General features: G+C 35.4%; 6 protein-coding genes across 6 annotated transcripts; 2 read left to right on the top strand and 4 right to left on the bottom strand.

Annotated features, from left to right (window-relative positions):
• The first annotated feature begins 722 nt into the window (after positions 1-722).
• Positions 723-3166, top strand: LOC142521216 (NADH dehydrogenase [ubiquinone] 1 beta subcomplex subunit 2). Its single transcript, XM_075624442.1, has 4 exons — positions 723-949; positions 2353-2398; positions 2487-2528; positions 2949-3166. The coding sequence occupies exons 1-3, from the start codon at positions 846-848 to the stop codon at positions 2526-2528; spliced, it is 192 nt and encodes a 63-aa protein (XP_075480557.1). The 5' UTR covers positions 723-845; the 3' UTR covers positions 2949-3166.
• Positions 3167-4063: 897 nt separating this feature from the next.
• LOC142520556 (serine/threonine-protein kinase BSK1-like) lies at positions 4064-10948 on the bottom strand. Its single transcript, XM_075623582.1, has 9 exons — positions 10315-10948; positions 10061-10196; positions 9472-9605; positions 9213-9318; positions 9042-9127; positions 6072-6260; positions 5279-5443; positions 5084-5197; positions 4064-4561 (listed from the first exon to the last, which is right to left on the bottom strand). Exons 1-9 carry the CDS (start codon positions 10618-10620, stop codon positions 4313-4315), a joined length of 1485 nt encoding a protein of 494 aa, XP_075479697.1. The 5' UTR covers positions 10621-10948; the 3' UTR covers positions 4064-4312.
• A 17672-nt stretch (positions 10949-28620) lies between these two features.
• On the bottom strand, positions 28621-32485 carry LOC142521315 (uncharacterized). The gene is made up of 6 exons (XM_075624534.1): positions 31076-32485; positions 30949-30960; positions 30322-30412; positions 29773-30052; positions 29347-29583; positions 28621-29263 (listed from the first exon to the last, which is right to left on the bottom strand). The coding sequence occupies exons 1-6, from the start codon at positions 32483-32485 to the stop codon at positions 28621-28623; spliced, it is 2673 nt and encodes an 890-aa protein (XP_075480649.1).
• Positions 32486-43159: 10674 nt separating this feature from the next.
• Positions 43160-46028, bottom strand: LOC142520791 (uncharacterized). Its single transcript, XM_075623917.1, is given in 3 exon segments — positions 43160-44050; positions 45256-45321; positions 45323-46028. Coding segments are annotated over 3 exon segments (1305 nt in total). The 5' UTR covers positions 45788-46028; the 3' UTR covers positions 43160-43276.
• Positions 46029-58402: 12374 nt separating this feature from the next.
• LOC142521068 (epi-neemfruitin B 7-O-acetyltransferse L7AT-like) lies at positions 58403-59808 on the top strand. Its single transcript, XM_075624255.1, has one exon. It carries the CDS (start codon positions 58403-58405, stop codon positions 59729-59731), a length of 1329 nt encoding a protein of 442 aa, XP_075480370.1. The 3' UTR covers positions 59732-59808.
• Positions 59809-61182: 1374 nt separating this feature from the next.
• Positions 61183-64329, bottom strand: LOC142521314 (uncharacterized). Its single transcript, XM_075624533.1, has 6 exons — positions 63255-64329; positions 63017-63081; positions 62266-62813; positions 62069-62174; positions 61631-61978; positions 61183-61281 (listed from the first exon to the last, which is right to left on the bottom strand). Exons 1-6 carry the CDS (start codon positions 64327-64329, stop codon positions 61183-61185), a joined length of 2241 nt encoding a protein of 746 aa, XP_075480648.1.
• Between the last annotated feature and the right edge of the window lie 7760 nt (positions 64330-72089).

Below are 72089 nucleotides of genomic sequence, written 5' to 3'. Positions count from 1 at the left end.
CTCGAGTCAATCGAAACTTAACCGAACAAATTGATTATTTAAATTTTTATGTATACTTAACAAATTAATCATTTTATCAAACGATAAAAAAAATTGACAAAAACTTGTGTGAGACGATCTCACGGGTCGTATTTTGTGAGAAATATATCTTATTTGAGTCATTCATGAAAATGTATTACTTTTTATGCTAAGAGTATTATTTTTTATTGTGAATATCAGTAGTGTTAACCCGTCTCGAAAATAAAGATTCGTGAGACCGTCTCACAAGAAACATACTCTAAAAAATTTATTCTTTATTGTTGACAAGTAAATTACAATAATTCAAACTATTAATAGTTTCAATTCTCAACCAGAAAGAATTTAAAGTATAAAATAATAATAATATCCACATAAAGGTTTTTTGAAAAGCAAGGGTCAGCAAATTTTGACCTTGCATATTTGAGAAGAAAAAGAAAAATTACGATTTCGGTTATGTAAATATATATTTTTTGATGTTCTCTGTTATCAAATTTTAATCTTAATTCACTGATATTTTTTAATTCTTTTTCGATGTATTGTTAATGTGATACTGATGAAATGTTGATGTATGTCTAATGTACAATTTCACATCAACAATCGACGATGAAAAAGTGACCAAAACTAAAATTTAACAACTTAAAGTACCAAAATCGTACCAAAATCATATCAAAAATGCAATTTTGCCTAAAGAATACTAAAGGATCAAATTGGGAAAAACTAATAATTAAGGGATAGATTGAGAATTTGTCATAAAATCCTCATTTTCAGTTTGCCTCAAATCGCCATTATCATCTGATCATCAGTGTAAACCCTAACATTCGGGAGAAATGGGAGGAGGGCACGGCCATGGCGTCACGTACAAAGGGGTGACTGTGCATCAGCCAAAGCGCTGGCATACCATAACTGGGAAAGGCATGTGTGCCGTCATGTGGTAACGATCTTTTTTCGCGTATATTTGTACAACGCTCAGTTACGATCGATTAGGTCTGCGAAATGTGTAGTTAGTTTTTAAAGTTCGATCTCGATGTTCGCAATTGGAACTGATTTTGACGATAATCTGTCAGTTGTTTTTGTTTCTTCTGAATTTATGGCTTTCTGATTGAAATTTATGTGTCGGGAGTTTGTATTTTTTGATAGAAGTGTTTGATTTTGGGGGACATAACTCGGGATCTGCTGGATTGATTTGAAATTTGATCTGAATGTCAGTACTGCTATCCGCTCTATATTGCCCACAAAATATATAGTGTTTCGAATTGCTTCGTATGCAAGATTATTGATGAAATGTTAGCTTTGCCGTGTCTAGTATTTTCTTGAGCTGAATCCTAACCTTACCGCGAGCCAAGAACTTGCATACTCTGCGCCTTTCTTTCTTCAGTAACAGGGATTACAGAATTCCGTCTCCTGATCAAATTTTGGACATCGTGAGTGATTTGACGGAAAGTTACTTCTAAGATTGTTTTTGTCTCAGTAGGAACAGCGAAATGTTCCTGAGATATGGGTTTTATTGCCTAGGTCTTAATTCAACGCCTTCACGGGAGAATCATGTAAATTTTTGTTGTACATGCCAGCTTTTAAAGTTGAAGTGTTTTACTTAGATGGTTCCTCTTAAGTAAGAGTTCGTTCATTTTTATTAAATTTATATTTCTTATTTTCCTCTTAAAGTTGGTCTGTCATTGTTCATGATGAGAATTCATAATATTTTGCAAAAGCCTTGTGCCTTGTTTTTCACAATTAATATCCTTGCTTCTTTTTAAATTGTCTTTGACATGATCTATTTCAATTATGATTGGTTATGGGCTGCCGTAACTAAAACACATGATTTGGAATCAAAATATGATTGATACAATTATTTATTAGTTTTTATGTCACCTTTACCCTACTTAGAGATTGTTATTTATGCTCTAGTCTCATTTAAGAGGCCGAATGCTTGATTTAAAGAGTCTTTACATCTGAAAATACTCAATATATGGAAAAACAATAGGTTTGAATTGAACTCCTAACTGTATTGAGTACTATTTTTGCTTATGGTGAGCCCTGTGAGTTGTGACATCTGTGTAACCTTCTTGTCTCATAATGCCATTGCATGGAGTGGTATTTTAAATTGTTAGGTTTGTGTTAGCATCGAAAATGCCGATCGAGATAGTGCAATAGGTATACAATTTTAAAAATGTGAGTTGCATTATTATGATCAATGATAACTTTTGAAAGAGTGAAAAATTCGATCAAAAATTGGTTATAGTCTACATAACTAGACTGCTAAGCTGAATGGCGGGCGGCACCTTTCTCTCCTGTACTTCAATCTGTCCTTGATATTATAAACATTTTGATTTTCAGGTTTTGGATTCTCTATAGAGCAAAAAAAGATGGTCCTGTGGTATTGGTAAGTTTCGATATTTTTTGACCTATTTTTTGGGGGAATCTTGGCAAATACAATGGTTCTCAGAATTTTCTTTCTACCATGTTCCCAGGGCTGGAGGCATCCTTGGGAAGGTCATGATGATCACCACTAGGTACTCTCTCTCTCCCCTTTTGTTTGTGGTAGTTTGGATTAATTCATTGTCAAATTGTGGAAATCAAAGCACTATAATTCCTCTTTCATATGCAAGTTGAGTGGAAAACTCTCTTGTGAATAATGAAGAGGATCTTGTGAATGCGTTTGTGCTGTTATTATCTGAAAATCCTCACATGACAATGGCGAAATTATACACTCACCGGGTCTTTCTATTGATATTTTGAAGTTGCTATGTACAAGTATGAGCAATTTTGAGCTGGTTTAGACGTGTTCTATGTATGGTATTTGATTTACTGGTAACTTTTAAACTGAAGAGCAAAATGCATATCGATGAATTAGTTAAAATCAAGTAAAGGGTCAAGGTACTGATTGTACATCTTGCTTCTCTACTGATGTGCACATTGTACACTGTTTTCAGGACTGCTGTCGAATGCTAAAAGCTGGATAATGAAGGAACTCAAGCTAATTTGTAATTTTCTTGTTGGATGAACGTTTTATTTGGGATCTGTTCTTATCTATGTACAATAAAATGATTGAGGAGATTATGTCCTCTAGCATGAAACGATGAACGAACCAACAGTTTGCAGCCTTGTTTTGTTATCTTGCCCTTGAAAAGGCATCAAGCTTGTTCTTTTTGCTGTTCTTTTTCCTAGGCTTGTGCCCAGTAAAACCACATTTGTGTTTTTAAAATCTTTATAAATATATTTTAACCAAGGACAACTTACTATGCAACTTATATTTTGACGTTCCTTGGTTCGTGAATGAAAGAATGCATTGTAGGGAAATCTTTCTAGGTTGAATTTGGGATTTGAAATGATTTAATTTCAAATTCATATCTCATATCCATTGTGTCGATGCAAAATTAGAACGAATAATTTCAAATATCTTGTGTTGGCCAAAACAAAATTTGTTCGCTTCAAATCCACTTTACACGCTGATAATCAAATCTTTGGACGATTTCGATCCTCATTTAAATCTAAATGCAACATAAATTAATGTAAAAAAAAATGCAGAATCTCTCAATCTGAATACAACTTAAGTTAATGTAGGACAAATTAAGAACATCGGATCTGCGCTGAGGGGTTACGCATCTTTGGAACATATTTATTGCGGCAAAAACTTATATGAGACGGTCTTACCGGTCGTATTTTGTGAGACTGATATCTTATTTGGGTCATCTATTAAAAAAATATTACTTTTTATGCTAAGAGTATTACTTTTTATTGTGAATATCGGTAGGGTTGATTCGTCTCACAGATAAAAATTCGTGATATCGTCTTACAAGAGACCTACTCATTTATTGCTGGTGTAAGTTGATTTGAGCCTCTACTCAGATTTTTCTTACCATGATTACCTTCTTCCTCAATATATTTAGTGCTCATCTTTTCTGGACACATTGTTTGTACTTGTATGTATAATTTATATTTGTATACATATTGTGCACGTAGAATCTTTTTTTTTTATATAATGTAAATCGATTTTTTTTATATAGGTATTCTTGATGTAAAAATTAGAAAATAAGTTTTTAAAAAATTCAAAACCAAATTCAAATTTTATGAGTTTTAAAATAACTTCTCAGCAATGCATTACCATACACCATGATTATTCAACACATACTCGATACAAAAATTTACACGAACCTCTCTTCAGAATGTAAGAATGTATAAATCCCCTCCAAATTAATGTACATTTTTCATCACCACCATGCTCTCAAACCAGACATGCTGGGCGTTGTGATTACGGCAGCATTCATCAAACCGCAAAATCTTTGCATGCATGCAATCACTTTCCACCTCGTTGTCTCTTTTCTTCTAGCATGGCAGCCTCGTTCAACATGTCGGATGCATCCTTGTGCATGTCGAGCTTGGCAAGTGCCACTGCCTGCATGTAGAATGCTGTCGACCAATCTGGGTTGATGCACTGTGCTTGCATTGCATCTCGAAGGGCAGCATCAGGCTGATCGCACATTAGATAACAAAGGCTTCGTCGTGCATGAACAGTTGGGGAAATCATGGTCCCAACATCTATAAACTGGACATACATTAAGATCTAAGCGTTAGTTCTGGTAGGCTAAAGTAGTTAAGTACTGTAGACTTAACCAAGTTGAAGGCAGTAACAGTTTTGAAAAATCTTATGTTACTATGACCGGAGTATTAAAAAAAATGAAAACAGGGGTAAACGTTCATGCTGACTTCACTTTCCCTCCACCAATGATCTAAGATGCTTATTGAATCTTTTTCTCATGAGTTAAAAATGAACCACCATAGTCTATATGCACAAACAAATCAAAATGGCCCGATTTGAACAGCCAGCAAGATCTTGTATAAATAAACTTCAGGCTGATATTTGTTTGTGCGATTGGGAGAGGCAAGGAGCTGTTTAGTAGACAAATTGATGGACTTTAATGACAATCAAGGAACTAGGTGATTTGAAGAAATCCTTCCAGCTTGAATATAATAAAAACAAGAGACAACATAACCAGACACTTGAAAACAAATAGATGTGAACACTGGATGAATAGTCATGGCACATGTGTGCATGTGTGAAAAGTACCTGAGAATAACAATTAATAGCAGTTTTGAAATCTTTGTCCCGAAAGGCGAGGTCTCCTCTTTTCCTTGCATCCAACATATCTTTCATTTGTTGAGTCCATTCTTGGAAAGATAGCTAAATGGTAACCGTGCCAATATTTTAGCATCGATATATTATCAAAGATCAACTAAAACATCTTTCGCATGAAAAATTTACCTCATTGGTTAGCTCATCATCTTTGTAGTGCTGCGTCACCAAAAACTGATGGATAGCAGTGAGATCCATACGGGAACAGGCATCACCCATTGGAGAGAGAGGACGTGCTGGAGTAGATGGTGCTTCTTCATCCTTTGGAATGCCCAGCATAACATAAGATGGAACCTAGAATTAGGAATATTTTTATTATTTTCAAGAACTAAAATCTTTGTATTTTCTTTATAAGTACCATGAGGTAAATGTTTTACCATAAGTGTACTTAATCATATGACAATACTAATATCACCAACGAAGAAGCTCATTTTTAGCAAGCCAAAAACGCACCGTACAGTTTTGACATTCTTGATGCGACCATAATAGAATCATAAATTAATGTTTTCCCAATATATAGTAAAAACTAATTAAAAACCCTACTATGCCACCTCAAAGTATCATATCAACACGGACACCTTGCCACTGCCAACTACACACTCTGAAACAAAAGAAATAAAAAGATCAAATGAAATAAGAAAAGAAGTGTCATAAAGCTGTTCGTTCCAGCTAATAAAATCATAGGCATAATGCACTGTAATACATGTCAGCTTAATGCTTCTACCAAAAAAAAAGAACACCTAGACTTGACACTAAATAGCCAAGATAACATCAATCTGACTCTAGCATTGCCAGAATATGCTTCAGAATACACAGAGATGATACTATCATCGTATAATAGATTTGTTGGTTGAAGCCGATGTGCCTCAATCAAGGCATGATTCTTTGAATCATTAAAAGTAAGAAAGAGAATAGAACTTGCATCATGTTTATTTTGCAATGCGGAAAGAGTTGAAACAAGATCTTTGGTATTTGGCCGCTCCCTTGGTTCATACTGCAAACATCGTGAAGCAAGATCAAAGACTACAGTAGCCTCTTCGGCTGAGAAATTCCCCTCCAAATGGGAATCCATCAAAAGAAGAATATTTTTGCCCCGTATCATATCCAGAGCCTGCATGCAAAAAACAATGTCAAGTACATGGAGTCCTGTCAAACAAATTAAAGTAAACATTACAAAACCAACAAATCATTGGAATTGCCATTAAAAGGTGCCCCAGATGTATGACATTAGGGATAACAAAATCTTCAACACAACATTAAGTTTCTTGAATAGGAATAGAAGCCAAAAAGGAATAGAAAAGAGAAGCTCACATCACAGGTTATGCCGACCTTAATTGTATCTACACATTGAAACGAAACTAAATGCCAAACATGACATGTAACTAAGGTAAATCACTAAATTGTATGGGTGGCAAGAGAAAACTGGAAACCAGAAACGAGGAGAAAACAGGGCCAATAAAGCCCATTCATTTTTTTAGTATTTACCCGCTCTGGCATATAAAAAATCGAGTATTTTCTCATTCTCAGGTAACCTGATTCAGGAAAGTTATCCAGTACTAACTAAGTATATATTTTTACTAACTACGAAGTAGATGTTTTCAACGTTCTTCCCTTAATCTTTTCAGTGTTTTTTAATTTAAATACTTTAATAACAAAAACACTTGAATTATGTCATTTTTATCTCATTTTATTTGAACTTTACACATTTTAAAGAATATATATCCAGGCAACTGAGCCAGTAAAAATTGGGCGTGGAGCAATAGCTTGCAGCTTTCACCCTGAGTGAATAGTGAGTGAGTCGAAACATGACATTCAGATTAACTCCTTCAATTTTATTCAGGAAGAAATTGATACAACCACAAACAATTAACCCAATTTGACATAAAACAAGAGAAATGAATCCATCGAACCGTAGCAGCAAGCTAAATTGTATTAACAGCAATGATGATATAACATGAAAGAATACAGTAGGGTATTTCCACTATATTTTAACCCACACTCACTCAAGAAGGAGCACACTCTTGCCCGAGCTAAGCTAGCCTAACAACAAAATAAGAATGAATAATCTCTTCATAACAAACCCCTCTCTATTTATTCCCTACTCCTTTCTAGATTCTTCCAATAATTTGAGTTATATGAGGCCTGGGCCCTTGGGTATAATTGGGTCAAAGCCCAACACACACATTTAGGCACGTTGCAAAATTCAAGAGAAAATAAAAGGGACATTTTTTCCTGTTTGGATCACAAGTTATCTAAGTTGAAAATTCACGACTTGTTCAAAATACGCGTCTTAAACCTTCAAGGATACATAGACTATCTTGTCCCTGCAATCCACTCAACCAAGGACAAAATGCGAGTGTCAATCCAGATACTGAAGAGCTAGTTATGATTACTTTGAATCATAGCTCCTAAAGCAATTTCAACAATTTCATTGACATAAATTGGGAATTTCTGTTATGGTCCCAGGTATTAGATTTTGGAATGGGGGCAATTCTTTGAGGCCTGGCTTGTTAGAGAGAGACTCGCGATCTCGTAATAAATATTTATTATCGTTTTTTTTTTTGCATCAAAATCTGCTGTTTTATTTCATATATTATTTATACGGTGTTTGTTCATATCCTTTCCTCTAGCTAATTCTGGAAGGATCCTCGATTATTCTAATATCTTTTATTGAAAGGAAAACTAACTAATAATTAGGGGCAACACTAGCATCCATCTACTCTTTGATTCAGCATTATCGATTTCCATAATTTTATATGTCACCTTTCTTTTTGGGTTGCTTCTCAACTGTTGATTGTGCTTGGCTTTTGGCTGGCTGGACCATGACATCACTCCCCACTTGAGATTATGGTTGTTCTCGACCATGAGGGAAGGGTACTGCTTCATCATAGTTTTAGCATCTTTCCAAGAAAGCACTTGGATCACTTCAAGATGTTGGAGTATTTCAAGGATAAAGCTTAGATGACGTTGGTTCTTAAATTCCTTCAGCTGTAACTTGGGCCGATCTTGTTCCTGTTTGAGGAACAATGGTTCGCCATCACCCTCAAGGTGGAAAAAGGACAACCCTCCCTTGTCTTTCTCCGAAGAGCGATGGTGTCGAAGAAATTTTTCACATTTGACCATATCAGCGGATCTGATTGTCTATTGTACAGGGGAAAATCTAGCTATGAATTTAAAGGTACATGGGATAAGCCATCCTTGCTATCTCCCTGCCTTTTCGAATGCTCTTCGGTGGAGGCCCGTTGATTGCTACTCTCTTTGCCCTGATCTCGTTCTTCTAATCGCATGGTTGACAGACATTCGGATATCTCCTCTACTGGATCAAGAAGAGTTTGCTGTCAATTTTTGGCGGATGTCATGCTCTCTTGATAAAACTGTATACATGCTTCCATATATTCTCATATTTTTGTTGTGTCACCTTTGACCTTCCTTATCGGGTTGATTTTCAATTGCTGATTGTGCTTGGTTTTGGGCTGACTGGACCATGACATTTTCCTTGTGTTAAGAATGGAAGATTTCATGCTACCCTTAAGGTAATACCCTAAGAATGCATCTAAGGGTGGAGATTATTTCTTATAGTTCACCGAAAAAATGTGCACCTCACATGTAACAGTAAGTGCTACCATTGGATGCACCCTTGAGACAATGCCTTAAGGGTGAGATCTCATTAACCGTTGAGAGAGTAAGGTAAGTCATAAAATTAGCATATTTGATCATAACCACGTGGAGAACATTTTTCAACATCTTCTCGGAGATCAACTACCTAGAAATGTTTAATGAGTAAATGCAGCAGGTAAATGGTAGTTTCATAGCATTAAAGCTAATTTAAAGAGCAGCAAGCCAAATTGAGACTGCTTATAAACTAATAATTAGCATTGCCCACAAAACTTACATGACTTGGAGGGATATGCTTTCCACTAAGAAGATCTAAAAGGACTGTTCCGAAGCTGAACACAACAGTTTCTGGAGTTACCCTTCCTACAAGAGATTACAAACTCAAGCTAAATCTCGAAAGCAACCTGAAGTTCAAGAAATAGACACGTGAACAAAACAAAGGATATACCATTTCTTAAATACTCCGGAGGTGTATATGCAAGATTTGTGCTATAACTTTTACCATCCCTGCTATTTTTCATCAATCCAAAACAGGAAAGACGTGGATCACCATTCTGTAGAAAAAAACATTATCAGCACTTGCATTACATAAACCTAGACAAAATAGCATGGGAAGGGGAAAAAGAGCACGGTGCAAGGCACTTTATCTCTATCATCCTATTTAGTGGCTAATAAAAGAGCCGGTTAAAGAAAAAAGACTAATTAACCTCATCAAAGAGAACCCTATAGGCATTCAAGTCATGGTAGAGCGGGCGACCTTCATTGCTGCAATAATCCAAGGCTTCAGCCATGTACAAAGCAACTCTGAGACGCATCGCCCACTCAGGAGTTTGATTCTCCCCTGCAAAAATATAAAAGAATATTCAAGAAAGATATTAAGAAATAGGAAGGTCATGGCGGATGTTACAGAAAAAATGTACAAAAAAACACACCAATGATTGCATATTTGCAAGCAATTTAGATGCTGGTGTTGGTACAAAGGAACCGAATCCCTCCCCTATCGGAGTGATGGAATACAGGTTTATGAGGCGTGAGTGTTGGGTCTTCTCGGAAAGATTAGTCGAAAAATAAACAAAAGAAAAGGGAATAACCAAAGGAATGCATTCCATACTTAAAAATAGCATGTTTAATAAATCTTTCAAATTCAACGACATTATGACCCCCCGAAATTGAGCAAACGTCAAATCTCGATCAAATCCTGCAAATTCTGAACTTTGAACTAGAAAACGACAATCCCAGCTCAAAGCTTACGAAAAGAAAGAATATCAAAATCGTACGAAAATGCCAGAAACATACAGTGAAACAAATGCTTAACAAGAGTCTCATTAGGCATAAATTCAGCTACGAGCAGCCTCTCATCTCCATCGCAACAGTATCCGATCAGATTCGCCAGCCTCTTGTGCTTCAGCTTCGCCACTTCCTTTGCTTCCTCCTTTCAAACACAAACAGTTTTAACATGTTCAATAATTCTAAACCGATAAGCCTCAAACAAAAAATGGAAAGAATATATTTGAATAACATTTTTGGGCATCACTATAGTCTATACATACAGCAAACTGCTTATGATCAGGCCAGGCCAACTTGGTAAATTTCTTGACAGCGATCCACCGTTGGTTCTGCAAACGGCCTTTATAGACGACATTTGGCGCCTTCTCGCCGCTCTCCGATACAATATTCTCGGAGCTGAAGTTGTTGGTAGCCGACTTCAGCTCCGGCAGCGAGAACTCCGCGAACCCAGTTGACCCCCCACCGTTAACAGAAGAGGAGCGGCGGTGGCCGTGATGCTGCTGCTGCTGCTGCCACTGACCCTTCTCCGCCCTGCGCGGCGGATTCTCCTTCGATTCGCAGCAGCCCATTACTCAGTCGAGTCGACTCACCAAGCTCACCCTTTAAACACGCAATTCTTACGCATTAATAGTAGTTGATTAATTTTGACCCACAAAACATTTTCATATATTCAGCTCCACACCCATTACATGTGAAAAGCGGAATTCGTATTCTAAAAAATGGAATAATTGGATTAAAATACAGCGAAAAATTTAAGGTTCGACTCCAAGTAGTACGTGGACGCGGGTTATGGGGAAGAAAGGTTGGTGCTGAAAGAGTAGCGAAATCAAATCAATGTGCCTAAAGCGACTTTTAGGGTTTCTGCAATTGGGAATTAATTTCATAACCAATTTAGCTTTGTAATATGACTGAAATCCTATCCTCCATTTTTGTAATAAAATAAGATTATAGCAATTTTAATTATATTATAAATATAGTTTTCGAACAATAAAAATGTCGGATGTTACGTACTACACGAACAGGAGGATTTCATTTCGGGTTGCAATTACATAGTTTTTTTTCCGTAAAACTTGTAATATTATTAAGATCGAAAAATATCCGTGATTATAAAATTTACAAACCAATAAAGAAAAATGTTTCCAAACAAAAGAAGTTAGGTGATAAAAAAACAAATGATGCAAGTAAATATGTAACGACTTTCATCGTATGTCGAATGTGATTTACAATGGTTTTTCTATGTGATAATATAGCATTTGTTACTGCTATATGGTTGACGTGATTTTCATAAATAATTAATTTAGACAGGATATTACAAGAGTTTCATAGTATAATACAAATTAACATAAACAACACAGTTTTGTGTGTCCATAACATATTTAATTACTAAATTTACCTTTTTCACTAAAATTTTAGTAAGTTGCGAAGAAAAAATCAATGAAAATTAAGGTTTTGGATAAGTAGAACGGAAGTTATGAGAATATTGGGAAATTATAACCTCAAAAATATGATAAGTCAGTTTTATTTATGTTTATGACTAGTTTTGGAATATCACTCAACTATATCAAATTCGTAGCGAAGTGGATATTCGTAGATAGATATGAATGCGAAGGAATTATATTTGTGGATCCCAAGTCGAGAATAGAGTCATGGCTCATTTGGCTCTATATCACAATTCATTCCCCGACCACTCTGGCTCAGACGCACCATCCAAGGTGTGAGCCACCTATTAAGCAAGCTATTACAACGAGAGGGTGGAATAATATGGAGCCAAAGAACAAGGTTGTAGATAAGATAGAAGAAGGAGCCAGGCTCCCAATGGAGGAAATAAGACAGTTAGGATAACATACATGAAATGAAGAGCTCGAGTGGCTGGCGAGCGAGTGGTGGTTAGTGGTTAGTAGCGCTCTAGTTGATGACACTACTCTCTCTTTTGTTAGCTACTTGCATTGACTTTCTTCCGATATTGGTTAAAAGGGACACGACCTCTTCAGATTTTAAGTACCATGGTCGAGGATCACACACTTTACACATGTTGATGATCTCTTATTTTTTGCTACAGGTAATGTCCGTCTTCTATCTGGGTATCTCTCTTGCTGCGAGGTGATAATGAGGAATTGAAGATAATCTTATTCATGTATGACCTCATTATCCGAGAATCTTTCATGATTCTCTGATACCTTAATGGTGACATCTTAAGTAGGGATTAGAATAATGTATACAATGTAATTTTCTAGTAAATATTGAAATAGCAATAAGTCCTTAAGAGGAATTTTCCTCACTTTGGTGTTTCGAGGATTAACAATCTTCTCCCAAGATATAATAATTTCGCTTATCATACAACACAGTACAAGCACAATAATTAGGAAATGTTATAAACTCTATTTGTTCGTGAAATGAATTATATACAGACAAGATGAACGTGAAAGAATATTCAGAAATCTGATCAAATAATGATTCAAATGATCTTTGATGCTCTATTTAATGTTATAAATATGCAAGGTCATGTTGTTCATCGATTATAGTGTCTTTTCATTCAAAAGTCAGATGATAGACTTCAAAGGACATTATTTGATTGTATTGGATCATGAAAACTCACACCATTATTCTAAACAACACTTAGGTACCTCATTCTCGTTTGGGATGCGCATAAGGAAGTTCTGAGCCGCCTCTAGGGGCACATGGGGCACCCTAAGTGCATCAACGCCTTCTCCGCTGCTAGGGAAAATTATCAGGCAGCTTTTAAGGAGCATGTTTTCTTTCATTCAAGTTTTCTTCGTCTTTTGCTCTGCTCCATTTCTATTCACTAAGTCTAAAACATTCCAAAATCTTCCAGGTGAATGAAATTAATGCATGAATGCACATGATGTCAAAAAAGAGTTTATATGGAAAGTCATGGCATCTGGAAAAAGTAGTTTTTTGGCGTTGAACCTTCCTTAATAGAATACTATGTGATTTGCTAGGCCACGAAATGAACTTTATTCCTTGAAATTCTTGGCGGTTTGTGTAAAATCAGACAACAATACCTATATGATAACTTATATACCATTTTTTTGGGTTTTTTTCCCGGATTTGTCCATTTTGACCATGGAACGCAACATGTCTTGACTTCATAAGTGTTTTTTGTTGAGCCTGTCCATCCACACACTTACATAGGTGGTATCGATTTTAAGAGTATCCTACCATACTCCGTCTTTTACAAGCAAAGAAACCATTAAAAGTACAAACTTATCTTCATTATTAGTAGGAAATATCACTCTTTGTTCTAGGAATGACTAGTGAGTAATTCTCAAGTGCTAGCATAAATCTTCATTATTGAGTTTTCTTATTGAACTAAGATTTTGGGATCTCCATCAATAAGTTTGGGTTTCAATTATGAAAACTTTATTTTGTATGTTTTAAACTCATTTCTATTGACAAACTATACACTTGATCTCTATTCAAGGCTTTTGTAAGGAGATCTGCCAAGTTATCATTTGATTTGACATAATCGATAGTGATAACTCCACTTAAGATCATTCATCGCATGATATTGTGTCTTTGACGAATATACAAGACTTACCATCAAACATGTTATTTTGTGCCCTTGCTATATCTGACGGATTGTTACAATGTGTCATTATTGCATTGACTAGGTTTTTCCAACAAGGAATATCCTCTAGAAAGTTGGAAAGTCATTCTGCTTCTTTTGTAACGTTATCTAGTTCTATAAATCAGATTCAATTATGGACACAACAATCCAATTTTATTTGGATGACTTCCAAGAGACTGCGCCACCTCCAATGCTAAAAACATAGCCACCGGTGGATTTAGAGTCTTTTGTGTCAAAAATCCAATTTTCATCACTATATTCGTGTAATGTCCTGAAGTAAATATTAGAATTTGTTTATTTAGTAATGTGATATTATTAAATAATTAATGATTTTTAAAGAATGAAATATGACATATCTTTGTCATATGAAGTCCAAATGATTTGAAATTTGGATATAACATAGAAAACTGAAAGATATAGAAGTTCCATGTTTTGAGCTTTGGAAAATTTGATCGTTTGACTGGTCCAAATGGATATATCGGCGTTGAAAATGTTAAATATTACATATTATTTTATTTTATTAATATAATATAATATAATATTAAAAAAAAGAAAAGAAAATGTGAGGCTTCAATTTCACCGCATAAGATATTTGAACAGAGAGGTGAGGCAAAGAGAAGAAAGAAAGAAAAACAAATACAGTTTTGAATTTTCTTTTCAATTTTTGCGATTTACCGGTTTATCTAATAAACGAACCGACTTCAGTACTAGAATCGTTGACACGAAGCCTTCGATTTGAGATACGTCACAAGCCTCGGGATCAAAAAAATAGCCGGATTTTATATATATTCGATTATCAGGTACATGTTGACGTACGAGCATATGTTGTTATTGTTTAGTATTGTTAAATACTATCGTGTTGAACTATGGTAAATCACTAGAATTGGGTGATTTGATATTATAATGTTGTTGTTTATTATTGTTGATGTTGTTTGCTATCATTGTTGGGAGACGTCTCGTTGATGATATTTGATCGACGATATTGCTGTCAGTCGGAGTAGAGGTGCGAAGTATCGTTGATGTTGTTCGTTCGACGATATTGCTGTCGCCGGAGTTGGGGTGCGACATATCGTTGATGTTGTTGTTACAATAGTATGAGAGTGATGTCGTTGATGGTTTGATTGTTCAAAAACAGCAAATGTGGTATTTATGTTATGATTTCAGTTATATTTTATGTTGTTGTTAATATAATTGTTATGTATTACGATGATGATTGTTGTATATGCTCATCATTTGGGGGCTGTTTCTGTTGGACATGTTACATGACTCTGTCATGAGATATGATAGAGGTGAAGGACTAGGTGTGTCTAGTCAAACAGTCCTGTAGTCGATAGTAGATAGAGAAAGTACAGTTTACTGTCTTATTTGAGTTGTGTATATGTATTTATTATACTGTTTCTGCTACACTAATGTAGATAGTGTGATGATTGCACCATTTTTTCGTATATGCATTATATTATTACGTCATTGAAAAGAATTTTTTTATGCATATGACGTCACATGTTGTATGATTACGTGGCGAGGTTTGGGGCGCCACAATCCTTCTAGTACTACATGATATCTAGTATAGTGTAACCCATACTCTAAGGTGAGTCTTATATATTTAAGCACCATTGGCAAAGCCTTCCAATGAACCTCACTGGGATTGCTCGTGAGTCGACTCAATTTACTTATTGTACATGTGATGTTCGGTCATGCACAATTACTGATGTACATAAGGTTTTAAATAATTCGAGAGTATTCCAGCTGAGACACATGTTCTCCACGATTTTTACCCAAACGGATGCTATGTCCATAGGCGTCTTTAATATATAGGCGTCTTTATTGGTTATGACCCATATGCATTATACTTCTTTAACATATAGAACTGTTTCTTACTGAAGTTCTAGAGATTTTAATCACTAATATGACATCAATAATGCTCATATAATGTTTTGTTCATTTTTTTTAATTTTCATGTCTTGATTACTCTCTATTATAAGAAAGCCATCAACATGTAGACATATTATTACATAATATTATATTGTATGCTTAATGTAAACACATTTATCAAACTCGTAAATTTTAAAGTCGTTTTAAAACATTATTTTGACAAATTTTTCATGTCACTGCTTAGGAGCTTTCTTAATCTCATACAGAGACTTAACGAGTAGGCATATTTTATTTTCTTGACCTTGAATAATATAACATTCGGATTGTTTCATGTATATCTTTTCTTCTAGTTCACCATTCAAGAATATTGTTTTAACATCCATTTGGTGCATTTCAAGGTTGTGCAATGTTGAAATTGCAATTAGTAGACGAATGGACATATTTCTTGGGACTGTTGAATATGTATCGAAAAATCAAGGTCTTCCTTTTGTCTATATCATTTAGCCACCAATCTAGCATTGTATTTTTCTGTAGTTCCATCGAATTTGTATTTATTTTATTGATCCAATTGTATCCCAACGGCTTGTTATCTGGTAGAAAATCCACTAGCTCCCAAGTATGATTTTGCATAATGGAGACCATTTTAGTACAGGGGCTAATAGCATTTGGACACTGTTTTGCTCAGAAACAAATATCACAATCCTCAGTCATTATATCACTATTTCTATCAATGACTGATAACGATCTAATTATTTTTCGGAAGGATATCACAGCCTTCGATGCCAAAGATCCATTGTATCTTTCTTAGTTGTCGTCGTAGCGTTTCTTGACGTCACACCTCGGAAGTATTAGAGTCCTCTCGTTGCTCACCCGCTGCAATCAACATCTTAGAATTGTTGTCATGCATAACACATAATTTATTAGTGAACTGCACAATGCAATTCGACTCCTTGATCAAAATTGAGATATTGAGATCAAGTTACACATAAAATTAGTCACATATTACACAACAGATTGATCAACAAGGTCCATTGTTCGCCACTCAATCCACTTTTATCTACTTCATTCATTTTCACTTGAGATGTGATTGCATGTGCAGTCACCTGCGCTGTAATGGCCCATATATGGCTGTTGCGTGTTTTCTTGAATGCTCGCAAGCGCACAATGTCAAGTTATAGTAAAATGTAATTTTGAGTGCAAGTGGCGATCCCACGAGGAGTGTGTAAAAAAAAATATATCAATGCTTGTAATTAAAATAGTCTCAATTTTATTTAGAATAATCAATAACCAGATTGGTTTGTTTGAACGAATTAATTAAAAACAAAGGATTAATCTAATCACCGAATTGAAGAATAACAATTAGAGAGAACATCTAGAGAAATGATTTCACCAAGTTTCCACGACAATTATTCCCAGTTAAATTTATATTCCTGAATTCCAATTATTTAATGGCCAAGAACACTTAATTATTTTATTCCCTCTTTCCCAAGTGACGAATAAATTGTATCAATCAAACTTCGATTCAATTATTTTTAATAAAATCTAAGTTTAATTGATAAATACAAACGATGTTCTTACCTAAGCCTCGCTAAAGTTATACGCCTTCCGAACGATATAAACATTAAACGATGTGTTTCTAATGATCTACAATCCTAGTCTCTTCCCCGAGTTATAGAATTAATCAACCAACAAAAAATTTATGGCCAGTAAATTGCAGAGAAATAAACACAGAGAAACACAATTAAATATAAAATGGAATTCAATCATATAAAATAATCACTTCAAATCATCGTATCCACAAAGCTACATCATTCTCTAGAATGGAAATTTAGTTCATCACAAAATCCAAGCGAAAACAAGACATATTCGTAGTTCTAGACATCGCTACACAGTAGAATATTGAAAATGAAGTAAAAGATAACAAATCCGAAGTGTCATCTTCGTCCCCGGATCCGCTGTTCTTCGTATTTGTGACTGTTCTTCGCACTCTGAATCTTCGTCTCGTGTATGCGCTCCGATTTCTCGTGCTTTTCTCCAATGATGGCTACCCCTCTTTCTGACCTAAGAGTCGTGCATATATACAATTATGGACGCATGGCGCGCGCGGTGGCGCATGATCTCGTGCGGCTGTGCGTGCCATACTGTCCGTGTGGCTTGCTGCTGCGTGCGCGCGGTCGCGCGAGAAGTGGTGCTGCCGCGCGCACCTCTCGGGACTTCATGTTCTTCTGTGCGCGCGCGGTCGCGCATGATGTTGCGCGGTGGCGCGCGTGCTACCGGTCCTCGCCTATGCTCTTGCGCGTGCAGTCGCGCGAGAAGTGGCGCTGCCGCGCGCGCCTCTCGGGTTGATGACTTGCATGTATGTGTGTAAGGCTCGAGATTTATTAGTCTTCATTGATGTGATATTCGGAAGATATGAGTATGCATGACATGTAATGAGAAGCACTAAATGAGATTACGAAGTGTTGCATAAAGTCTAGACCGCACCCGCGCTACGAACAAGACCGCACCCGCGGTTGATGGACAGAGAGTTGGAGATTAATTACGGAAGTGACACCGCACCCGCGGTGATAGACAGACCGCTCCCGCGGTTCTGCTACAGTGAGGTCAGCGCACCCGCGGTGCAAGACAGAGCGCACCCGCGGTCGCTGTTTCTGAAATTTTGGATGATGATCAATATGCCTAGCGCACCCGCGGTGTGAGAAATATCGCACCCGCGGTGAAACGTGCAGTAAGCACATTTAGCCATGTGCCTTACATGCAATGTGATATATATATATATATATATATATATATATACACCTGCATGCAATTCATGAGAAGGAAGGGAGGAAAGAGCCGAGGAAGTGCAAAAAAAGAATTGAAATATTCTTACGCCTTTTGTGAGAAATCCGTCCGTCTGTTTTTGAATTCGACTTCAGTACTGTGTTCCTATCGACGCAGGCTACAACTGGACGTAAGTTTCGTTACGTTTAGACATGATTTGAATTTATGATATTGTCAGAATTGAATATGAATCAGATATGATGTTTCTGCTACAGTAGACATGGTATAACTGAAGTCAGATTAAAGAATAGACTATTTATGAAATTGTTATGAATTTCAGAGTTGATTTAGTTGAGATTTTATATCAGAGTTGTGTTATTATTCAGATTATGAGTTGTACTGATACTGGTTATGAATTCTGGTATTATATCTGTGATGTTGAGATAGACGGGGTTATCGTGACTGTATTGTTATGCCGTCGAAACATCAGTAGATTGATATTGATCAGATTCAGTAATGATTTCGATTGTATCATGATATCATTGATATGAATTAGATTGTACCTTGTTCAGATATGGATCAGATTATATACCGATTTGAGTATCGATCAGAACAGGTTTTGAATCGAATTGTATACTGATATTGTATTTATACGATTGTCATTGCCAGACTGGTTATGGACAGATTGGAATACAAGACTTCGTCTTCGTCAGACCGGGAAGACAAAGGTATATTCATGTTTTGTTTTGGGGAAGACACAACTCAAATGAGATTCAATTTGAGTTGCCCAACAAAATCACATACTAGGGTTGTTGTTTACCTTTTGATATAATTGATTTGTTTATAGAATTATATTCAAATCTCTTGATATGACGATGCCTTGTTTATAGATTTATATTCAAGCATTTGACCTAGGAGAGTCATTGACAGACTTGCCAAACTAGATGTTCGGTGGTATCGACGCTTCGGACCAGATTCACTCCGATTGTAGACATTCGATACAGACATGACCGAAGTCTAGGAATAAGACGTACAGTTACCCCGATTGGGAGGGTAGGTGACAGACAGTGACGTCTTATTCACACCGGGATCCCTAGAGTTAGAGTCGAGTCGAGTCAAGATATGAATTGAATTGAGTTGCATGCTTATTTTATTTTGATTCCAGAGATTATGGAATCCATTGTTACTGCATGCTTATTTTGATTTGGTTTCCTAGACTATGAAACCTATTGTTATGAATTTTATGCATGATAATATGCTTTATGATTTATATTGTGTATATGCATGTATAAATGTTTTATACTGGGATTTATTCTCACCGGAGTATCCGGCTGTTGTCTTGTTTTGTATGTGTGCATGACAACAGGTGGGACAAGATCGAGGTCAAGAAGATGATGAGAGAAGATGAGTTAGAGTGGTGATTCCGGACTTATTGTCGACTTGGTTTAATACTTGAAATTTAGTAGTTGAACCTTAGACTAGTTTGAATAATTGTTGTACATTATTGTACTTTTATACTGAGATGTATAATAGATTGATTCCATTACCTTCCGCATTTTAAAGAAAAATTTTTAGACCCTGTTTATCTTAATTGATAATTAAATCCTAAAGATGATTAAGAAGATAATTAGCGTCCGGGTCCCCACAACAGGTGGTATCAGAGCGATAGATCCTTTAGACTGAGATAGAAGAGAATGAGCGGGGTAGAGTGAGTTTTCTTTCCTTGCATGTGTGTGCTAGCATGACATTATGCTTTACTGCTTTGAAATACATGTTTACCTGATTATCTGATTTGAGTTGGTATTATGTATTATTGAGTATGAATCAGATCTGATTCATGATCAGCAGTAAGATGATCAGAGAAAGATTAGAACAGATTTGTAGTATTTGAGTACTAATGGTTTGATAAGCAGATATACCTCCACGGAGAATTCCAGAAAGGGGTAGTGCTTCGACTGAACAGATAGATGTATCAGAAACTCAGATGGAAATACAGTTAGAAGAATTTCAGTTATTTCAGCCGCCGATTCTGAGTGGTGTCGAGACGTCTGAAGAGTGTGAGAACTGGTTTGATGACATAGAAATACTGTTTGATTTACTTGATTATTCAGATGAGCAGAGAATTAAACTGATATTCCACCAGTTACGAGAGACTGCCAGAAGTTGGTGGATTACAAGTAAAAGAATGCTAGAACAGAAAGGTACAGTGATTTCGTGGGAAATATTCAGAACTGAATTTTATCGAAGATTTTTCTCAGTTTCGTACCGGGAAGATAAAAGAGTAGAGTTTGAGAATTTGAGACAAGGCCAACTGAATATTGAAGAATATGTTGCGAAATTCTCTACTCTACTGCGTTTTGCTCCTCAGGTAATTGGAATGATGAAGCTGTAGCGGATCAGTTCATCAGAGGATTGAACTCGGAGATAGTTGCATTGATGAATATGCAACGACCTTACCATTTTGCTGATGCCTTGAGTAAAGCGAAGAGAGCGGAGGCGAGTCTGATTAGACAACTAAAAAGAGTGTGTGCGATGCAACCCCAGACACAGCAATCCCCTCTCCGATTTGATAAAGGCAGTACGAGTGGAAAGCAAGATTTGCGGAAAGCTCGAAAGAAGCCATTCAAGAAGTTGGGGAGCGGAATGGGTGGTTCGTCTAGCTCCTAGTAGTTCCAGCCCGAGTCATACTGGAGTATATTGCAGAACTTGCGGAGGGAGACATCCCACAGAGCAATGCCAGGGAGTGACTGGTAGTTGCCATATTTGTAGACAACCGGGACACCTTGCTAGAGTTTGTCCTCAGAAAAGTTCCCAAAGATTTTAGAGAGCAGAAGACCGAGGAACAGACACCGGACACACCTGATGATAGAGTAGCAGGTACTGTTCTTTTATGATTATATTGCATAGGTATTGATATATACTAATGCATTCCCTACGATTATCTTTGACTGAGTTGCATTGAGATACGCTGTATCTGTTGAGGCTGATTGTACTGTAGTATTGATTCCCTTACTTGTTGGAAAAGAAAGATTGACATCAGAGATTTCTGTGAAATATTGTATACTACAGTAAGATGAGAATGAGGTCGAGTTAGATTATGATGTGCTTGTATTTCTGAGTTGACCGCATTATTGATATTAATATGCTGAACAAGTACAGAACTATTATAGATTCTTGTCAGGAGAGTATAAGATTCAGACCAGATATGGCTGATGCGTAGAGATTTCACGGTAAGGATTCTAGATTCAGAATTCCTTTGATATTTGTGTTGTCTAGGGACTCGATTGTTACAGAAAGGAGCAGATGGCATCCTTATGTATTCAGTAGACATACTGAAATCGAGTCTAGCATTGGCAGATTTGCCAGTGATGTACGAGTTGGCTGATGTTGGCCCAGATAAGGTTTCAGATTTGTTTTATATCAGACAGATAGATTTCAGAATTGAATTGAGACCAGGTACTGTTTGTTTTATTAGAATTCAGTACGGAATGATATTGAATGTGCAGAATGTCACTGAATGAAGTGAAAGAATTGAAAGATCAGTAGAAGAGTACGGGCCAGGAGTTACATTTGATTTAGTGTTTCTCGGTGGTATATTTCCGTCTGTTCAGAGATATTCTGATGATTTCATGCTCGTTGTATCTATGACATTTTGATATATTGGTAGCATCTGATTGATTGAATCGAATATCTGAAGATTGTATTGAATACTCTGAGAACTATGATTATTGTATACAGAAATTTTCAGATAGGAATCCTGTTTGAAACAGATTGTATTCCGAGTATATGATATCTGAAGTTAGTATACTGATTGAATTTGACACAGTTGAGATTATGATCAGTGGCTGAGAATGATACCGATATCAGAAAGATCAGAAATTTCAGAAATGTCAGAATTGTCAGAAATTTATTTTTGGTCTGAATTGATAGATTATCGTATACGATTGTCGTTTTGTATATGCTTGAGTATTGTTATTGTTCTAAAACAGTATTTGAGACAGCTTATATTGTTTGGGGGCATATTATATTTGCAGATGATATATAGCAGTTGATCTGAACGACATGAAGATATGATTGATTAGTCAGAATTGACAGTATTGCCAGAAAATTGCAGTTTTATGAGTTTACTGAACTCACTAGATCCGTATACATTATTGATATTTCGAATCTGATTTGATATTACTGTTGTTCTGAATCCGTATGGGATACAGATTATTGTGAACCGTTGAGATTATATACAGTTCAATCCGAATCAGAGTTGAATTCGAGAATTTCAGTAGATCAGAGATTTAATCAGAATGTTCAGAGCTTAATTTCAATAATCAGAACCGAATACCAGGTAGGTACTTTTTTTAATTTATATTATTAACTGATTTGGTTGTACCAAATAGTTCGAATTGGAAATGACAGATAGGGTCAGAAGCGCACAGAAATAGATTCAGTAGTCATTCCGGTAACAGAAAGTATATGATAATTCGAACAAATAGTTTTGATATAGACAGATTAAATCAGTTATGGTAGAATTTATGCTGAAATGTTGGCAGAATTGTAGCTGAAATGTCTGAATCGTCCAATTAATGAAGATAGAAATCAGAAGAGTTATTACAGAATTTGTATATTCTGACTAGACATGGGGAGTATAATTCGATGAATTTCGTAATGAGATCACTATAATACTTCCAGATTGTGATAGGATATGATATGATTGACAGATTGTTCAATCTATATCTATGAGTTTGTACCAGATAACGTACAAACATGACCAAATGACACAGATCGATGTCAAAGAAAGAGTCAGACTGATCAGAATGTAGAACTAGACTATATCACACTATGATTTTGATTGAGGTTGTAATTGTGGTAGAATATACCATGAACTCATTCATATATTATCCACAGACTGACAGATAGCCAGAGTGTACTATCCGGATATTGAAAGATATCCAGGGAGTGGCAGTGCTGGATGCTAGCACCAGTTGATATGACATATTGTCACTGTGTGAATTATAGTATGATAATAGCCATCAGAAAAGTAATGAGATAGTTACAGATGATATAGTGTACAGTGAGTACTGCAGATTTCTTTGGTATAAGAATAATATCTCGGAGACACTTGAGATAAGATTTGATACAGTCAGAGATATGACAAAGAAAATGTAGCTAATTCAGAAGAGAATAAAGATAGCTCAGACCAGACAGACTTAATACGCCAACGTCGGATGATGACGATTGGTATTTGGGGCCGAAGATTTAATATATCCTTGACTGGGATAAACAGAATTGATATCAGCTAATGATATTGATTTGGTATGAGCCGTTGATTGGCATATACGAATGTTGTATAGCCAGTATTGTGAGATTGACTCGATCAGAGTTATTTCGAAGGGTGTTATGATATTATGCTCTTGAATTATTATTCCAATTTAGAATCACAGATCCGTACAAGAAAGATATTTCAGAATGAAGACTATTCTATTACTGGAAATACAGTAAGTGACAGGGCCTCAAAGAGACTATCTGAAAGACAGAACTTGGCATGAGATTAAGATTTCAGAATGGAGTTATTGAGATGAGTTTTGATTTAAACTCTGTATACAATTCTTCTGATATATCTGAATTGATTACTTGTGATTTCGAGGACGAAATCATTTCTTAGAGGGGGAGAAATGTAAGGCTCGAGATTTATTAGTCTTCATTGATGTGATATTCGGAAGATATGAGTATGCATGACAATGTAATGAGAAGCACTAAATGAGATTACGAAGTGTTGCATAAAGTCTAGACCGCACCCGCGCTACGAACAAGACCGCACCCGCGGTTGATGGACAGAGAGTTGGAGATTAATTACGGAAGTGACACCGCACCCGCGGTGCTAGACAGACCGCTCCCGCGGTTCTGCTACAGTGAGGTAAGCGCACCCGCGGTGCAAGACAGAGCGCACCCGCGGTCGCTGTTTCTGAAATTTTGGATGATGATCAATATGCCTAGCGCACCCGCGGTGTGAGAAATACCGCACCCGCGGTGAAACGTGCAGTAAGCACATTTAGCCATGTGCCTTACATGCAATGTGATCTATATATATATATATATATATACCTGCATGCAATTCATGAGAAGGAAGGGAGGAAAGAGCCGAGGAAGTGCAAAAAAAGAATTGAAATATTCTTACGCCTTTTGTGAGAAATCCGTCCGTCTGTTTTTGAATTCGACTTCAGTACTGTGTTCCTATCGACGCAGGCTACAACTGGACGTAAGTTTCGTTACGTTTAGACATGCAGAATTGAATATGAATCAGATATGATGTTTCTGCTACAGTAGACATGGTATAACTGAAGTCAGATTAAAGAATAGACTATTTATGAAATTGTTATGAATTTCAGAGTTGATTTAGTTGAGATTTTATATCAGAGTTGTGTTATTATTCAGATTATGAGTTGTACTGATACTGGTTATGAATTTTGGTATTATATCTGTGATGTTGAGATAGACGGGGTTATCGTGACTGTATTGTTATGCCGTCGAAACATCAGTAGATTGATATTGATCAGATTCAGTAATGATTTCGATTGTATCATGATATCATTGATATGAATTAGATTGTACCTTGTTCAGATATGGATCAGATTATATACCGATTTGAGTATCGATCAGAACAGGTTTTGAATCGAATTGTATACTGATATTGTATTTATACGATTGTCATTGTCAGACTGGTTATGGACATATTGGAATACAAGATTTCGTCTTCGTCAGACCGGGAAGACAAAGGTATATTCATGTTTTGTTTTGGGGAAGACACAACTCAAATGAGATTCAATTTGAGTTGCCCAACAAAATCACATACTAGGGTTGTTGTTTACCTTTTGATATAATTGATTTGTTTATAGAATTATATTCAAATCTCTTGATATGACGATGCCTTTTTTATAGATTTATATTCAAGCATTTGACCTAGGAGAGTCATTGGCAGACTTGCCAAACTAAATGTTCGGTGGTATCGACGCTTCGGACCAGATTCACTCCGATTGTAGACATTCGATACAGACATGACCGAAGTCTAGGAATAAGACGTACAATTACCCCGATTGGGAGGGTAGGTGACAGACAGTGACGTCTTATTCACACCGGGATCCCTAGAGTTAGAGTCGAGTCGAGTCAAGATATGAATCGAATTGAGTTGCATGCTTATTTTATTTTGATTCCAGAGATTATGGAATCCATTGTTACTGCATGCTTATTTTGATTTGGTTTCCTAGACTATGAAACCTATTGTTATGAATTTTATGCATGATAATATGCTTTATGATTTATATTGTGTATATGCATGTATACATGTTTTATACTGGGATTTATTCTCACCGGAGTATCCGGCTGTTGTCTTGTTTTGTATGTGTGCATGACAACAGGTGGGACAAGATCGAGGTCAAGAAGATGATGAGAGAAGATGAGTTAGAGTGGTGATTCCGGACTTATTGTCGACTTGGTTTAGTACTTGAAATTTAGTAGTTGAACCTTAGACTAGTTTGAATAATTGTTGTACATTATTGTACTTTTATACTGAGATGTATAATAGATTGATTCCATTACCTTCCGCATTTTAAAGAAAAATTTTTAGACCCTGTTTATCTTAATTGATAATTAAATCCTAAAGATGATTAAGAAGATAATTAGCGTCCGGGTCCCCACAATGTGCGCGCGGCTGCGCGTGAAGTGGCACGGCCGCGCGCGCACCTCTGTCCGTGGGTGTGCTCTCGGCTGCGCACTACTCTGTTTTCCTAGTCCACTTGGTTTCGTGTCCACTATTTTCTCCATTCCTGAAATGACAACAAAAACAAACCAAAAACGCATAATCCTGTTCTAAAAAAAGCATAATTCAGAATGGGTTCTAATGTAAATTAAGTGCAAATCTTACACTTATCAAACCCCCCAAACTTGAACTTTTGCTAGTCCCGAGCAAAATAGAATAAAAGTTAATAAATGAGGCAAAAAAAATTTATGCAAACTACTAAAGTCATGGATATGCGAAATGTGATATTGACCTTCGATTTATCTAGTCTCATGTAATTCACGATTTTTCAAGAGTCGCGTGTGTGTGGTATGTCAATGTTCGTTTATCCATTCGAATGCTCAAATAGAGTTGTAATACCCATTCGCCTTAAAGAATCAAGAAATCCCCAGTTCAGTTCAACTCACACTTCATCAACATATAAATTTGCATTCACAGCTTACATAGGACTTTATCGGTGATTAATTGGCTCGAAAGATAGTTAATCATAAGTAAGCAACAGAAGAACTCACACAATGAGATGCTTGCAAACAGGTGATTAAAGTCTGTACTTGATAACAATGTTTTTCAAGTATCCATAGGCTTGACTTGAACAACTTTTCTCCATTAGTATATTGGATAAATGTGACAAGGTTAATAGGTCTTGTAGGCTTGTAACGTTAGGCTACGGATCATGGCTACAATAAAGGTATGAAGATCAAGATTTGAGAGAAATAATTGAATTTTCATAATTCTCATCCTCATTTCATTCACCATCACTTTATTGCTTTCTTCCCAATCATATCCTCTATTTTCAATTTTTTCTTTTTCACCACTTTTGTTTGATTCATTCCCTTGATTCTTTTTCTTTTCCTTCTTTTTGTCTATTTTCAACTCCTCTTTGCACACTTCAAATTTTTTTTTTCAAGGAGTATTTGAATCATTACAACACCCATGAACTTATTTCTTTCAAAATTAGGTAAGACAATAAGTATATAAGCTTCATTAGGTAGTCGTTGTGGGATGTAGAATAGATACAAGTGGAGGCTAATTGTATGTCATTGACATACACCACTTGATTTTTTAGTAGGCTCAAAATGGGACACTAGGGATATTTATGTTCATTTGGTAGGCTCGAAGTCTCAAAATGGCTACAAAGATCGCCTAAATCATTCCTCTGTCACATATTATCCGTATTTTGCCTCGAAAAGTGTTCAAGCAAGTTTTAGATTTTCGTCAATCCATTAGTCAACTCATACAAACTAATCACATTCATTTGTTCAACAAAAAATTATATATGATGTAGGTACAAAAGAAATTCTAAGCATCTCAATTAATTCGAAGCTCAAAGGGCTACAATTGATAGTAAACAAAGAACAAAGGCTCAAAGATATTATGAAAAAAATTGCCTAAATCATTTCTATGTTTGCAAAAGTGTCAATCAATGTCATGTAAGAATTACCAAAAATCATATCTCCCTCATCTATTTAGCATCACAGGCATGCAACTTGTCTCTAAGCAACGATAGTATCAACGAACACGACAGTGCAAAATAATTGTGACTCCTAAGTTATCATGAACACATATATACTCCATGATCGCAATTCAATTTTCATCATCGGTCACACATTTTACTTATCCATGACTCTTCCTAACAAATCTAGCATGCAAAAATAAATAAAAGAACTAAGGAAGAAAAAAAAAACTCAATTTAACTACTGAACAATAATAAAAACAAGCAAATTCACCCCCCCCAAACTTAAAGTATGCATTGTCCTCAATGTATAGAAATAAAGAACACAACAACACATACCTCGTGCACGAGTGTCAGAACTCGGGGCTCGAGTCATCGTTCGCAGCATCTTCTTCATCATCGTCCATGGGCTGCGGCGGTGATAGATCTGGTGGTGGGTACTGTGGTGGCCAGGCTGGATGTGGTGGAAATGGGGCATCCTCGGGTCTCATCGGGGGAAAACGTTGGGCGAGCACCGATGTGAAGTCCATCATATGTGGGTTGGGGTGCTTGTTGGAGTGGATGCCTTGAGGTGGTGGAGTGTTTTGGGGGTGAATTTGGATAGGGAAGTGTTGGGTTTGTTGAGGAGAGGATTTTTGGAACAAATTTATGGAGGAGGCGGCTGCTTGTTATGAGAGAAGGAGAGGAGTGCTTAAAAAACGAGAAGTAGGGTACTTAAAGTAGGGGCTGTACGCGGCGCCCGCGGTTGCACGAGAAGTGGCGCGGCCGCGCGCGAGGTTCTGTCTTCCTGCAATAATTGAGCGCGCGCTGTAGCACGTGATGTGGCGCAGTCGCGCGCGCTCCTCTATTCTTGCCGCTGGGTCTGAGCGCGCTGCTGCGTGTGTTCTCGCGCGGTCGCTCGCATGCGTCTGTTCCCCATTTTTTTTATTTTAAATACCTACAAATATAAAAGGATTCAAATTAATACTTAAATAGAGAAAATTTAAATAAATAAAATTAAAAAAATAACTGAAATAAAATAGTAAGACGAATGCTAAAAATAATTGTGGGTTGCCTCCCACATAGCGCTTGGTTTAACGTCGTCAGCCCGACTGTCACCAGTCTGTTCATTTTGGTTCGCTCAACTTGACATTGTCGATATTCCTTACTTCAGTCCCATAGTAAGGCTTAACCCGCTGTCCATTCACCTTGAAGGTTCTCCCATCACTGCACTTTAGCTTGATAGCCCCATAAGGATACACTGCTTCCACAACAAATGGCCCTGACCAACGCGACTTCAACTTACCAGGAAACAACTTCAGACGCGAATTGAATAACAATACTTGCTGTCCCGGTTTGAGCTCCCTTCGGACAATGATTTTGTCATGCCACTTCTTAGTATGCTCTTTGTAGATCTTGGCATTTTCATAAGCGTCATTTCGGAATTCATCCATCTCACTTAACTTCAGTTTTCTAACATCTCCCGAAGCTTGCAAATCAAAATTTAATTTCTTCACAGCCCAAAATGCTCTATGCTCCAATTCCAACGGCAAATGACATGCTTTGCCAAAGACCAGCCTATAGGGAAACATCCCAATAGGTGTCTTGAACGCAGTCCGATAGGCCCACAATGCATCATCTAACTTAATGGCCCAATCCTTCCGGTTTGTGTTGACAGTTTTTTCCAGTATTTGTTTAATTTCCCGGTTGGATACCTCAGCTAGTCCATTTGCCTGAGGATGGTATGCTAGGGCCACTTTGTGTTTCACACTGTATTTAGCCAAAAGTGAGTTGAAAAATTATTGCAAAAATGCGTACCTTCGTCATTTATGATGGCTCTCGGTGTTCCAAACCTTGTGAAGATGTTCTTATGCACGAATTTAGCTACAATATGAGCGTCATTAGTATTGATGGTGATTGCTTCCACCCATTTCAAAACATAATCCACAGCTAATAAAATATAGGATTTACCAAAAGAAGGCGGAAAGGGTTCCATGAAATCTATACCCCAAACGTCAAAAAGTTCCACTTCCAAAACATTTGTCAGTGGTAATTCGTGATGCCTAGAGATGTTTCCTGACCTTTGGCATCTATCACATGATTTTACTAAAGTATAGCTATCTTTAAACAAACTCGGCCAATAAAAATCAGATTGCAATACCTTAGCTGCTGTTCGTGAAACTCCAAAATGTCCACCATATCGTGAAGAATGGCATTTCTCCAGAATTTGATGTGCTTCGATACCCTCCACGCATCTCCTAATCACTTGGTCAGCACACCTCTTATACACAAATAGATCATCCCAATAATAGAACTTGATATCATGGACGAACTTCTTCTTTTGATGATAGCTCAAATCTGGAAGAAGGGTACCACAAGACAAAAAATTTGCTATATCAACAAACCAAGGAATTACCGTGTTTACCTCAAAGAGTTGCTCATATGGGAATATTTCTTGTATAGCTCCCTCTTCTTTCTTATCCTCATGCTCAAGCCTTGAGAATTGGTCAGCTACTTGATTCTCACTACCTTTTTTATCCTTAACCTCAAAGTCAAATTCTTTAATAGCAAAATCCACCTTATCAAGCGTGGTTTTGCATCCTTCTTGGCGAATAGGTAGCGGATAGCTGCATGGTCAGTGAAAACGATTACCTTTGTGCCAATCAAATAAGGTCTGAATTTGTCAAAGGCAAATACTACTGCAAGCATCTCCTTCTCAGTCGTAGTGTAATTTTACTGTGCAGCGTCCATTGTGCGGCTTGCGTAGTAAATTGCCCTAAACATCTTTTCCCTTCTTTGGCCTAAGACAGCGCCCACTGCATAATCACTTGCATCACACATTAGCTCAAAAGGCTCCTTCCAGTCCGGCACTATCATGATCGGTTCAGTCACCAATGCCATTTTGATCTTCTCGAATACCTGCAAACAATTATCATCCAATATAAAAGTCGACTCTTTTTAAAGCAAGTTACACAGGGGTTTAGTAATCTTAGAAAAATCTCTAATAAATCTACGATAAAACCCCGCATGTCCTAGAAAGTTCCTTATTCCCTTGATGTTCCTTGGTGGGGGAAGTTTTTCGATTGCAACGACTTTAGCTCGGTCCACCTCTAATCCCTTAGAAGACACTTTATGTCCAAGAACAATACCCTCTTGGACCATAAAGTGACACTTCTCCCAATTAAGAACTAAGTTCTTATCCTGACATCTCTGCAAAACAAGGAATAAGTTATGTAAACAATGATCAAACGACGAACCAAATACCGAAAAGTCATCCATGAAGACTTCCATTATTTCCTCCACCATATCTGCAAATATGGCCATCATGCACCCCTGGAAAGTAGCAGGTGCATTGCATAGCCCAAACGGAATTCTCCTAAAAGCAAACGTGCCATAGGGACACGTGAAAGTAGTCTTCTCCTGATATTCTGGCGCTATAGCAATTTGGTTATAACCTGAATAACCATCTAAAAAGCAATAATGACAATAGCCAACAAGTCTATCAAGCATTAGATCAATAAAAGGCAGTGGAAAATGATCTTTACGTGTAGCATTGTTCAACTTTCTATAATCAATACATACTCGCCAACCAGTTACAGTACGAGTAGAAATCAGTTCATCATTTTCGTTTCTAACCACAGTTATTCCACCCTTTTTAGGCACAACTTGTACAGGAGATACCCAACTACTATCAGAAATAGCATAAATTACACTAGCATTCAGTAATTTCAGTACCTCATTTTTCACAACCTCTTTCATTACTGGATTCAATCTTCTCTGATGATCCACATAAGGAGTATATGACTCCCCCATCAAAATTTTATGCATGCATATAGTAGGGCTAATCCCCCTAATATCAGAAATCGACCATCCTAAAGCAATTTTAAATTTCCTCAATACTCTCAATAATTTATCTTTTTCAGTACAAGTAAGAGAGGAAGAGATGATTACCGGATATATCGACTTTTCACCTAAAAATGCATAGCAAAGGTGGCTTGGTAGTTCTTTCAATTCAGGGGAAGGTTGTTTTACCTCAACTTTCTCATTTACATTCAACTCTTCAATCGGTGCATCTTTTCTCTTTTCTTTCTTCAGTGCCTCAAGAGCCACCAGTTGCTCTTTTACCTCCCAATTGTCTTCATCAACATTTACTGTAGCACTTGTCAAACAGCTCTCCAAAGGATCCCTTGTTCCTGCACATTCAAGAGACATACATGAGTCTATAACATCGATGCTTTTACAAGTACTTACCTCATTTGATCCCTTCATGGCGTGACAAATGTTAAAAATGATTGCTTCTCCACCACCTCTCAAGGTGAGTTCACCCTTATGCACATCTATCAATGCCCTCTCAGTTGCCAGAAACGGTCTCCCAAAGATTAATGGAGCATCATGATCTTCCTCCATATCTAAAATCACAAAATCAGCAGGAAAAATAAATTTATCTACTTTTACCAGTACATCCTCGACTATCCCACGTGGATACGTGAGACTTCTGTCTGCAAGTTGTAAGGTGATCGTAGTTGGTTTAACTTCTCCAAGCTCCAGTTCTCTGTAGATAGAAAATGACATCAAATTAATACTTGCTCCCAAATCACATAAAGCTTTACTACATTTAGAACTACCAATAAAGCAAGGAATAGTAAAACTCCCTGGATCTTTTAATTTCTGTGGTAGCTTCTTTTGCAGTATGGCGCTACATTCTTCTGTCAGTTTCAAAGTCTCAAACTCCTGCATCTTCCTCTTCTTAGACATCACATCTTTAATAAACTTTGCATAATTCGGCATTTGCTCCAAAGCATCAGCAAATGGTATGTTGATGTGTATCTTCTTAAAAATCTCTAAAAATTTTGCAAACTGATCATCCAAATTCTTCTTTTTGAATCTCTGAGGATAAGGAAGAGTCGGCTTAAATACTGGAGGTTGTTCAACTTCAACTTCAGCTTTGGATCCCTCAGTTTCTTCTTCTTCAACTGTCTTCTCCTTATCCATTCTCTCCTTAGGACTTTGTACTTCTAACTCCTTTCCACTCCTTAAAGTGACTGCCTTGCACTGCTATTTTGGATTTACTTCGGTGTTACTAGGAAATTGGCCCCTATTCTGATCTCTCAAAGTGTTGGCCAACTGCCCAATTTGCGTCTCCAAAGATTGGCACCCATATTTCCCATGTGAGTCTTCATGTTGTCAAGACGAGACTCAGTCCTTGCCATCCTCTTTCTAGATTCAGCCACAAACGTTCCCACTAAATCTTCAAATGAAGGCTTTGCTTCCCCCTTTGATGTATTGAACCCCGGTGGAGGATTCAACACATTTTTATTATTCGCATAAGAAAAATTTTCATGATTTCTCAATCCTGGATGATAATGTATTAGGGGGAGGGTTACCTCGATATCCTCCGAATCTACCAAAATTTCGGTTGTTGATATACTGAGCTTCTTCAGGAAGATCTTGTTCTTCAGCAACAATCGATGGACCCTCAGTCTCTGCTGTGCTCACTTTGTTCATAGCTGCTAGTTGTGTGGTCAGTGCAGATACCTGTGCAGTGAGTGATGTAATGGGGTCCACAGCATACACTCCGGCTGTTCTTTTTACTCCGCCCCTTTCAGACGGCCAATGATAGCTATTTATCGTCATCTGTTCAAGCAAGTCATAAACTTGCTCGGGAGATTTATCAAAGATCGTGCCACCAGCTGCGGTATCCACTGTTCCTCTTGTTTGCCCATTTAGACCGTTGTAGAATAATTCAATTTGCACCCAGTCCTCAAAACCATGGTTCGGGCATTTCCTCAACAGCTCCTTGTATCTCTCCCATGCTTCATACAACTGCTCAAAATCAGTATGCCTGAACGTGCTAATCTCGATCTTCAATTGTGCAGACTTTGCAGGGGGAAAGTACTTTGCCAGAAATTTCGTCGCCAGCTCCTGCCATGTCGTGATACTTCCCAAGGGAAGCGATTGGAGCCATCCTCTTGCTTGATACCTGAGAGAAAATGGAAACAAACGCAGTCTAATAATATCATCAGGAACATTATTAATCTTTACTGTATCCGTTATCTCCAAGAAGGTCCTCAAATGAACATGAGAATCAGAAGTGGCTGTTCCAGCAAACTGGTTTTGTTGAACCTATATTGATTAGAGCAGGCTTCAACTCGAAATTATTGGCGTTGATGGTCCCTCTTGCAATACCAGAGTAATGATTGTTGATCACTGGTCAGAAGTGATCTCTGATAGGTATAGCCTCTGGCGGGATATGTCTGTCATTTTCTCTGTGTTCAACCATTGCTTGGATCTCTTCCCTTCTTGCTTTTCTTAATTTTCTCCCAGTTCTTTTGATCTCCGGGTCAAAAATCAGCAAGTCTGAGTTTTGCGATCTTAGCAAACACTGTCAAGCAGGAAAAAATGAAAAACTCAATCAATATAAAATAAAATAAAAAATAAAAGCTCTAAATTAAAATCTAGACTAATTGGTAACAATACTGATATAAATTCAAATTTGACACTCCCCGGCAACGGCGCCAAAAACTTATTGCGTGTTTTCTTGAATGCTCGCAAGCGCACGATGTCAAGTTATAGTAAAATGTAATTTTGAGTGCAAGTGTCGATCCCACGAGGAGTGTGTAAAAAAAATATATCAATGCTTGTAATTAAAATAGTCTCAATTTTATTTAGAATAATCAATAACCAGATTGGTTTGTTTGAACGAATTAATTAAAAACACAGGATTAATCTAATCACCGAATTGAAGAATAACAATTAGAGAGAACATCTAGAGAAATGATTTCACCAAGTTTCCACGACAATTATTCCCAGTTAAATTTATATTCCTGAATTCCAATTATTTAATGGCCAAGAACACTTAATTATTTTATTCCCCCTTTCCCAAGTGACGAATAAATTGTATCAATCAAACTTCGATTCAATTATTTTTAATAAAATCTAACTTTAATTGATAAATACAAACGATGTTCTTACCTAAGCCTCGCTAAAGTTATACGCCTTCCGAACGATATAAACATTAAACGATGTGTTTCTAATGATCTACAATCCTAGTCCCTTTCCCGAGTTATAGAATTAATCAACCAACAAACAATTTATGGCCAGTAAATTGCAGAGAAATAAACACAGAGAAACACAATTAAATATAAAATGGAATTCAATCATATAAAATAATCACTTCAAATCATCGTATCCACAAAGCTACATCATTCTCTAGAATGGAAATTTAGTTCATCACGAAATCCAAGCGAAAACAAGACATATTCGTAGTTCTAGACATCGCTACACAGTAGAATATTGAAAATGAAGGAAAAGATAACAAATCCGAAGTGTCGTCTCCGTCCTCGGATCCGCTGTTCTTCGTATTTGTGACTGTTCTTCGCACTCTGAATCTTTGTCTCGTGTATGCGCTCCGATTTCTCGTGCTTTTCTCCAATGATGGCTGCCCCTCTTTTTGACCTAAGAGTCGTGCATATATACAATTCTGGACGCATGTCGCGCGCGGTGGCGCATGATCTCGTGCGGCTGTGCGTGCCATACTGTCCGTGTGGCTTGCTGCTGCGTGCACGCGGTCGCGCGAGAAGTGGTGCTGCCGCGCACGCCTCTCGGGACTTCATGTTCTTCTGTGCGCGCGCGGTCGCGCATGATGTTGCGCGGTGGCGCGCGTGCTACTGGTCCTCGCCTATGCTCTTGCGTGCGCGGTCGCGCGAGAAGTGGCGCTGTCGCGCGCGCCTCTTGGGTTGATGACTTGCGTGTATGCGCGCGCGGATGCGCGTGAAGTGGCGCGGCCGTGCGCGCACCTCTGTCCGTGGGTGTGCTCTCGGCTGCGCACTACTCTATTTTCCTAGTCCACTTGGTTTCGTGTCCACTATTTTCTCCATTCCTGAAATGACAACAAAAACAAACCAAAAACGCATAATTCTGATCGAAACAAGCATAATTCAGAATGGATTCTAATGTAAATTAAGTGCAAATCTTGCACTTATCAATGGCCGTTATGTCCTCTTCTTCCTGATGCAGCATGTGATCTTTGTCCTTCTTGTCCACGTCCTACTCCATGACCACTTCCTCAAGGACGATCCCACACCAATCAGGATATCCAATCAGTGGAAAACAAGATTCTGCATTATGCCCATTTCTTTTGCAGATTGGACATACCATTCCCTTTTCCATGTTTTCTACTCGTCCTTTAGATCTTTTTGTTTCTTGAATAGCAAACGCCATAGGTCCACTCCGTTGTTCCTTCCCACGAGCTATGCTATGAACTCGCTCCTTTTGAATGATCAATATGGCATATGCACGGTTCAAACTTGGCAGTGGCTCTGTTAATATTGGAATTTGGACCTAACTCAACCCCAAAAGCTAGCTCAAGGGGGAAGAATTGTCCAAGACCATATATACACCTTCCAGGTATTTTATCCAACCGATGTGGGACAACTAACAGGCTCGCTGCTCAAAATATTGGAACGTGTTTTCCCATAGTTTGAATCATCCAACCCCATCAAGAACGGATGCAGTCCCTCTTCCTCACGCCTCTTGTTTAATTCTGGGTCGATATTACACTTACATCCACCACATCGGCAAGTTGGGTATTGCTCGTTGTCACCCAATTCTTCCCATATCATCTTCAATTCCACAGTAATTCATATTAGTCATTCCTTGTTGCTTACACTCAGCCAGCTCTGATTTGAGTTGTTGAATGCATGGTCTATTCCCCACCGAGAACCGTTCCATGATGTCGTCCACGGGTTCTTTGCAATTTCCAAATAAGTTATAATCGAGCACAAATTTGGTTCACTTGTGTTCAGAATCCATGACACCAACATGGATTTCACTGTCTACCAATCATCTTGTTCCATAGAATCGTCCGACTGCTGTGTTATCAAATCGTGACAAGGCCAAATTTTTTCTTGGCCAGCGGTTCTATCCTCATCGCTCGCGCCCATTTGTCGTAGTTCTCGCCTTCAGCTGAACTGATGATATTTCCTGGATGATCACTAGCCGATATATGATATGGTGATGTGCTCTTGTTTGTCATTCCCTCTAGACTTTTCATAATTTAAAGGATATGCTAAATAATAAAATATTTCACAATTTTTACATTCCAATGTTATATCTCAATACCACATTCGCATTTGAATATAGGGATGACAATTTTTAGAACTCAATGGAGAATCTGATACCCGACCCGAATAGAGGAGGGCATATGGAGTGGAATTTTTACCCGATTAAATAAATAGATAATCAGGTAGGGAGATTTTAGGACATAAGGATGGAGGATAGAACTCATACCCGACTCGAATATCCGATTAAATATATACATACATATATATATATATATATTTATATTTATATATATGTAAGTATTTATTTGTTTTAAAAAATATTAATTTATTATAATTTTGTTGAATAATGTTGGTTAAATGACGAATAAAAATATTAGTATAAAGTTAATATTATTTTTATTGGAAAATGGAATTGGAATAAAGTATTTATAATATTTTGTTATTTTTAATTTGTTTCTTATTATTTTCTTAAGAATTTGATAAATAAGTATAATTTTATCGAAATAATTCAAATTTGAAAAAAATACAATCGTATATGAGAATAAAATATTTAAGCATAATGTGTGTGTATATATATATATATATAATGTGTGCTCACAATTGAAATTCTTTTATAAATATACACAATTAGCACACAAAACATGTGCAGGTTGTCAAGTTCCCCTCACTATGCCAAATTCAGTTCACCTTGACATGTCATGAGTGCTACATTCAATTCATCCGACATGCTTCAATTATGGCCACATATATTAATCTCTACTAATTGGTTAACTTCAAATGTTCGAATTATTTGTTTAACAAATAAATTAATTGTGTGAATATTTACAGCAAAACCACATGTTAATGGCAATAATTTCATATTTAAATTTTGTTGATGGGAATCTAGTCAATACGCTGGAATGAGGATTTATATGGTTGGTTCCTATGTAATTGTCAATATATTACATCTATTTTGTCGAATTTCAGTTTTATTAAGATATTTTTATATTTTTTTATCATTTCTCTTTTTTTACGATGAGACGATGACATGAAATTGACTTGCTCTCAACATTGCTCACGTATACAATATCATATCAGTATTTACTATGAAAAATGACTAAAAACGCCAATAATTGAAAGAAACATGATTAAGACTCAGTTTTGATAATTGCGAAGAGACGAACGAACATACATAACTAAAATTACAATTTTCCTTCGTGAATTGTGTAAGTAATAACATTGATATATTTTTATTTGATAAATATGGATAAGACCGCATTTATATATATTTGGTTCATATTTTATTGGTGTACCGACTAACATGGTTCGTCAGAAAAGTGGCTGATGCGGCCGGAACGCTCGTTCTGGAACGGGAACGATCACCGCCTTTCCAAAGTTCCAGGACAAATCGGTGATTGATTTGTAGCGCTGTTCTTCGATGTTATAGCAGCGTTTTAATGGTGGAACGGAACAGTAGCGGTCGGAACGGAACGTAAAAGTGCTAAGTGGATGTACCATCTTCAGCAAGATTCACATGAATCCACCGATCAAAAGGTTTTCTTTGTGTTTTTAATCCAGGTTTTTAATCATCAATTGCATTTGATGAAACTTCTCATTATTATTCTCGAATTTATGTTTGTGTAGAATTCAGGTTGTTGCATCGGGAATTGGGTGTCGAAGAACATATAAGATGTCTTGGATTGAGATGAAATCTAAAAATTCAAATGAGAGCTAATTATGGATCGATGAGTTACAATTGTGACTCTCAACATGTTGGTTATGATCCGACTGGATATCAATCAAGTGGATATTGATATCAGGCTAATTACAATTCTAGACATGATTCTTTTGATAAATCATTTGATTTTTCAACATATGGTACACATGGAATTAGATATCATGAATTGGATTATGGGTCGTCTCAATATATTGGTGATAGATACAATGAATCTTTATCATATATATGGCGTGGTGTTGAACGTCGTGGTCCCGAGTATAGATCTTCAAGTACAGCTTAGTTCTAGTGGGTATCGTGGATTCGGATACTATAATCGTCGTGACAAAACATAATTACAAAATCAATCATCCCATTCTAATGATATTTCGTCATCTGAATCTAATCAATATCCCAATGAACAATTACGTCAATATCCAAATGTTCGAAATCAATTTAATCAACGTGATACTCACGGAGAATATAAAAATGATTTCGCTCCTCCGATCACTCCTCATGGTATTAACTTTGGTAAGTTATAATTTTTATCGTGTATTTCTTATTGTGCTATTAATGTAAAATAATTTTGTATTTATATATTAATTTGTAATAACTTTATATATTTTATGTTTTAGTATAATGTAATTTAGATTTAAATTTTTTTACTAATTTTTTGAATTTATTAAATTTTTTTATACAACAGTTTCGTGACATTAGAACTGAAACAGTAGTTGTCATTTCAAGCACCACAAACGTTCCGACGAACCATACCGACTAATTCAAGAACAAATTTTAGGAACCAATTGATCACCTAATGTGTAATTAGTTTTAATTAGATAGTTAACTTGGTGTATTCATCTTAGATCTGCAATTATCTTTTAGGAGGTCTTAATCTACTCTCACTCGCTCCTCCTTTTGTTCTATGTTGTTATTATCTTTTAATTACTGGTCTTCTATTTACTGGTATAGTCAGTCAAATCCCCGTCTTAATTTGGTGGCGTTTCCCTTCTTTTTTTAAAACAAGAAAATATTTTTGGGTCCAATAATTTGTCTTTTTTATGGTTTTGTTCACCAACTTTTAAGTTTTTGGTTTTGATATAATAATTTCTGAATTTCGACTATTTTGATTCACCTGCGGTCGAAATATTCAATTTTTGCTAAAAATGCTAATTAGATGATAATTAAAGTACATTTTGATGTCACAATCATCAAATGATTCCGGATAAATGCATAGAACTTGTAAAATTTGTTTGGTTTTTTAGACTTTTTTATGTTAAATTACTTCTAAATAAATTGATTTTCCTTAAACAAAATCAAAAAATATTCAAATTTTTGAAAACTTTAGCTTCAGTAATCGTCTAATCAACGTTTTTCGACCTAAAAAAAAAAAGAAAGAACACTCTGATAGTAAATAGATCAAAATAGTCAAAATTCAGAAACTATTATACCATCGTCAAAAATTAAAAATTAATAGACCTAAAATTGGACCATAAAAATATTTTTTTTAGAAAAAAATCACTCAATTAGTTGGTAGCCAGCAACCCATTTACCATGTTCAAATAACATAATGATCATATGTGAGAGTTTAATATTTTTCCAACTGTGTTATCCACAAAACATGAAAGAAAATCTCAGTCCAAAACTGTACAATTTCCTCTTCTTCTTTTTCTTTGTACTTGCCATAATGTGAGCAAATTGAGTAGTGAAACCCTAGTGTTGATCAAACTGCGGAAAGCCTTCTCCCCACACGTTTCGATCTCTACAATGCAACCCTCCAGTTCATGCAGTTTCTTCGACACAGTTCTGGCTTCTTCAACTTTCTTACTCAAAGCCCACAAATTTTCCATATTGATTTCTTCGATTTTTCGGATACCCACTTCGATCTTCGAATTCTTGGTCCATATCCCAGACTTCAGCCCCATGTAAGATCGTTTTCTGATAGCAAATGACGCAGAAATCCCACCAAAAAGGGAAACCGAAACCAGACTTGTCACCTGAAGAACATCCTCTATAGTTTGGATAAGCTCTGATTCGCCGTCGTCATGCGGAGCAGGAACGGAGAATCCCCCGACTCTGCAACGGAGATCCGAGACGAGTTTACCGATTTGGATACCGAGTCTGTTCAGGCTCTTCAAACAGGAATCGATATCCGAACCATCTCTCCTCCGAACCGCCATCTCCGTGGCCGAGCACTCGTCCTTCAGACTCAAAACCAGAGTCTGGAACCTCCCGTAGACGTCGACGAAGCGAAGGAAGTCCTCGAGAAGTCGCTCGATGAAAGCGGAGAACTCTCCTCTCCGTAGCAAGTCGCGGGTCCGAGGAAGCTGGAGAAGATCCACGAGCGAGTCATGGACCGCGTTGAGCCGCTTCAAGCCATCGCAGAGCCAAGCGGAATCCCGGGAGGCGGATCCGGAGCCGATCCACGAGTGGATATGGGCGATCCCAGCTTCGAGTTGGGAAACTGTGGGGTGGGATCTGCAGGGGAGACTGGTGGATCGGTTGTGGAGGGTTTTCGGGGGTTTTGAGGAGCTGTGGGAATGCTGGTTTGGGAACGAAAGAGATCTGCGGAACCTGTTCGCCATTTTTGCGGCCATTTTTGCTCTGAAGATTGGTGCTGACACCGATTCTTTGGAATGAAAAGGAAGTAAGTTGGAGTTGTGTATATACATATGTGTATATGTAATGGGGAATGTGTGGATGAGCAATAATAACAAGCAACTAGCAAGCATTTATTTCATAAATCCGCATCTTCAAAATGTGATTTTTTATGTTTGATTATTTAGCATTTTCGTTTTTTATATTTTTAAATTTCAGTTTTAACATATTAAATTTTTTTTATATTTTTTAATTTTTTTTGACATGATGTTAAATTGACAGTCATAGCAATAACGTTAACGTATATAATATCACATCAACACTTAAAATAAAAAAAGATTAAAATTTCAAAAAAATCGAAAATACAGAACTAAGACAAAAATTTGATACAGAACCAATTTTCGGTTCGAAAAAATTTGTGTGAGAAGTCTCATGAATCGTATTTTGTGAGACATATATCTTATTTGGGTCATCCATTAAAATATATTACTTTTTATGCTAAGAATATTAATTTTTATTGTGAATATCGGTATGGTTGACCCGTCTCATAGATAAAGATTCGTGAGACTGTCTCACAAGAGACTTACTCTTTCCGGTTTTGGTCAATTAAATTGTTAAAGTATAGTTTATGTATGTTAACTTTTACTTTTTTACTATTTTGATTCAATTTTTGACGTGACATATGATAAATCAGTAATTTTCGATATGATATCAATACTTTTCGATATCATATCATTAATTTTTAATTTCATACAAACATTTATTTGAATGGTCAATTTCATCTTTAAGAACTATTTGACTTGATTCTTATTTTCTAGAGCTGATTGTTTTTTTCTTCCCAAACTTTATAGCAATGGCGGATAGCTAAGAATTCAATAATTAGTTGGAATTTTTGTTGGTTACAATGAACATTTGAATATATAAGTTTCAATTTTATTTATTTATTTTATGCTTTTCGGTTGAATTTATTTATTTTATTTTATTCTTTCCAACTAACTTTCCTTAGTTTAATGTTTTGATGTGGCAAAATTAATATTCTAATTTAAAATTATAGTTGGTTCCAATATTGAATATAGTTAATTATGGGCAGTGGAATGTTATGTAATAAACCATTTTCATCAATAATTTATAAGCACGTTTTTAGCATTGTTTGGCGAACGTGGATATATTGCACGTTTTTCTTAGTATTATTATTTTTTTCGAAACATACGTTTTTTAGTATTGGTTTTGTGAAAGTGGAGATATTTACGTCACTTGGTGGAGATGGCACTTAACTAACAAACGAATGGTGGGGGCACAAACAATATATGTAGAAACTTTTGGACGAAAGTTGCCATTTTGGAAACAAATTATAAAGTTTATATGATTTTATAGCATATTACTAATTATATACAAGTAAATGTACAAATGAACATTCTAGAAGGGTGGGAATAAACCATATAGATTTTTTTAAAAAAAAAAATTTACTGAAATCTATTTGTCATTCACTATACCGAGACACTTTTAAAATCCATGATTTCAACTCTTTGGATCTATTTGGATGAACAAAATTCAAGTAGATTTCAATCTACTCAATAGTAAGTGTAGTGTAGGACTGAATGCTTACCGCTTTATCAAAAACTGTAGCTGGGTGGTAATGGTGCAACTCAAATCTTTTAAACCGCACAGCAGCTCAAGCATCACGGTTCGATCGCTCTACTACGTAGGGATAATTATTGCACCCAACAATCTCCCTCCCAATAATTGCACTCCTTGCAATCAATGTGAATCGAACTCATGATTTTGGCTCTGATACCAATTGTAGGATCGAGTGCTTACCGTTTTACCAAAATCTATAGCTGGTGGTAATGGTGCAACTCAAATCTTTTAAACCGCACAGCAGCTCAAGTACCATGGTTCGATCGCTAGAGCAAGCAAGAACAATTATTGCATCCAACATGTAGTGGATTTCAAATACACACAAGATGAGCACTATTCGAAATCCATTATTCGAATTAAATATCATCATTCGAATCTAATTCACTTCTCCTAGCACAACCTAAAATTTTTAATTAGATTCTTGAGAAATAAGTTTTTTGGTTCATTAATTTATGAAATTTTAGGTTTTGGTCTTTAAAATATTCAAAGTTTGCTTTTGTACATTAAATTTTAATTTTTGACTATTTTGGTTCAACTGACGACATTACATCAGATAAATCAATAATTTCCGATTGTACGTCATCGTTTTTCGATCTTGAAAGTTGAATCGCACACACATAAAACGTGGGGCATTTGACATGTATTGTCCAATAGTTTGGTGCTATCTATTTATAGGTGTGAAGGGCAAAAACGTAATATGATATAATAAAATAATAATAAAATTTTTTGTTAAAGATGTTCTCTAAAAAAAATCATGTAATGGTTAAATGCCAAGTTTGACCTAATGGGCCGTCCTCATTTCTGTCTCAAGCCCAGCCCACAAATTTCACGAGCTTGTGGGGCGATCCATTGGGCCGTCCGTCTCCTCATTTCCTCAAACCAATCCACACACTGATCCATTTTCAAAGCCCAAACTTTCTTTCTCACAGAGGTTAGATTGGAACCAGCCACATTATCAAATATTTCCTCCCATCCATTTTCCCACTCATTATGTGCATCACAGAGCTCTAATTTGTTATTAGTCCACTCAGTCCAGCTCCACCACTTAGCAAGCCCATTCATAATAGGCCCGACACATGATCCGGTGCACGCGGGCTTACACGGCCTGCATTTAGCACCACTGAGTGGACCGTGGCTGGACAACGAGGCCACGGGGACGCCGAAACGGGCCGGAGGAAAAGAGTATCTACGATCCGTTACCACACAAAACGGAAGGGGTTTGGTCGTGTATCGAACTTTTTGATCCGTGAGTTGGGCCTTGAAAGCACCCTCCGAGTTGAGTTGGGTTAGCCCGGCGGAGTCCAGTTGTGGAACCAACGAAAGTCTAGAGAGAGCCACAACCGAGGTGTTGAAATCGCCAAGGCCGAAACGGTCATTCAAGCCACCATACGAGGAACCCGGTGGAACTAGGTATCGTCCGGGAACAAAGTTTTCGGGTCCTAACGGAGCTGACCAATACCCATCGACTCGGGTTCGAATAATCCAGTCATAGGTGAAGTTGTTCTTTTCTTGGTGTTCTCTTATCATTGTTAGGCATCCTTCTACCAGATTGAAATACTGCAATAAGCCCTATAAATTATAATGAGAGGAAAAAAAAAAAAAGGCTGGTGAGACAAAATGACCAATGTAACCCTATTAGTCATATTTATATAAAAAATTACCAATCAATGTGCTATAAAGGCTGAAAAAGTAATTTCACCATAATCAACGCATGTTTAACCATGGGAAACTAACAATTAAGACATCCGCCAAACTTTAACTGAATTTTTCAAATAATGACATTTAACAAGATATTTTCGGAGTGTCACAAGACATTTTCAACGTAGATATATCATATCAGCACTACGACGAAATACGAAAACAAAAATCTTGTGCGTGCACTAGCTAATATCAAACTTTGAGTAATGAAACGTTGAAAACTCAAAACATGTCAATTTATAAGATTAAATTAGTCATTTTTCTCGATGTCATGTATTTCAAGACAAGTAAATATTCAACAAATATTAAGAAAAAAGTAGTATCCAAGTGCATGCAAATCAAACCACCTAACCAATAATCATTAGTCAGTCGACGGTTAAAACATACAAACAAACCCCACCTATCAATTGATCCTTTACCCACCAACTAAAGTAACATTTCATGAAAAGATATTTCCTAATTATGAATCATACATTTTTCATATTTTTTGTTGAGTAGGTCTCTGGTGAGACGGTCTCACGAATCTTTCAATGTGAGACGGGTCAACCCTACCGATATTCACAATAAGAAGTAGTACTCTTAGCATAAAAAGTAATACTTTTTCATGGATGACCCAAATAAGAGACCAGTCTCACAAAATACAACCCGTGAGACCGTCTCACACAAGCTTTTGTCATTTTTGTTATAACCAAAAGACTTATCAAATAAACCAAACAATTTAAAATATTCGAGTCACGTTATTTCCACATGTTATAACTTTTGAAAAAAACATTAAACACTCGGCAATATATAACCATATCAGAATTAAAATTAATTACATGTTCGATTTTAATTACTATCAATAATAATTTTTGATAAAATGACATAAACTCAGATTCAATTTTATTTGGCTGAGTGATGGTTCTTTTATTAAGGATCAAGCAACCATGTATTTATTACCAACATGAACACAACCAATCATAATGTTCAAGCAATAACAAAACAAACAGCAGCCATTATATCAAGCAATCAATCCACACATGATCAAATATTCCATTGAATGAAAACGATCAAATATCTGCATTCAAAGCGGGTACCTGCACGCCGTTCGGTGAATTCTGAGCGGTGAGAACCCGGCTTTGCGCCTCGGTGACGGGTATCGGTTCGGGGAACGAATATCTTCACCGCGGCGATCCGGGGTGCATCCTTCAGCAACGAGAGTTTGTACGCGTTCGAATCCAAAGGGCTGTGGAGAAAGAGATCCGAATTACCGTAAACTCTGAGGATTCTCTCCACGATGGAGGGCCCGGTGAGCTCGAATCTCCGGGCCCCGCCCACCAAACAAACCGCGATCCTCGACCCGCCTTGGGGATCGTGAACGGGTGCACCTCGAGCAGGAGGGTTTCGGTTTTGGATATTGGGGGAGGTGTGGTCTATGAAAATGGATTTGAAATGGGAGAAACCGGAGATGGAGTCGAGAACGGAGGCGGCGGCGGAGGTGGAGGAGGAAGAGGAGAGGGAGAAGTAGACGAGGAACGTAACGGGGAACAGAATGAGGAGAAGGATCCGCCAGTCGAGACCCAGTAACCGCCTGGGGGACTGCGGGAGGAATTTGATGGGGTTCTTCATGATTTCATGCAGAAAACGACGGATGATTCTGTTATTTTTCTAGGGTTTTGTGGATTTTGATCGATGTTTTCGCCATGAAGATGGAGTTTTGATTTTGGAGAGAAACGTGTGGAATTTTGTGAATTTTTCAAAGAATTTGAGCAATGGGAGGGGTTTCTTTGCCATTGGCTAATATGGCTTGGTGGGCTTTTAGAGTTGAACTTTCATGCTTTGAATATTATGTACTTGTTCCATACCTTAATTTTCTTAGAAATGTCAAATCTCTATTTTTTTTTTCAAAATTGTGCTTTTTAATTTTGTTAAAAAAATAATGTAGAGCAAAATTTGATGTTACATTGTGTGTCAAATCATATATTATAATTATGGAGATAATATTTGATCGATTGTTCAATAATAAAGATAAGTTTTGCATCTCTTCGGGATGTTCGAGTTGATGGAGTAGGTGAATGCTTAAATAATAGTCAGAAGTTTATCAGCATTTTTTTCGGTGAGCCTGTCGCACATGATTTGTCCATTGCGATTTACATGATTACCGTGCTTTACATGTTATTTATCATCTAAGGGGGGTTTACCGATTACACACCGGAAAAAAACAGCTGCAAATTCTATCGTCTGAAAAAAAAGAAGAAGAAGATAATTTTTGCATAAATAGGGTCATATTATGTTTATCTTCTCATATTACAATAATATTTCAATTGTATTTAATAAAATAAAAAATGATAAAAATTTATTTTAATAAATTTATCCCTAATATAAAATTATCATATCCTGATAAAATATTTATTTATCTTTATCTATATTTTTGGATATTTAAATAATCTTTTAGAAAATAAAAAAAATTATAAAAATAAGTATTTTGTGTGAGAGGTCGATCCAATTTATACTATCAATAAAATATAATAATTTTGATATAAAAATTAATATTTTTCATTATTCGGATTGAAGATTCGTCTCACTAAATTGATCAACGAGATATTTTCATGAGAGTTTTTGTGATATTATATAGTATTGGCTGATCCGATTATTTCGTGCATAATTTTTTAAAAAAATATTAAATTGGTTTATTTTTAATTAATATATTTTTGTTATAGATATAACATAAAAATGTCAGTTTTGTACTTGGAAGCCAACATGGGGGGCTCTAGAGATCATTTTCTTTGAATTCTTCTACGACTATATTTTGGGTTTTCAATCAAAATAAACAAGAAAATACATTTTTACTCACGTTTTGGGAGGATTCTTTGTGAATATAATATAATATAATTAATAAGATAATTTATTTATTTAATACTATATAATATATTTTATATGCATGCACGTGAATACTTTAAGGTATATAATAATATATTATAAATGCATGATTAACGTTGTTTTCCTTTTTGTTCGAAAAGAACAAAGGAATAAAAGTACTCTTCATGTTAAAGCAATAATTATTTAAATGGATGGAATTGTTATTCGTTATTGTTTTTAGCAAAAATTTAATTCATTTCGAATCAATCTTTAATTTCTTTTTTAGATAAAATATAACGTCACGAAAATTTAAAGGTTCACGTAAACCACATGCATGCAATTATTAAATTCCCTTGTATTTTAGTTAATTGTTTTAATTGCATTAAATTAATTATGTTGTGCATCTTTATATGTTTAAAATATATTTTTCTTCATGGTTGCATTAAAATGTATTTTAAAAAGGGATATTCGAGTTGCGATCGAGGAACGGAGATCGAGGGCTGAAAAATAGAAAATGTTTTTATTAAATAATTGTTTTTAATTATTTAAATTAAGGATGATGCTTTTTTTTTATTTTTGAAAATAAGGGTTTTGAGGTGATTTTATACGCCAGGACGTAAATTTTATCGGTGTTGCTTTTTCAACAAAAACTCGAATGTTTTGGCAACCCGGCTAATAAATTCACAAACTTATTTAAACAAAACTATTTTAATATTTTAATTAAATTCTAATTAAACACTAATGGACCTAATTAACCTACTTAATGGGCCTAAGCTTAATTAGTAACTTAATTAAGTATTTAATATTCAAAACCCTTCCTCACACCATGGAAACTCACGCCCCACTCCCCTAAACCATACCAACTCCTTTTCCCCTCAATTCACGACACACTCAAGGGTTGGAAAGGAAAAGTTTTGAAAATTCTTCAAGGTTTCAAGCCAAGGCCCTCCTCGTCATCGTTCTTCAATCGCCAACGTTAAATTGTGCGTTTAATACGCAAAGGCACGTCTTAATCTCCATTTTCTCATCTTTCACACCATATTATTTGTTTGATACATGATTGCATGAAAAACATGATACAACTTTTATATTTTCGTTTTATGGCTATACATGCACAAAACTAGTGTTTTCATCTTTTAAAACTCCTCATAATGATGCACAAAGGGGCTGCCATGGTAGGGGTACTTGAAGTGATGTTTTTCCACATGTTTAAGGGTCCCTAGGTGTATGTTTAAAGGCTGAAAATAATATGGAAAGAATAAAAACGAAAATAGACTCATTAAGGGAAAGGACTCTTCGACTAGGAGTCTTAGAGGGTCACGGCTGCTAGATGCGGTTAGGGAGGGTCCACTAGACTTAATTGGGCTGCATAGGAGGGATGGGTAGAGGCTGGACATGGTGGTTAAGGGCTAGAGGCGAAGCTAGCCTAGGTTCGAATCATATTAGGACTAGGACTCTTGTGCAGAAAAATTCAGTAGCTTCCTAGGCATATTCAAGGGACCTAATGGGCTGGAATTTGGTCGTATATGGGTTAGTTAGGTGTTATTAAGCTTTGGTTCAAGTTTGGTTAAGTTTCGAGTCCATACGAGTCAAAATCGAGAAGTACGTCTAAGTTAAAAAAAAAAACGAACTGGGAAACGCCTAGTTTTAACCTTAATAAAATTATGAAAAATTATATTTAAGCTTAAATAATTATTAAAAGTCTAAGTTTTCAATTTGGGAATTTCATATCAAGGTTTGGTTTAATCCGGGATTTAAAACGCTTTAATATGTCGCATTTAAAGATTAAATTAAAAGTCCTCGATTTAAGCTAAATAAAATATGAAAAAATTCATGTAGGCTTAAATAATTATTTTGGACATGTTAGAGTCATGAAATCAGGATAAAAGTCGAAAACGTAAAATGTCGAGTCTATGGGTAAAACGGTCTTTTTACACCTAGAAATTAGTAAAGGTCATGGCAGTGCCCTAAATGCTATTTTTATGATATTATGGTTATTTTTAAATGTTTATGAAATGTTCATGATTAAATTATGATTTTTAAATGTCTAAGAGATTTTTATGATTTAAGGAAGACATTTAAAAGACATGTTGCATGCTTGGTTTCAAAAACAAAATATTATGTTATGCATGATTTTTATAAAGTGGTGAGAATGTAAATGTTGAAGGAAGTGAAGTGATTGTGACTAATTCGTTAATGATGGCGATGTCGTGAGGGTGATGGTCCCAGTGGGAGCCCGACGATCGTGTTTCCATTATTACGAATATGAGGATATGAGGTTTGAGGTAAGAATGAGAATATCGTGAGGGGAGAAGGCCCCAGAGGGAGCCTATTTATGGGAGAATGCTCCAGAGGGAGCCCCGACGATCGTATTTCTATTCGATCATGATAGGCCAGGGCCCAGTTGACCGGTGAGAGTGTTGCTGGTGTCCCCCGTCGTCCAGTACTGTGGTTACATGTAGATGGATCCATCGACTTTTGAGGTTTGAGGAAAGTCACAATTAACGATCTGAATTCAACAAAGGAAAAGGAAAAGAAAAATGTTTATGATCATGAAAAATGTTTATGTTATGCCATGTTGAGGAAAAAGGAAATGTTAAGGTTTATGTTATGCATGTCATGAAAATGTTTATACTTAAAGTTGATGCATCATTATGAAAATGTTCCTATTTAAAGTTCATGCATCATAAAAGGTTCACGAAAATGTTCATGTTTGAAGTTTATGCATCTTCATGAAAACGATATTTTAAGTACAAATATTTTTCACTGTTATATGTTGACTGTATTACGTATTACTTGCTATAAAGATGATGGTGTGTTGAGTCTTTAGACTCACTAGGTGTGATGGATGCTGGTGAGTTTGAGGGAGGACTTGACGGGTGATTTGACTGGACTGAAGGCGCACACAACCCGAGGACCAGCGCTTCTACTTTTTCCGCATTATGACTTTTGACTCATGCTTTATGATTAAAGATTTTTAAGATTATTTATTTATGCATTTGAGAGATTTTTGAGAGGTTTAGTATGAGCTATTCTTTTCAAATTATTGTTTTTTAGGTTTGGTAAAATATGCGACGATTTCATTTTTATGACTATTTCACTTGATTTTTAAAATGCTAGTTGGATGATGTTTTATTTTAAAGGGTAAAATATTTTATAAAAATATTTTCATGAGCTTTATGTATTGGCCGAAAATTGAGTGTTATATAAAAATTTTTTTATTACTTTTAAAGCAATAAAAAGGGCGAGACGTTTCATAAAATTTATTCAAAACTCCCTTAATTTATAAAATCACTATAAGAAATACAGAAATTTTAAAAATGGAAATAGAATCTCATGTAAAAAGAACATGATATGGTAGGTAAGGTATTGTTTGCTCATGATCTCGGGATTTGTTATGTTTTTGGATGGTTGATGCTTACGTAGCATCAAAAATTGATGATGTGACACTAAAAATTATTGACGTTGAACTATACATTGTTGATATGTCTCATGTTACATAAACATTTAGTGAATAAATACTAAAGCTGAAAAAAAGAAGCAAATAAGCTCATTAAAATCATGAATTTTCCTACAACATGAGCAAAATAGAAAATGTTCGAGTTAAAATACCAAATATATAATTTCCTCTTGTCATGGTCAAATGCTTATAATTAGACCAAAAACTATAGTGGTTAGTCAATACATAACTTTATTTTCTTATATCCGTGGCAACTCGAAGTGCACCTATTTGGGCGCTAACTGATCACGCTGTTAGGCTCATGAGTTTGAGGAAGTGTGTGACTATCTGTTGGTACTGTCTCATATATCTTAAATATCAGTTTTATCATTTCTCTACCGTCGATTATGTCTCAAGCAGATATGATATTACATGTTAAAATCCGAGCCCACCTAACCAACCAGATCAAGCAGCACAACGTCAAAACCTTGACGCCCAAGAATTTCCCAGGTAGTTACTCCTGGGAAAGTATATAAGTATGCTTTTTGGATACTTGAACTCATGATCTCGCTCTGGTGCCAATGTGCAACATTATTTTTTTATACTCGTAGCAGCGCAAAATGCACCTACTTATGTCCTAGTGGGTCGGGTTGTTAGAATCATGACTCAGTGGATATGTCTGTCTATCTGTAAGTTCTGTCTCATATCTCTAGAAATCGGACCAGCAGACACAGAATTGTCCGTTAAGAACTGACGTTACTCTTTTACGGTCCACCTAACCACATAAGCAGTTTGACGCACGAGAATTTTTTAGGAGATCACTAATATCATTATCACTCTCACTCATACACGCTTAATTCAACACTTATCGATTCTAATTTATGTTACGAACCATTTTGATAACTTTATTTTCAAAGTATACCCATGTAAACTATCGAAAAAAGTATAAAAACCTTATATAAAATTAAAAGTATTTTAAAACTACGTGTTTCTAAAAATAAGGCGATTTGCACCTTCTGCAAGAAGGTTTTATGTATGATTTTTAAAAACCTAAGGTTTTGATATATTATTAATTTTATAAAATGGGTTATATATTATTTGTGTTTTCTGAAGGATGCATGCATCTTTTAACATTTTTAGCAGAGCTCGAGCTCTTATATAAGCATAAAATATTTAATTATTTGATCTCAAATTCAAACTTTAAATTTTTCTTGATGTTTTACTTAAGTCGATTTATTTACGATACCCAAAATATGAAAATATTGCGGACCAAACTTTAATTAAAACCATTTGAATTAACCAAACCGAATTTTCAAATATATTTGGTTTGGTCGGTTAATTCACTTGAACCGAGCTAATTTTCATGCTAATTTTAAGTCAGGAAATGTATATGAAAGACGAAACAATGTAGGGAAAAATATTAATGAAAGGTTGTAATTAATATATATATTTTTTTTGATTTCGAATTTAAGATTGATAATAGGTTCGGGTATAATGGGTTGACCCGTTTATACTTTAAATATTATTATATTATATTTTTATATTTCTAGAATCTAGTTTTATTGTGTTCTTCGTTGTTTGTGGAATAATACAAATGATAAATATATTTTTAATTCTAATTTGTAGTAATATAGACAGCTATATTATTTGACAAATTTTATATCATTCCTTATTTTTAGGTAATTATTCAAATTCAAACATTTATTGTATTGTTTAATTTTTATTATATAAATATAAGAGTAGATCTTTTGTAAGACGGTCTCACGAATCTTTATTTGTGAGACGGGTCAACCCTACCGATATTGATAATAAAAATTAATACTCTTAGCATAAAAATTAATATTTTTCATGGATGACCCAAATAAAAAATTCGACCTACGAAATTAATCTGTGAGACCGTCTCAAAAGAATTTTCGTGTAAATTATAATTGTCTGAAAAGTCTAACTGATTAAACTTCGGGTATAAGATTTGTTGGGTATGAATTTACATTTTAAAATTTTAATGGATCGGTCCTCAAACCCTAATGGACCCGACCCATGTTCTTCCTATTGCCATCTCTATTTTCGGCTTGATCAAGACGTGATTTACTGACAATATTTGGTTATTTGGGCCTTAGGCTTAATCTCCATCTGATCGAGTTATTTTTTTTAAAAAAATATTAAATAATGTATAAATTGGTTTTGATTCGGATTGAAAACAAGTATATTTTAAAATAATATTTTCAGTTAAGTGTAGATGCGTGAGAGTAGCATTAAATGAGCGATCTCTGGAAAATTATCGTGTGTCAAACTGTTGACGTTGGGCCAGTTGATCTGGCTGACTAGGTGGACTGTAAAAGAGTGACATCAAATCTTAACGGCTAACAATGTTTCTGCTGGGGACAAGACTGACGGTAGGGAAAATGTTAGACTGATCTCGAAGTGATATTAGAAAGCACCATAAGTTATACATGCACCTCTTCGAACTCATGAGCCCAACAGTTCGATCCATTAGAACCCATGTTGGTGTACTTTGCGCTGTCACAAATATATAGAAATAAAACTGTGTTTTGCCTAACGGCTGTAACTTATGCTCTAATGATAAAATAGCTCATTATCATCTTATTTTCTCAATAATTTTTTTTTAAAAAAATCCAAACGTAATTTTAGAGTGTTTCGAAACAAGTAATTGCGTTCATTGTATTATTCACTTTGTAAGCAATCTTCGAAATACGTTTTAACTAAATTAGTGTCTGGAAATAAATGGAGAGCGTGGTGATAATAAAAAAAAATCACAAATTGGGTATATTTATATTTCGTAAGAAAACAATAATAATAATGTTTTTAAATTTAGAATAAAAAAAAGGAAAAAAAAAAACATTTTTTATAACTTATACATTTTTCATTTTTTGATTCTGATAATGTTAATGTGACATCAAACATGTCAGCAATGTCTGGCGTTATGTTATCATATTCCGATCTTATATCATCATTTTCCTATGAAATAAGACCAAAAATAAAAAAAATTGAAATTTAGTGAGCTAGAACAGCGAGTTGACCGATAACATAATCACGAATGAAATATATATAAACTTTGATCAGGTGTCGTTTACATAATAAACAACAAGAGATAGATGCCTTGCTTTAGTTTGAAGATTCCATGGTCGTGTAAGAGACAAAGTTCATCATACAAGGAATCACCATGTTCAATTATTCCACTACAACTAAATTACATATATAGAAGATCAAATTTTGTAAAACTTCCCTAAAATAGATAATTTTAACTGATAGATAATCGATCATGTGCCCATCTTCAAAAAATAACTTAATCGAGTAAATGTGAGTCAACCACGGGATAAAAGTAATTTATGTCGTCATCAACACATATATCTTTTTTAGAAACCACTTAAAATATTAACCGAGAAATTTTACGATTTTGGTCCTCTATGTCGTCCAATTTCAATTTTAATTCTGTTTCTTTCAATTTTTGACGATTTTAGTAATTTTAAATAGGAAGTACTGATGCAACACTTACATCTCAACGCCATGTCGGAGCCACGTAGACACCACATTGGCGCCAAGTCAGAAAATGACTAATATTGTAAAAATAACAAAGATAACATACCAAAAATGATATTTAATTATAGTTTAAGGAGTAGGTCTCTTGTGATACGGTCTCACGAATCTTTATCTGTGAGATGAGTCAATCCCTACCGATATTCACAATAAAAAGTAATACTTTTAGCATAAAAAGTAATACATTTTCATGGATGACCCAAATAATAGATCTGTCTCACAAAATACGACCCGTGAAACCGTCTCACACAAATTTTTGCCTAGTTTAAGCGTTTATTTCTCGACTTGGTTAAAGACATTTTGTGTGTATAATTTGTTTGGCTATATAGTTGTTTTATCTTGTGTGGAGGTGCAAGTGAATTGAGTTGTTTGTTTATGAAAATTGATGGATTGAAGACTAAATTAAAAAATAGAACTTTTTTGTGTACTAGAGTATCGTCAAAGTCGGATAATGTAAACCTTCGTTTTTCTTGGGGATCTTCGATAATTTTCTTTTCCTTCTTTTTATAGTAATTTTCAACATCTTTTTTAAGTAATTAATCGAATTCGAATAAAGATTTATCCAACATTTCGATTTTGATTTTCAAAATATAGGTTAAAGCAGTTAAATCGGTTCGGTTTCTATATTTTATTTTAATAAATCGGTTAACCGATATTTATAAAAAAATAATATTAATTTTTATATAGGCATAATAATAATTGTAATATCGATAATATATTTGTATCTAGTCCGTGAGTTTTAGAGTGTGTTTAATAGAACTTATACGTTCTGAAATTTTGTTTAGTAAATTTTTTTAAAAAAACTGTTTATAAGCTGTCAAAATAAAGTGTTTGACAATTTATAAGTTGTTTTAAAAAAAGTTGTTTGCTCCCATCTTATTTTTTAAAGTCTTATTTGAATATTTGTTAAAAACCAAATTATCATTATGTATTTTATAATATCTCAAATATATCAATGTATAACATAATATATATTTATTAATAGCTTATAATATTTTTATTTTTAATATAAATTTTATTATATTAATGTAATTATAAGTACTGCTAATAATCAGTGTTCTAAAAATCTCCGCCTATGACCGTCTAGGCGGCGCCTAGGCGCTGGGCGGTCCAAAACCGCCCCGATTTTAGGCTAGTCGAAACTTATAGGCGCCACAATATTAATCGGCCGCCTAGGCGGTCCGGGCGCGCTTGGCGCGAAAGCCGCCTAGACGATTTTACAATTAAAAATCCGCTTAGGCGGTTTACACTTTAAAAAAAACAAATTATGAAGAATCAACTATGGCACAAGGATGGATTGTTGATGGTGGAGATGAAGATGTTGAGACAAATGTTGAAGATATAAGGGAACTTCACGAAGAAGAATTTGTATCGGATGAAGAGTAGGAAGAAGCCATGGATTTTGAGTTTGAATCCGATACAGAAGAAGTATTGAAAAATATGAAGATGAACTAGAAGAGTTAGATGTTTGAGTTTAATATCAATATATTATGTTGAAAAAAATGTTGAACAAATTTAATTTTCATTGTACAACGGTTGTAGTAAAGTAGTAAACTGACTGTGGATGATTCATATATAAAAATTTATTAATATATATATTTATTATTACAATTTTAAATTTTATAATAATATATATTTCATATACAAACATAATACTCATGAACCGCTTAATGAATTTAAGCTTTAAAAAAAACCGTCTAGGCAACCGCCTAGGCCCCGCCTACCGCTTTTTAGAACTACTGCTAATAATATTTCTTTTTAGCAACAAAAATATTTCATTATTAAAAGTACTTGATTATTAGCGTTATTATTATATTATAAATATTTTCACTATTTATAATTAATAATCATTAATTAATTATAATTACATTTCTATTAATTATAAACTCTTATTATTTTTGTTACGTCAAGAATGGACCTCGTCGTTTCACATATCTATATCTGTAAGATCATCTCATATGAGACATACTCATGTTTTTGATATACTTTTTCTAATTTTTATTTTAATTTCATACATTAACAAGATTTTTTTTTGAAATCATATTAACAAGAAAATTGAAAAGCTAAAGTATATTTACTTCCACTATAATCTAGTCAGGCCCATTGATTATTATTTTTTAATTCGTGTTGAGCTAAAATTTATCTTGAAGCCACATTGATTCCTCTTAGATAATGAAAATTAAATGTTGGAGAGATTTAAATTTGACGCGAATCACAAGCACTCGATGAGTTATACGTTATTAACCACACCCGAACAATGGTATAAATACATGGTTGATTGCATTTTATATATTTCCTAAGGACAATTGATAGAGTTGATGTGACAACTACCAAACAAAAAACTCAAAAACTTGAGTGTGACGGTCTCACGGGTTGTATTTTGTGAGACAGATCTCTTATTTGGTTCATCCACTGAAAAAATATTACTTTTTATGCTAAAAGTATTACTTTTTATTGTGAATATCGGTAGGATTGACCCGTCTCACAGATAAAGATTCATGAGACCCAACAAAAAATACCAATAAATTAACTATCTTGACATTCTTAACGATGTTTTTTTCTTTTATGCAAGTAACAATCCTCAAAGTTAGCTATTTATATTTGTTGAAACGTCAGCTGCACACGTGGATTTGCGCATTCGAATTCGACATAGCCTCTTCTTCTTCTCAATTCGTGTAATGTTATTTATTTGGCTGCATCAATGTTAGAAATTAAACAAGAAGTACTCTAATGTATTAAACATTGTTTAGATCAATCTAATGCATCAATGCAAATCGATATTGATGTGATCCGAGTGAATTTGGTAAGCGGAGTCAGGAAAATCTACCGAATCGGATTAAAGTTTTTGTTTAGGAAAATGAGCAAGGGATACAACTTGGTGATTATGGCTTCAACCGTAACCTGCAAACAAGGAAATGAATTCGTGAATGGGCGCCGGAGGGGTGTCCAGGCCGTAGCTACTCCGATGCTTAAGTCAATATGTGAAGATAAAGAGATAACCAGTGTAGCTTGAGAGATAAATAAATGCTACTGATATAAATATATGTGTGAATATATGTGTGTGAATGCAAAAAGAACCTGTTATTTATAGGGAGGAAGGTGTTGAGTGAATTTTTTTCAGTACACACTTACCACTTATAGCCTTTGATGTTGACTTCCTGTCATGCCGCCCTACTTTCCACCATGTCAATCAATATTATTCTGTCAGACACACTTTTCGAGGTAAGATATCACCTACTCTCGTACTCGAGTGCGGTACTATTATCGAAGTAGTTCGGTAGAATGCCTCCCGAGAGCTTGTATGAAAGCCTGGGCTTCTGATAACTCAGGGAGAAAATATCCCAGGCATTCACCCGCCCGGTTTCTGACAAACTCTTCCTGCAAATTTCCTCTGATTTAATCTATCAATTTAATATCTCAGATCATCCATGACCCGAGCTCTCATAAGAATTTCACCAGATATCATGGAAAATCTCTTATTTATAGGGGGGAAAAACATAGGAACTTCCACCTAGAGGTTCAATCAATAAATCATAAATTTAAAATTTTCGAACCTCGACAAACTAATTCGGATCCGAATGTTAGGCAAGATGATGTTTGTAATATAAAATTAAAATATTTTTATTATAATATGCCGTCGTTACATAAACAACAAAAAGCTCACGGAAGGGAGAGAAGGTTGGAAGATTCCAAGACAATGTACAAACAGTCAACACTTGTCATAGAATGGTTCACAATGGTTACCCATTCAACTGCAATAATTTTAATATGTATATTGTAACAAACTTTTTCTCAAATTAAAAAATAATATAAAAACAAATCAGTCTCGTAATTCAATTTTATGATATATTTTTTCGATCTGATCCAACTCATGAAAAATTACTATTTTATGTGAATAATATTATTTTTCAAATATATAGATTGAGTCGACTCGTTTCACATATATATGTTCAGAAGACCATATGCAAGAAACTTGCTCAAAATATAATTTGGTCTATTAAATTTGAGTAGGTCTCTTGTGAGACGATCTCACGAATCTTTATCTGTGATATGGGTCAACCCTACCGATATTCACTATAAAAAGTAGTACTCTTAGCATAAAAAATAATACCTTTTCATAGACAACCCAAATAAGATATTCGTATCACAAAATACGACTCGTGAGACCGTGTCACACAATTTTTTGCCATTAAATTTTGAAAAAAAAATATTTTCCCACATTTCTCTAGTAAACTTCAGAGATTTTAAAGTTCGGTGGATGCTTAGAATTTTGTAGTTTCATCCGTTTTCTTTCTGCTTAAACAAGAAACACAAGAATGCATATGTGTGTGTGTGTGTGTATATATATATATATATGATCTAAGTTTTTACATATTAAAATACACACAGCAATGGAAGTAGAAATAATTTCAAGAGAAAAAGTGAAGCCCTCTTCTCCCACACCTCATCAACTCAAAATTTACAAATTTTCCCTCTTAGATCAGATCATTCCCCCGACTTTCTTCCCTGCAGTCCTTTATTTTCTTCCTGAATCAGATTCAGATTCTTCCCAAAAAATCCATATCCTAAAGGAATCCCTCTCTTTAAACTTGACTAGCTTTTACCCGTTCGCTGGGATAATCAACGATGATCTTTCTGTTTGTTGCAACGACGAAGGGATTCCCTTTTTTGTAGCCAAAGTTAGAGGGAATCTTCAAGATTTTCTAAGCCGGCCCGATTTGCTGGTGATCACTAAGTTTCTTCCTATTGAATTTAATTTCGATACGGCAAAGCCGGGGGATCATGTCTCTGGGATCCAAATGAACTGTTTTGAATGTGATGGAATGGCTATAAGTATAGTAGTTGCACACAATGTAGCGGATGGGATGACTGTCTCTGCTTTTTTTCGAGGTTGGGCTGCTGCTGCTCGTTCCACCGGTGAAGAAATATGCCCTAAATTTATCGGACGGGATCTTTTTCCATCCATAGATACGATGGAAAAGGAATCAAAGCTGTTTTGTCACGACTTTTTCAAGTTTTTAAGGTTAGGGAAATATGTCACAAGGAGATATTTATTCGACGCCTCGGTTATAGCCAAGCTTAAGGCAAGATCAGCAAGTTCCGATGCATCATCCCCTACGAGCATTGAGGTCGTATCCGCTTTCATTTGGAAATGTTACATGAAAGTGTTTGCTGATAAATCTGATCTCGAGAAGCCCTTTATACTCACGCATCCGGTAAACTTGAGAAGAAGGGCTGATCCGGCTCTACCGGACGAGAGTTTCGGCAACTTCTTATGGCTGACAGCAGCTCAATGCAACAGCCCAGCCGACACAAATTTGAAAGATTTGGCAAGTGAAGTGAGAAGGGCGGTGAGGAAAATCGACAACGGGTTCATAAAAGTTCTCCAAAATAATGGATTTTATGAGAATCTTGAAGAGACAAGAAAAGGGCTGCCGGAGGGAGCTAATTGCTTGGCTTTTAGCAGTTGGTGTAAGTTTGGTTTGTATGGTGTTGACTTTGGTTGGGGGAAGCCTATTTGGATATCAAGTTTTGTCAGTGGGAATTCACCATCGATGATGGTTAATAGTGTGACATTAATGGATACAAGATTTGATGATGGGGTTGAAGCATGGCTGATTCTCGATGAAAAATATGTGGCTGCATTCGAGGAAAACGAGGATATTCAGAATGATGTCCTTGTTAATCCTAGTCCTTTGCAATTTGGTAAGAATATATGAGATGAACTTCGAAGTTTTGGTTTCTTGAATTTGTTTTCTTTTCCATAATTTGTTTGATCATGTTTCGTATTTGCATGTGTTAACGAGTCATTTATCTATTACACAAAAACTCACGGTCTCATGGATCAATTTTGTGAGACGTATATTCTATTTGAGTTACCTATGAAAAATATTAATTTTTATGTCAGAAGCATTACTTTATATTGTAAATATGGATATGATTGACTCGTTTTATGAATAAATATTCGTGAGACTGCTACTCTATCTATTATTATTTTATTATGGCAAAAACTTGTGTGAGATGGTCTCACGTGTCGTATTTTGTGAGACATATATCTTATTTGGATCATCAATAAAAAAATATTACTTTTTATGTTAAAAATATTACTTTTTATTGGGAACAACCCGTCTCACAGATAAAGATTCGTGAGACCATCTCAAAAGAGATCTACTCATTATTATTATTATTTTTCTAAAGATGTTGCCTTTTTATTCTACATTTTATGCAAACCTACACCTATATATATAGATATAAAAATAAAAGTTCAATTTTAGCTATGACATAAGAATAAATATATATTTTATATTATATTTGTGGCTTTAATTGCGGTTAGTCACTAGTAGAATAATCGCTTTTTACTTCGCGTATTCAATGAAGTAATATGGTAGTTAATTGCCGAAGTATATGGACGTGAAGTAATAGATGTACCTTTTACTTCGCATAATAACCGAAGTTATATGATTGAAATTACTGAAGTCTTTGGCCGGTTTTTGAAGGAAAACCGGTCCAGAATTGGATCGGTGCCGAAGTAAGAAATGTATTTTACTTCATCGATTTTTGTAAATAGTGAAGTAATAGAATATATATAACTTCGTCTTAATTATTATTTAGCGAAGTAGTTTATAATATTTTACTTCTCAATTTACATTGAATGACGAAGTAATTCATCTGAAAGACTTCGTAGTTATGTATTTTGGTGAAGTAATAGACGCAAACAACTTCACAATTTACATTTAGTGACGAAGTAAGTGGATCGAAAGACTTCAATAATTTGTATTTTGGTGAAGTAATTGCGCAAAACAACTTCGTTTATACAGAACAATGGTGAAGTAAATTAATTCTGTCACTTCGTCTGATTTCTTATTGACGAAGTATTTAATATTATGTTACTTCACAATTTGCAAATAACAACGAAGTAATTTATCTGTTACACTTCATTATTTTTATTTTGATGAAGTAATTGTTAAAAAAAGACTTCGCAATATATGACTTAATACACTAATATAATTAAATTCATAAATTATCCATCTAAAAATGATGAATATCGACGAATCCACAATTACATATTCATCAATCCACAAATAACCCAAAAATATATCCACAAAATCAAAAGTATATCCAAAAATCCACAATGACAAACAAAATATTTATCCCAACATACACCATCCATTTAAGCACCTACATAGCAGTAGACAAATTCACTCCATTCACTTCTGACCTCATCATATTGAGATTGGTTGTAAAATTGGTTCTTGATGCATCCTGCAAACTGAAATTTAAAAAAGAAAATAATAGCAATGAGGTTATGTTTATAGCATAACAAAAAACATGACATAAAAGTGAAAAACATCATTTTTTCTTGTTCGTTTCCCAGCCACCCTCAGTTTCTGATCTAAAGTAACTTTCATGAGCCGGAATACAATGAGTATCAACATCATCAATTGGTCGAGAATCGGGAATACTAGTCCAACCATCATCATCTCCCTCGTAACATCGATTTGGCACAGGGAGTACAATTGACCACCCTTTTTGTAATGGGTCATCAATATAAAAGACTTGATTGACTTGACTTGTAAGGACAAATGATTCATTCTTGTGCCCTATTTTGTTCTATTGACCAAGGTGAATCCACATTCATCATTGTTGATTGCAACCCACGCACACTTGAAAAGAGGAACTTGAAATTGATGATAGTCCAACTCCCATATTTCTTCAATCACTCTATAGAAAGTCACATCAGTCATCAAGAGATTCTTATCTTTGGCACTACAGACAAGCATGGTGCTAGCAACTAGAGAAACCCCACTGTTTTGGCAAACTCTCTCATCATCTCGTGCCTTTGTTTGGTATAAATTGCCATTTATCACGTAACTACTATACTTAATGACTTGCCCACGTGGACCATGAGCCAGCCATGTCAATGTTGATGTCGTTCCACCATTGCAGCTATCTATTTCAGCATCCACCTGACATTTATACAATTAGAATAGGGTGATTAAAATACTAGCTACAAACTGTTCACCGCAAAATGCATAAAGCAGATTTATCCACCTAACCTTTGCACGAAACCAGTCAATGAACTTCTTATTGTGAGCATCTTGTATCCACCTTTCATCTTTCTCTTTTTTCGGAAACATTGACTTCAGGATATATTTATGTTCACTGTGGAAATATTTATATAGCAATTTGTGTTGGATATTAAATATTGACAATCACATGGGTGCAGAATTATAGATTAATGCAATACACTTACATAATGTAGGGAGATACTTCTTCTGTATTTTCCAGCACAGTCAAATGTGCTTGTTGAAGGTCAACTTGTGGCACTATAATTGGTGTTTTGCATGCTAAGAAGCCATGAATGTTTGATTTGGGATCGCGATTTGATTGAGGGACCCCAATAGGATCAAGGTCATTTAGGTATTCCGAACAAAACTCAATAGCTTCTTCGGCTGAATATCTCTGAACAATGCAACATTCAGGATGTTTTCGACTGCCTACATAACTCTTAAGCACCTTCATGGATCTTTCGAACGGGTACATCCACCGGAAGTACACTGGTCCACATAATCGAACTTCTCGAACAAGATGAACTGTTAAGTGAAGCATGACATCGAAGAAAGAAGGCAGTAAATACTGCTCCAATAAGCAGAGTGTAACAACCAAGTCAGATTGCAGCTTATCTAACTTGGCTACATCTATCACCTTGCAACAAATATCTTTGAAGAAGAAGCATAATCTTATGATGGCATATCTAAGATGTTTTGGTAACGCATCACGTATGAGTATTGGGAGGAAATGCTGCATTAGAACATGACAATCATGAGATTTCAAGCCAATCAATTTCAACTCAGACAAGGACACAAGATTTTTCAGGTTCGATGAGAAACCTTCTGGGACTTTTATATCCATTATCGACTGACAAACTTGTAACTTTTCTTTTTTTGTGAATGAGCATGCAGCAGGAGGAAGATATGTTCTCTTTTCACCAAATTTTTAGGTACCAATTCAGGCCTAACTCCCATTTGAACCATGTCCAACCTAGCTGCCACATTGTCCTTGGTTTTTCCTTTAACATTCATCAAAGTATTAATGAGAGATTCGAAGACATTTTTCTCTATATGCATCATATCGAGACAATGCCTAACATGCAGGTGTTTCCAATAAGGAAGATGAAAAAAATTGATTTCTTCTTCCAACATTTTCTGAAATCTGTTGATCCAAAATCTTTTTCTTCTTTACTATCTTCCAAATTATTGTCCTTTTCATTCTTTCTCTTTTTATCTTTCACACTAATCTTCTTTCCGAAAACACACCTTATGTCAGAAAGCTTGTCAAACAAAGCAACCTCAGATAATGGTGTAGATGATTCTCCATGTTCTTCCATACCATCGAACTCTTTCATTTGCCTCCGATATGGATGAAATCGTGGTAGGAATCGTCTATGACCAACAAATGACATTTTCTTCCCATTTTCCAAATGCTTTGCACAAGTATCTTCTTTGCATACTGGGCATGCATAATAACCATGTGTATTACATCCACTAAGGTTACCATAGGCTGGAAAGTCATTGATGGTCCATAATAAGATTGCTTTAAGAGTGAAAAATTGTCTTCGATAAGCATCATAGACACCATCAACTCCATCCCACAATCGTTGCAAATCTTCAACTAACACATCAAGATAGACATCTATATCATTTCCCGGCTGTTTAGGCCCTGAAATGAGCATAGTTAGCATGATGAATTTTCTCTTCATACACATGTTTGGAGGCATATTATAGGTGACCAACATAATTGGCCAGCAACTGTACCGACTACTAAGGTTGCTATAAGGATTAATGCCATCAGCTGCAAGTGCCAGGCGAAGATTTCTTGGTTCACTATCAAAGTCGGGCCACATATGATCCACCAACTTCCGAGATGGTGAATCAGCTGGATGACGTAACTGACCGGGAACTCCTGTGGTTTCTCCATGCCATGTTAAATTTTTGGAGGTATGTAGAGATTTAAATATGCGCTTAAATCTTGGTATGGGAGGGAAATACCACAACACCTTTGCAGGAACACATTTCTTCTCAACGTTCTTCTTGGTTAGCTTCCACCGTGACAAGCCACATTTAGTGCAGTTTACGCAGTCTTTATATTGCTTCCTATAAAGAATGCAATCATTGGAACAAGCATGAATCTTTTCATGACTCAACGCCAAACAACTCAATGTCTTTTTTACATCATACATTTTGGTTGGCAGGTTGTGATTATCTGGTAGCATATCCCCAAAATCTATTAGTAGATCGGAAAATAGAGCGTCACTCATCCCCCATGCTTTGCTTTGGTGTTGTATTGTGAGACCCCGAATATAAAATAGCATTGATGGCATTTTCGTAAATAAGTTGAAAAATAATGAATTAATTTTAAAGAATAAAATATGACATATCTTGGTCATATGAAGTCCAGACGATTTGAGATTTGGATATAACGTAGAAAACTCAAAGATACAGAAATCGTTTGACTTGTCCAAAGGGATATATCGGCATTAAAATTTTAAATAATATAATATTAAAAAAAATAAAAAAAAAAAGAAAACGTAAATGTGAGGCGGTGGAATTGAAAATTCCACAATTCACAATTCCACCAACATAGCCTCAGAACAGAGACGTGAAAGTGAGAGGGGGAAATAGAGTTTCAGTTTTTTCTTTTCGATCGTGCGACTTATCGGTTTATCCAATCGACGAACCGACTTCAGTTTTGAGATCATTGACACGAGGTCTTCGATTTGAGGTATAAATTTTATAGTTTTGGTGATGTTTGAAATTCGTCGATTTTTGGAATAAATCCGATAAATTGTTAAATCATACAGAAATTGAAGATTGTTGAATAATGTATGATTTTAACGAAGAAGAGATGATTATAGTGATGTTATTTTGAATTATTCCTAATTTATTATAATTAGGGAATTTTAATCGTAGGGTTGAGATTGTATAATTATTTGTCAGTTATTATTAATTCTGATAAATATATGCGGTAGAATAATCGAAAAAAAAAAACTAAGTTTTGAAGTCGGAATTGAATTATGATATGATTTTGATTTGATATGAATTTTTGAGGTTTCAAATTGTAGTAGCCAAGCCTGGTGAACGGTACAGTTTAAGATTTCGTATGATTATTGATATTTGGTTAAGTTTAAGTATAGTTCTGATGTTAAGAGTTGTGCATTATGGTTTATAGTATTGTTGGTTATAAGTGATGTGTAGTTATGTTGTAGCATCGTTGCGGTTTAATTCATGGTAATTCGTATGTTGAGCCCATTGGTATGAGGCCAAATGGTATGGTTAGATATGATTTAGAGTTGCAACTTTCATGTTGAGAGTGTTGCCGAATTATGAGGAGAAGCGACGTTGTGATTCGATTTTTGTTGCATAGAGTTTATTGTTGGCTTCAGGTGACAGTGCACCCGCGGTCAGATAGCCACCGCACCCGCGGTATTTGGACAGTGGGGTGACCACACCCGCGGCAGAAAGAACACCGCATCTGCGATGTCATGGCGGAGCCTTCAGCGCACCCGCGGTAAGAACTCAGCGCACCTGTGGTCGACGTTTTCAGATTTTTGGATGTTGTCCAGTACACTCAGCGCACCCGCGGTGATGAAGCTAGCGCACCCGCGGTGCATGTCAGTAGAAGCGTGTTTTCGATATTTAAGTGTTATAAATGCAAGAGTTGGCTTCATTTCTCTCCTCACTCTCGATTTCTTCAGCAAGGAGGAAGCTAGGATTCCATTTTCTTTCTTTCCTTTCTTTGATTCAAGCTTCTTGTTGGTTATTTGTGGTGAGAACAAGGTTCTTGTGGGTTCAAGGAGCTAAGGTAAGCTTTTGGGTTAGTTATTCTTTGGATTTTGGTGTTGGGGAGTAATATTGGGTTTGTTGGTTGTGTTGGTTTTATGGATTTTATGGTATTGTTGTTGGATTATTAAGTTGTTGATGATGCAATTCATGGTTTATTGTTGTAGGTTTTCTACCAAGGGATTAGATTCAAGGTTTTCAAGTGCAGTAAGTGGAATTCATTTCCTTGTGCTCACATGATAATATATGTATTGTGTTTCAATGGTTTTAACATGTTCTTCCCTTCCATTTGATTCATGCTATGTATTAATACACTTTGTTGTATATTAGAGGCATTTTATGTCTCATTTATGTCAAAGGGAATACAACAGAAAAGAGTCTTCAAAGTGTTTGATGTAATGCCAAAGAGAGAGTTCAAATTGATTTATTGGATTGATAAAGAGATATTAAGAGATTGCATGCAATTAGTTGATCAACAACCATAAGCTTATATCCCAATAGAGTATCGATTCATATCGATGGGATATAAGTACAGAGACAGAGATACTATTTAGATATCAATCCATCAGAGAAAAGAGAAATACCATCGTTATTATTATTCATGCTATGATATTTATGTTTCAGAGTTGATGGTATTTAATGATTTCAAAGTCATGTTTTACAGAGTATGATATGTATCCATTGCTATGTAAGAGTTCCTCTTGCTGAGTTTTATACTCATTTCAGTTATTTCATGTGATGCAGATAAGAGCGACGAGCCGGGACGTTGATTGGGGCTGGAGTCATATGCATAAGAGAGGGGAGGAAGAAGGCTATTTTTGCTAGCATTTTGGACATGATCACAAAAATGATATTTTGTATTATGTTGTATCATTTCATTGATCATGTATATACTTTTGATTATATATTGAAATGTATTTTAAATCCTTCTTTCTTTTAAGAAAATTTTAAATTCCGCTGCTATTTTATTAAAACTGGTCAGAGGTGTTACACAAATGATATTTGAAACTCATATTAATGATTTTGGAGTATGTTATTGATTGGAATGAATATGTTATTGATGTAGATAGATTATTATACTTATATCTTCAAGCTACATCAATTGGAACGAAGAATTGAGGTATGTTACGACCGGGTAACATACGTCAGGTATCTGTATTGTATGATATATGTTGGACTGGTTTGATTGATTGGAATGAGAATACATGTCTATATGCCTTATTTGTTGAGTTTATGTGGCATACATGACATGGTGATTTGGATATCGATGTATAAAATAAATATTTTGTTAACACACATCGTTTGATGCATATATCGATACATGACATGCACGTTGAGCTATGATCCTTGGATACCCTGATATGATTTGATTGGATTCTGGGGTTTGTGAACACAATGCTATGTTTGGTATTACATGACCCTTAAAGCATAGACATTTTGTGGCCCCGACGATTGATATGAGATTTGGGATTTGATGGCGCTTCGTCGACGCTATCATACGAGTATCCCTTATTGAGCTCGGTGTGCCAGCTCGAGCATTGATTTGATAGCGATTCGTTTGATTCTAACATGTGCTCAGTGGATGAGCATTTGATCTGATATCTCCACGACATACATGCATTGCATACCATATATCATTGTTTAGATACTTGTGATATATATGATGGTTGTTCCATACGGAGCTTTGCTCACCCCCAAGGGGGGCTGTTGTTGTCTTTGTGTGTGGGCAATGGCAGGTACTCCAGGATATCAGGAGACCGGAGAGGGTACTTCTGGAGGGAGTCACAGTTTGAGTTGAGGTTTATATTTTGTTCCCAGTATATATGTATATGTATCTATATACCGGGGCATGTCCCGAGGATATGAGTTGGTTGTATATGATTGGTTTTGATTATGTGTGGGCATGTTTATGATGTGAGATGAAATACTATTTTTAGTATTCAAATTATAGAAGAAATAGTTTGGGCTCATTGTAAAGAAAATTTAAACTCGTTTTCCGCTGTAATTAGTTAACCCTAATCAAATTGCTTTGTAATAACGATTAGGAGCTAAGGGCCCCCCACATGTATAGTTTCACAATTGCACTCAACTTTGTGTAACGCTTACATCCATTATACAAAGGTTTCTCTGCTTCCTCCAAAAATTCCATAAACGCTTCTGGATTTTCTGTATAGTTATCACATGCTGCCTCACACATATTAGTGGTTTCAAAGTCTCCGTGATAGTTACCAATTGGCTCCTTGTTGGTGCTCCAATTTACTTTGTCACTTTCAGCAGACTCACCGTGCCAAATCCAATTCACATAATTTTGACTAAAACCATGGAAATAAAGATGTTCTCGAATGGACTTAGCTGGTCTTTTTTTAAGATTTTTACATTTGCAATAAGGACAATGAATTAAATTGAGGTCAATATGGGAATTCTCTAAACAACCTCTGATAAATAGTTCCACACCCTCCTCGTACTGTTTTGACCTTCTATCCGAGTGAATCCAAGATTTATCCATTTCAATACAGCAAAATACCAGAAATATATAACAATAAATTTGATCTAAACCTGAAAATATTACATTTAATAATGTCATTTTCAATTTAATTTCTTGAACGCAAAAAAAAAAACGAAAGAAGACTACCTATTGATGAAAATAAAGCAACATTGTTCCTAATTAATTTTGATTTGAATTATTCTCACATGTGCCGAAAATTAGGAACCCAGAGACGGACAACCAAGGCGACAACAAGAAATTAACCAATTATCGTTCCAATCAATACCATACCTCGGGAAACTGGTGACGACTAACACAGGTAAAGCAATATCGCTCCAGTCAAAATGGAGAAGAGACAAAGGCATGGGGACGGCAGTTGTGTATCTCAGTCGCTTCTTCCGTCTCAGTGCTTTGAACGGTGGTGGTGGTGGTGGTGGTGTTTTGCTTTCCTCTCGGTGAGTGGAATGACGGTGGTGTTGGTGGTTCGAAGCGAACGTGGTGTATCTCCAGTCGCAGCTTCCCTCTCGGTGCTTGGAACGGTGGTGGTAGTGGTGGTGTTGTTCGTCCCTGCCTTCTTCTCTCTCGGTGGTGGAACAGCGGCGGCGGTGCGTGGAATGACGACGGCGCGGCGCGGTTCGAAGCGAAGAAGACTGAAATTATGGTTAATTTTGAAGGAAAATGTGGATCGATTGAAATGAGCTCGTCTGAAGGATATATGATATAATCGTTATTAAATTAATTAAACTTATCGGTTCATCTTTTTACTTCAGTATGAACTTATTTTCCTTATTTTTTACTTCCTCAACATTGATATGCCGAAGTAAAATATAATAAAAAAATACAGTGAAGCCTGTGTTTTTAAACACCCGAAATAAAATATATTATTTTACTTCTCTTGTGATATTACTGAAGTTATTGGTAATGTATTACTTCGTAATTTATTATTGGCGAAGTAACGCCTGTCGAAGTAAAATCCGATTTTTCTACTAGTGAATGGATGGGTTAACCCCACTGCACATTTATTATTATATTAGTTTTTCACATTAAAATTACTAATCATTAGTATATGAATAAATATTTTTTATTATCTATACAATATAATAAATATATTTAGATTTTAAATATTATTATAAAAATTATTATATAAAAATGTTTATATCATTTGTGATAATACTTAAATAAAGATAATAATCTTTTGTCATTAAATTAACATTTTTATCTTGGTTGAATGGATCGAAATATAACTAATAAAAATAACGAAAAATATTTAAAAAATTATATATTAATTTGTTTATAAAATTTTTAAAGAATATTTCGAATCTTCCTCGGAACTTGAGCTTGCAAATACATCTATAACTCAGACGATCTGATTTTTTTCCATCGAAATTTTCTGAAATCTGAAAATATTGGCTTAAATATATATATATATATATATATATATATATATATCATTGGACTTAATTTTTGTAACTGATTTTCATTTCGACTTTTGACGTTTCAAACTTTGAAAGAATTTGGTTGCTACTATTTTTTTGCTTCTTCCTCCTGCTCCCGGTGGTCACTAACTTCACCATGTTTGTTAGAGTACATATCGAACAATTTTTGGAGAATGCATGATTGATTTCTTTTAATTGTTTACATTCTTCTTTAAAAAGTTAGAATATAATATTCAAAAAATATTTCTAAGTTCCCCGATATTTTTAAAATTTATCTTCCATACTCGATCCAAAATCACTCATAACATCGGTTCAATATTCGATAAACTCAAAAAACATATAGAAAAGAAGTGTAGAAACATGTTTGCAGTAAAATAGTTAATGCTAGAAAATTTTTCGGTTTCCTCTTTAAAATTTCCAACAAAGAAACATAGTTACTCAAAATATGTCAATCAGACTCAGTAAATATTAAATTTTTTGTCGTAACATTGTTATACTATGGTGTAAGTAAATCTTCAAAACATAACAAAGTACTAAGCAAGCGATACAAATAATTTCATCGAGTTTCAACAAGAAGATGAATTTTCTTTTATCTAATTCCATTAGTAATGACTAGAGCTTTCCAATCACAGCCGTATATTTTTCACGTAGTAATTGCACACATACTTTGAATTTTCTATCGTAGTAGTCATGTGTTTATCAAATGTATATTTAACACATAAATTGATAATATGACATGCACATCTAACATGAAGCAAATTATCTTCTAAAATTAGTATAATAAATCTTTAAGGTATTTAATCACAATATTATTGACATTCACATGATCTACATTATTTTTATTTTTATGTCATAAAAAGTAAAAATATTTAAAACATATCTAGCTGTAGTATATCAGGTGTGTGACAATTCTAATTTATTTAAAGTTTTTTTTGCATAGTTCAAGTTTCATCAATCTAATGAGATGTAACAACAATATAAGATTTCGATTTTATATTAGTCCAAATATCAGTTGTCAAACTAATTCTACAAGTCATACTTGAAAATTAAAAATTAATGACTCTTTGTATTTCTTTTACATGTCAAAATAATATTTCTTAAGTGTGTGCCTAGAAATATTGTGAAAACTAGGTTGAATAGCATTAGTAAGTTCAATAAAGCCTTCTTTTTCATCTATTAAAAATGGTTGACAACATTTTGTAACAAATTTAATAACATCTTTTCAAGAAATTTCTTTTGTCATTGTAAAAATTTTAGTAGTTAAATGATTAATTTGTTTTTTGGTTGATTCTCCGTCGAGTGAATTTTAGCTAGCAGGATCAAATTTATGTAACTTGACCAAATATTTTTCCAAAGTTTTGGTACCAACGACACCACTATTCGTTTTGTAAAAATAACTATTTTTGCAATTTCTGCACATGACAAAATAGTGGTTCGTTACAATTTTTTTTTTCAATTTCAAAGTGATCCAAAACTTTGTTTCGTTTTGCTCGGCCCCTACCGTGTTGCTTGTTTTGGCAGATGACGATGTCACGCCCCGAGACCAAGACGTAGATGACATCGAGCATTTTTCAGCAATTTCATTGAAAAAATAAGACTCGTAGCAAATTGCCAAAATCATTCTAATTCATAAAATAACGTTGTCTTTATATATGCGAATAACGCGGAAGCTATTCTTACAAAGAAAAATGCGAAATGCGGAAGCTAATACAAAAAAACTGGAAATCAGGGACTTGGTCTTCATAACTCTAGATTTCTTCACGAGCCCCAAATTAATCTTGTTACGTCTCTTCTACATGTTCTTCATTATTATATGGAAGGGACGTAAGGGGCGAGCATTTGGGAAACACTCAGAAAGTGGAGGCCGATCAAATACTAGAATAACAAGTTATACATATAAATATATTTAAATTGATCATTTTTCAAAGCAGAAGTCGAAAACGGAATAGACAGAGTTCATAACTTGTATCATAGCAGACGATCATATCATATCAAATAGAACAGAATCTAACAGAACAAAGTTTTATCGAATCGTAATCATATACTGAAAATAGATCTTATAATAATGACCATGTGCTATCCTTGATCTTGGGATCCCTCTGGGATCTTCTCCTTAAATGGGCACCCTCTGGGTCTTTTCCGCATCTAGGCTCCCTCGGGGCCTTTTTTCCATAGACAGACTCTTTCTTGAGCTTTTTCTCTCACAGACTTTCTCGATGCACCATTATTTGAATCATAACAAATATAATTATCACTTGGATCAAAGGAGGCAGATCGAACGGATCAAATCGGAAAGAAACAGACGGAACAGATCGGA

The sequence above is a fragment of the Primulina tabacum genome, chromosome 12 (assembly GCF_025594145.1).
Source record: "Primulina tabacum isolate GXHZ01 chromosome 12, ASM2559414v2, whole genome shotgun sequence".
NCBI lineage: Eukaryota > Viridiplantae > Streptophyta > Magnoliopsida > Lamiales > Gesneriaceae > Primulina > Primulina tabacum.
The sequence above is the reverse complement of the archived record's forward strand: the minus strand, read 5'-3'. Positions and strand labels throughout refer to the sequence as shown.

Bases quoted from the DNA above. Each gene is read 5' to 3' on its own strand.
- LOC142521314 (XM_075624533.1), bottom strand. From the start codon at position 64,329: ATGAGTGACGCTCTATTTTCCGATCTACTAATAGATTTTGGGGATATG. The intron at 63,082-63,254 runs GTAAAGAAGAAA...TGAATGTTAAAG, and splicing joins GGACAATAATTTGGAAGATA to GAAAAACCAAGGACAATGTG. The intron at 62,175-62,265 runs GTAAGTGTATTG...ATATTTCCACAG, and splicing joins GAAGTATCTCCCTACATTAT to TGAACATAAATATATCCTGA.
- LOC142521068 (XM_075624255.1), top strand. From the start codon at position 58,403: ATGGAAGTAGAAATAATTTCAAGAGAAAAAGTGAAGCCCTCTTCTCCC.
- LOC142520556 (XM_075623582.1), bottom strand. From the start codon at position 10,620: ATGGGCTGCTGCGAATCGAAGGAGAATCCGCCGCGCAGGGCGGAGAAG. The intron at 9,606-10,060 runs GTATGTTTCTGG...ATATTTTTGCAG, and splicing joins TGTTAAGCATTTGTTTCACT to GGGAGAATCAAACTCCTGAG. The intron at 5,444-6,071 runs GCAAGTTCTATT...TCCTAATTCTAG, and splicing joins CATTGCAAAATAAACATGAT to GTTCCATCTTATGTTATGCT.
- LOC142521315 (XM_075624534.1), bottom strand. From the start codon at position 32,485: ATGGATAAGGAGAAGACAGTTGAAGAAGAAGAAACTGAGGGATCCAAA. The intron at 30,053-30,321 runs GTGATTATGCAG...TTGCTATTAAAG, and splicing joins TGAGCTAATGTGTGATGCAA to AATTTGACTTTGAGGTTAAG. The intron at 29,584-29,772 runs GTGTGCTGACCA...ATCATGTGATAG, and splicing joins GATCTATTTGTGTATAAGAG to ATGCCAAAGGTCAGGAAACA.
- LOC142521216 (XM_075624442.1), top strand. From the start codon at position 846: ATGGGAGGAGGGCACGGCCATGGCGTCACGTACAAAGGGGTGACTGTG. The intron at 950-2,352 runs GTAACGATCTTT...TTTGATTTTCAG, and splicing joins GGCATGTGTGCCGTCATGTG to GTTTTGGATTCTCTATAGAG. The intron at 2,399-2,486 runs GTAAGTTTCGAT...CCATGTTCCCAG, and splicing joins AAGATGGTCCTGTGGTATTG to GGCTGGAGGCATCCTTGGGA.